This window comes from Podarcis cretensis, assembly GCF_951804945.1.
Source record: "Podarcis cretensis genome assembly, chromosome: 14".
Taxonomy (NCBI): domain Eukaryota; kingdom Metazoa; phylum Chordata; class Lepidosauria; order Squamata; family Lacertidae; genus Podarcis; species Podarcis cretensis.
In genome coordinates, this window is record NC_137183.1 from 55,952,060 (window position 1) to 56,023,261 (window position 71,202).

At 44.1% G+C, this 71,202-nt stretch overlaps 3 protein-coding genes across 4 annotated transcripts; 1 reads left to right on the top strand and 2 right to left on the bottom strand.

Annotated features, from left to right (window-relative positions):
* Positions 1-16,397: 16,397 nt before the first annotated feature.
* Positions 16,398-29,036, top strand: LOC307202695 (vomeronasal type-2 receptor 26-like; the record flags this gene model as incomplete). Its single annotated transcript, XM_079952860.1, has 5 exons — positions 16,398-16,559; positions 16,658-17,515; positions 23,302-23,529; positions 23,856-23,982; positions 28,138-29,036. 5 exons carry the CDS (start codon positions 16,398-16,400, stop codon positions 29,034-29,036), a joined length of 2,274 nt encoding a protein of 757 aa, XP_079808986.1.
* Positions 29,037-32,677: 3,641 nt separating this feature from the next.
* Positions 32,678-39,929, bottom strand: LOC307202749 (vomeronasal type-2 receptor 26-like). Its single transcript, XM_079952953.1, has 5 exons — positions 39,627-39,929; positions 38,602-38,775; positions 35,250-35,343; positions 34,698-34,824; positions 32,678-33,781 (listed from the first exon to the last, which is right to left on the bottom strand). Exons 1-5 carry the CDS (start codon positions 39,884-39,886, stop codon positions 32,880-32,882), a joined length of 1,557 nt encoding a protein of 518 aa, XP_079809079.1. The 5' UTR covers positions 39,887-39,929; the 3' UTR covers positions 32,678-32,879.
* A 5,087-nt stretch (positions 39,930-45,016) lies between these two features.
* LOC307202747 (vomeronasal type-2 receptor 26-like) lies at positions 45,017-53,799 on the bottom strand. Of its 2 annotated transcripts, XM_079952951.1 has the most exons (5): positions 53,125-53,799; positions 50,889-51,180; positions 48,384-48,611; positions 47,231-47,357; positions 45,017-46,032 (listed from the first exon to the last, which is right to left on the bottom strand). In XM_079952951.1, exons 1-5 carry the CDS (start codon positions 53,463-53,465, stop codon positions 45,131-45,133), a joined length of 1,890 nt encoding a protein of 629 aa, XP_079809077.1. In that variant the 5' UTR covers positions 53,466-53,799; the 3' UTR covers positions 45,017-45,130. The 2 variants fall into 2 exon arrangements, with proteins under 2 accessions (XP_079809077.1, XP_079809076.1); XM_079952950.1 differs by lacking the exons at positions 50,889-51,180; positions 53,125-53,799 and adding an exon at positions 49,937-50,877.
* Positions 53,800-71,202: the final 17,403 nt, after the last annotated feature.

A 71,202-nucleotide genomic window follows, 5' to 3' on the forward strand; every position in this document is an offset into this window, starting at 1 on the left:
AAATACAAAACCACAGAAATACAAAAATACAAAAATACAAACACTTAACATAGAGAAAAAAAGGAAAAAAGAGAAGACTCTTTTCAAATTCATATCCTTCATAACCTTATTTTCTTGACTTCCACCCGCCCTCCTTTCTTGTATTCCTCTTCAAACTTAATTTAGCAAATTCATTTATATTAGTTTTATCCTTTAAAAGTTCCTTCAAATATTATATTATTCAAATTTTCATCCAATATCTATCCCTTCTTTCATATTCTTATTTATCTTATTCACTTGAACCTCTTCGTTTCATTTCAGTGTCCTCAACATTCAAAGATTTTACAATGTATTTGTAAGTAGTTTTTAAACTTGTTCCAATCTTCTTCCACCTGCTCTTCTCCTTGATCTCGTATTCTGCCAGTCATTTCTGCCATTTCCATGTAGTCCATTACTTGCATCTGCCATTCTTCCAAGGTGGGTAGGTCTTGTGTCTTCCAATGCTTTGCAACAAGAATTCTTGCTGCTGCTGTGGCATACAAAAAGAAAGTTCTTCTTTGGCACCAATTGGCCGACCATGCCCAGGAGAAAGGCCTCTGGTTTCTTCAGGAAAGTATATATATCATATATATATCATATATATATCATTTCATTATATATCATCTCCCAGAAAGCCTTGATCCTTGGGCATGTCCACCAAAGGTGAAAGAATGTACCTTCAGTTTCTTTACATTTCCAGCATTTGTTATCGGGCAAATGGTAAATTTTAGCAAGCTTGACTGGGGTCATGTACCACCTATACATCATTTTCATAATATTCTCCCTTAAGGCATTACATGCCGTAAATTTAATTCCAGTGGTCCATAACAGTCAGCAAACATAATGTTATGTCCAACATCTTGTGCCCATTTAATCATAGTAGATTTTACTGTCTCATCCACAGTATTCCATTTCAACAGCAGGTTATACATTCTTGATAATATCTTAGCATTGGGTTCTAACAATTCGGTTTCTAATTTTGATTTTTCCACCTGGAAGCCAATCTTTTTATCTAAATTATAGGCCTCTCTTACTTGAAAATAATGTAACCAATCTCACACCTTGTCTTTGAGTTTTTCATAACTCTGCAATTTCAGTTTATCACCCTCCTGCTCCAAAATTTCCCAGTACCTTGGCCAGTTGGTCTCCATGTTAAGTCTTTTCATGGCCTTTGCCTCCATTGGCGATAACCACCTTGGGGTTTTGTTCTCCAACACATCTTTATATTTAATCCAGACATTAAATAATGCTTTTCTGACAATATGGTTTTTAAATGCCTTATGTACCTTAACCTTACCATACCACAAATACGCATGCCATCCAAATACATTATCGTACCCTTCCAAATCTAGAATGTCCGTGTTTTCCAGAAGTAGCCATTCCTTCAGCCAGCAAAAAGCTGCTGCTTCATAATATATCTTAAGGTTTGGCAGGGCAAATCCCCCTCTATCTTTCACATCCGTGAGTATCTTAAATTTAATTCTGGGCTTTTTGCCCTGCCAGACAAATTTAGAAATGTCCCTTTGCCACTTCTTGAAACAGTCCATCTTGTCTATAATTTGCAATGATTGGAACAAAAACAACATTCTCGGCAATACATTCATCTTGATGACAGCAATTCGTCCAAGTAAGGAAAGCTTTAAATTTGACCAAATTTCAAAATCCTTTTTCACTTCTGACCAACACTTCTCGTAGTTATCCTTATATAAGTTAACATTTTTAGAAGTCATATTCACCCCCAGGTATTTTACTTTCTTTACCAGTAGTAAAGCTGTCTCCTTCTGAAACTTTTCTTTCTCTATTGGCGTTAAATTTTTCTCCAATACCTTAGTTTTTAACTTATTCAGTTTAAAGCCAGCCACCTGACCAAAATCCTGGATTAGTTCTAAGGCCCTTTTAGTACTGGGGACTGGCTCCTGCAGTGTCAAAACTAGGTCATCTGCAAAAGCTTTAAGTTTATATTGTTTGTCACCAACCTGAATACCCTGAATCTGTTGGTCCCTTCTAATCATGTTCAGCAAAACCTCCAGGACCGAAATAAAAAGCAATGGGGAAATTGGGCAGCCTTGTCGTGTCCCTTTTTCAATTTTAACCTCTTCTGTAACTGCGTTATTAACTATTAATTTAGCCTTTTGTTCTGAATAAATCGCACCTATACCATTTTCAAATTTTTCTCCAACCCCCATCCCCTGAAGATTCTTCTTCATGAAACTCCAAGATATATTGTCAAAGGCTTTCTCTGCATCAATAAATATCAAAACAGCTTTTGAGTTGATGTTAACTTGTAACTTTTCCAGAATATCAATTATATTCCTCATATTGTTTGATAGATGTCTGCCAGGGAGAAAGCCGGCTTGGTCTTTGTGTATCATTTCAGCTAATACTTTTTTCAATCTTTTAGCCAAAATATCAGCAAAAATTTTATAATCCACATTAAGCAGGGATATGGGGCGGTAGTTCTTAAGTTGTGTCTTTTCAGACTCATTTTTCGGTATAAGCGTGATGTAGGCTTCTTTCCATGACTCTGGCGCTTCCCCCCCCCTCCATAATTTCATTGCAAACCTCCTTTAACGGTTGAATTAAGTAGTCTTTCATAACTCTGTAGTATTTGGAGGTTAACCCATCCGGCCCTGGAGACTTGCCCAATTGCATATTCTGAATGGCACCCTCCACCTCTTGTTCAGAAATTCTAGAGTTCAATAATAATTTATTCTCTTGAGAGATTTTTTGTAATCCATTGGTTTCCAAAAATTGATCGATTTTAGTCTCATTCTGTGGCCCTTGTGCATACAATTGTTTGAAGTATCTCTGGAAGCAATTTTTAATTTCCTGTGGATTTTGTATGTTCTTGCCATCCACTTCAAGATTTGTAACTGTGTTTAATTTTTGTCTTTTCTTCAACTGCCATGCTAGTAACTTTCCACATTTATTAGCTGATTCAAAGGTTTTTTGTCTCATCTGTTTAATCTTCCATTCTATATCTTGATTTACCATTTTCATGTATTGTACTTGATGTAGCTTAATTTCTCTCAAAATCTCCTGTGACTTTGGTTTAGTCTTGAGCTGCTTCTCTCCTTCTCTAATTTTCTCCAAAATCTTTTCTTTTTTCTCCTCTTGTGTTCTCCTTTCTATTGCATTTTGTTGAATCAAAAAACCTCTCATTACAGCTTTACTTGCGTCCCAGATTACTCTTTTTTCTACTGTGGTCTTCAAGTTTATTTCAAAATAGTCTTTCATAATTTTTTGGGCCTTCTTAGTAATTTCTGGATCTCTAAACAAAGTGTCATTCATCCTCCATCTGAAGGATCCAATTGGTGTTAATTTCATTTCCATTTTCACGGGATTATGGTCGGAACAAGTTTTTGGACAGATTTCCACTTTTCGGATCTTGGGGGCCATTCCTCTGGTAATCCAGATTTGGTCGATTCTTGTCCAAGTCATTTTAGCTTCAGAGAAGAAGGTTCCCTCTCTGCCTAGGGGGTTCTTAGTTCTCCAAGTATCAATTAAATCCATATTGTCTGTCATTTCAAAAAAAGTCTTTGGTAGTCTTCCATCTTTTGTAACTACCTGTCTTTCAGATTTATCCATATTTGTCGACACAACGCCGTTCATGTCTCCCATCAAAATGATATTATAGTCCATAAAATCCAACAATGTCTCATGCAGTTTCTTGTAGAATTCTGATTTCCCCTCATTTGGTGCATAGACTCCAACTATCAATAGTCTCTCTCCTTGAAATTTTATTTCAATTGCCACAAAATGTCCATGCTCATCTTTGAAAAGAAATTTTGGTGATAATTTTTCTTTTGCATAAATCACAACTCCTCTTTTTTTAACTTTGTCCGATGAAATAAATTCTTGGCCTAACCTTTTATTTATCAATACTTTCCTGTGGAGTCTTGTTACGTGAGTTTCTTGTAGACAAATCAGATCCAATTGTTCCTTTTTCAACATGTGAAAGATTCTTTTCCTCTTGTCCGGGGAGTTCATACCCCTAATGTTCCAAGTTAAAACCTGCAGAGACATGTTGTAGTTATTTTGCTATTCCTCCAACTGCTCCTTGAAGTTGCTCTTGTTCCGACAGCAGTGTCTCTTTCTCAGCTTTGTCCAATCCCAGGGGGTGTCTTCCTAGGTCAGGTGGTCCCAATCCTGGTATTCCTGGCTCTTTTGTTTCCACCTCTTTTTGTAGTTCTTCACCGTAGTCTCTCAGGAATCTCACTTTATCTTCCTCTGATCTTATCTTAATTTTTCCCCCTCTAAATGTGAAAGAGAGGCCCTGAGGAAATTCCCACCTGAATAAAATAGTATTTTTCCTTAGCAGGCCTACCAAATCTCCGTAATTGGCCCTGAGGTCAAGTAGGTATTTTGGGATGTCTTTAAAAATTTCAATTCTCACACCTTGTATCTTGAGTGCTTTCTGGTAGTGGAGACTCAATATTCTATCTCTCTCTTCTTTTGATCTCAAAGCAATCAAGCAGTCTCTCGCTCTATTTTTCCTTTTAACTCTTCCAAGTCGAAAAGCACTCACTATTTTAAATTCTTGTTTTTCTGGGTCCAGGCCCCAAAAGTCCTCAAATTCCAATGTAAGAAGTTCGATTAAGTCTCCTTCTTCCACTTCTGGGACCGCCCTGACTCTCAAATTTGCCTGTTTGTCCTTGAGTTCAATCAAAGAGAATTGTGCCCTATAATCATCCAGCTGTTTATTAATTGGCGGTATCCTTTCTTCTACTGCCAAAACCCTCTCCTTCGCTTCCTCTGCTATCCATTTCGTCTCTTTCGATTCCTGCAGTAACCTGTCAATGGCCTGAGTGTTAGAATTTACTTTCTCCCTCAGATCATTAACAATTGTAGTATTTAAATCAATTTTAGTTGTCAAATTTTGTAGGGCTGCAAGTATTTTATCTAATGTTGCAGAATCCGATCCTGCTCCTTTTACTTCTTCTCTTTCTAGAGCTAATGGGGCAGCAAGGCCTGATACTGACGGTCTTCGATGCAGCTGCTGTTGCTGTTGCTGCAAGCTGCTGTTGTTGTCTAGTTTTAGCTCTCGTAGATTTTTCCTGAGACTTATCTTTTTTTTTTATAATAATTTTTATTAATTTCCACACATATAATAAAGAACAATATAAAACAGTATCACATCATACTCATCGGTTCTTACCCTTCTTTCTTTGACTTCCCCATACCTCCCCATCCCTGCATCCTTGTTTAATAATTCTTTAGCAACCCTTAAGTCCATTGTCTTAGTTCCCTTTCGTAAAAGTTTCTTAAGTTTTTTTTTGTTTACTGCTGCAATTCTTTACTTCTTACCCCCTGACATCCTAACATTCCTCAATTTTGCAATTATTTTTAAGATATATTTTGAAGTTCTTCCAGTCCTCTTCCATTGTCTCTTTCCCCTGGTCCCGGATTCTGCCCGTCATCTCGGCCAGTCCCATAAAGTCAATCACCTTTGTTTGCCATTCTTCCAGAGTAGGTAGTTCTTGCGTCTTCCAATACTTTGCCAGTAGAATTCTTGCTGCTGTAGTGGCATACATAAAGAAAGTCCTATCCTTCCTTGACACCGCTTGGCCCACCATGCCCAAGAGGAAAGCCTCTGGTTTCTTAGGAAAAGTCCACTTAAGGACCTTCTTAATTTCATTATAGATCATTTCCCAGAAAGCTTTAACCTTTGGGCAGGTCCACCAAAGGTGGTAGAAAGTGCCTTCAGTCTCATTACATTTCCAACACTTATTATTAGGCAAATGATAAATTTTTGCAAGCTTGACTGGGGTCATGTACCACCGGTAGATCATTTTCATAATATTTTCTCTTAATGCATTACATGCAGTAAATTTAATACCGGTGGTCCATAACTGTTCCCAGTCAGCAAACATAATATCATGACCGATATCTTGTGCCCATTTAATCATAGCTGATTTCACCGTTTCATCCTGTGTATTCCATTTTAGCAGCAAGTTATACATTTTTGATAAGTTCTTAGTATTGGGTTCCAACAATTCTGTTTCTAATTTTGACTTCTCTTTCTGAAATCCTATTTTCCTGTCCTGTTTAAACGTCTCATTTATTTGATGGTAATGCAACCAATCTCGGACCTTAGGCTTTAGTTTCTCATAACTCTGAAGTTTCACCCTTTCACCATCGTATTCTAAAATCTCATGATATTTTGGCCATTTAGAATCCATATTAAGCTTTTTTACTTCCCTAGCTTCCATTGGTGACACCCACCTAGGGGTTTTACTTTCCAACAAATCTTTGTATCTAATCCAAACGTTATACAATGCTTTCCTTACAATATGGTTTTTAAAGCTTTTATACACCTTTACCTTGTCGTACCATAAGTATGCATGCCAACCAAAACTATTATCGTACCCTTCCAGATCCAAAATGTCAGTGTTCTCAAGAAGTAGCCAGTGTTTCAACCAGCAGAAAGCTGCTGATTCATAATAAAGTCTTAAGTCCGGCAGGGCAAACCCCCCTCTATCCTTTGCGTCAGTTAAAATCTTAAATTTAATTCTGGGCTTTTTGCCCTGCCAGACAAATTTTGATATATCTTTCTGCCACTTCTTGAAGCATTCCATCTTGTCCACAATCTGCAACGTCTGGAATAAAAACAACATTCTAGGCAGTACATTCATCTTAATAGTAGCGATTCGGCCTAGCAAGGAAAGTTTCAGCCTTGACCATATTTCCAGATCTTTTTTAACTTCTGACCAACATTTTTCATAATTGTCCTTAAATAAGTTCACATTCTTGGATGTTAAGTTTACCCCCAGGTATTTTACCCTTTTTGTTATCTCCAAGCCTGTTTCATTCTGAAAACTCTCTCTTTCTTCCATTGTTAAATTTTTTTCCAACACTTTCGTTTTTTGTCTATTCAATTTAAAACCTGCTACTCGACCAAATATATCAATTAATTCTAATACTCTTTTAGTACTAGTATCTGGCTGTTGCAAAGTCAATACTAGATCATCTGCAAATGCTCTTAATTTATAATGTCTAACTCCGACCTGAACTCCTTTAACCAACTGGTCCTTTCTAATCATGTTTAACAATACCTCCAGGACTGATATAAAAAGCAAAGGGGATATTGGGCAACCCTGTCGTGTACCTTTTTCTATAGGTATTTCTTCTGTTACCACATTATTTACAATTAATTTGGCCTTTTGTTGAGAATATATTGCACCTATACCGTTTTCAAAACCTTGGCCTACCCCCATCCCTTGGAGATTCTTTTTCATAAAAGTCCAACAAATGTTGTCAAAGGCTTTCTCCGCATCCACAAAAATCAAAACTGCTTTCCTATTAATGTCAACATCCAGCAGCTCCAAAATATCTATAATGTTTCTCACATTGTCTGACATATGTCTACCTGGGAGAAAGCCTGTTTGGTCCTTATGAATCTCTTCTGCTAAAACTCTTTTCAATCTTTTTGCCAAAATGTCTGCAAAAATTTTGTAATCCACATTGAGTAAAGATATAGGGCGGTAGTTTTTAACCTGGTTCTTCTCAGTCTCTGTTTTCGGTATAAGTGAGATGAAAGCCTCTTTCCACGATTCAGGTGCCTTTTTCCCCTTCAAAATTTCATTGCAAACTTCCTTCAATGGTTGTGTCAGCCATTCTTTCAACATTTTGTAGTATTTGGCCGTCAGGCCATCTGGTCCTGGTGATTTTCCCAATTTCATATTTTGAATGGCACCCTCTATTTCTTGTTCTGTTATTTCCTCATTTAAGATCCTTTTACTTTGTTCTGAGATTTTTGGTAAACCGTATTTTCTGATGAATTCTTCTATTTCTTGCTCGTTGATTGGCCCTTGTGCATACAATTTCTTAAAAAAGCTTTGAAAACAATTGTTGATCTCATTGGGTTTATGGATAATTTTTCCATCCATTTCTAAACTTGTTACAGTGTTCATTTTCTGCCTTTTTTTCAATTGCCATGACAGAAGTTTCCCACATTTATCCGCTGATTCAAAAGTTCTTTGTCTCATTTGCCTTATCTTCCATTCTATTTGTTGGTTCATAAGCTCCATGTACTGCATCTGATAGAACTTTATTTCTCTCAAAATCTCATGGGATTTTGGTTTAGACCTCAACTTCTTCTCTCCTTCTTTTATTTTTTCTAAAATTTTTTCCTTCTTCTCATTTTGTTGCTTCCTCTTAATAGAATTTTGTTGAATTAGGAAACCTCGCATCACGGCTTTACTTGCGTCCCAAATTATTCTTTTTTCCACATCTGTTTTCCTGTTGATCTCAAAGTAATCTTTTAATGTTTTAAGGGCCTTCTTGTGGATCTCTTCATCCTTAAATAGGGTGTCATTCATTCTCCATCTAAAGGATCCAGTTGTTGTTAGTTTCATCTCCATCTTCACCGCATTTTTCCTGAGACTTATCTTGTGGTTTGTCTTGATCCATAACTGTGCCTCTGAGAACCAAGGTCATTCACTGAGTTTTCAGGCTAGTCTTGTCAGTAAAGAGTAACAGCTGCAGTGGAAAATCCCCAACTGTAACACAAAGTTCCTCTAGGGGCGTAGAGTAGCAAGATGTTTCATCAAAGATTATTGTTAAAACGTAACGTCATTGACTTCCCTATTTGTTTCAATAATAAAAAAGTTGCAGATTCTAGAGTTCAAGAATTCCCTTAAAAAGTAGCCATTGTCTTGCAGAGATCAATAGTAAAAGATACAATGTCTATAACACGGTGCACTTACTATGACCTTTATATTGTTCAAAGCAGTCCGACATCAAGGATTGAGTGGTGGGTTTTTTTTCCTCCCCTCCACAACTTGGGGGGGGGGGGTTTCTGTCCAACAGTGAAGTTTAGCTCTTTTAAAAGTCAATTTCACAGTTCAAAGTTTCTTTAATCTTTGCTTCCTTACTATTTACAAGACCGGAAAGACGGACTTCCTGTTTACGTCTTACCGATTTCAGGTCCGAATTCAAGTTCAAAGTCCCGATCAAAGTGCCAAATTTAAGTTCAAAGTCAAATCAGAATCTCAACTCTGATCTTTTCCAATCTCTTCCCAATTCTTACTCACGGGTAGATGTTTCAGATCGAGGTTTCACAGGAAAAAGGTCGGTGCTCTCCGGTAACTGCTGTGCAGCTTCGCTCCACAGAAGTAGCGATCGACTCTCAGCACAGCGCTCCCCCGTCCCGCTCCAAAGCCCTTTACAGAGCTTCTTTGACAGTTTGGGGGGCACAAAAACGTGCCCGCCGAGTCCCACGGCCACAGGCTTCTTCCGTCTGTGGTTTTTTAAAAGGTCCCCCGCTTCACTGCAGCGGTGGACCCAGTTTCTGCGGGGCTTCTCCCTCTGATTCAGAGGGAATCCGCCATTACCGATGGCGCCGCCTCCGGAAGCCCCTATTCCTGAATTTTCTTCTAATTCCACTGCTAAAATAGTAAGGCCCTGTAAGGCTTTCGTGATGATTCCATTGGGTGCTGTGTTGTTAGGATTAAAGGTACAACATCTTTCACCTAACATTACACATACCCCTCCTTTTTCTGCCAATACCATATCTAAGGCCACCCTATTTTCCCAGGCCATCCTCCTTGTAGCATCCAATTGGTCAGCCATACCCTTTCATTGCATCTCTGGTATAATTCAGAAACCTCTATTGGTTATAATATATAATTGATCCAGTCTACATTATTGTTGATTGTGACCCACCAAAACAAGAAAGATTCCCACCCTGCTGCAGTCTAATTTGGGGCTTTAAATTCATCAGGGTCCATCATCAAAAAAATTAGCCAGAACATTTCATTTTCCCCTTCTTCTTGTTTCCTCATGTTCAAATGCCAGGGTGAATGGGATAGCCAATGGCACCATCAATCCGCTCTGGGAACACTTAAGGCAGAATAGTTTCCTGTTTCATCTTCATTCACATTTAGGAACTCTACACCATGAGTAGACAAACCAAGGCCCGGGGGCTGGATCCAGCCCAATTGCCTTCTCAATCCAGCCTGCAGACGGTTCAGGAATCAGCGTGTTTTTGTTGTTGTTGTTTAGTCGTTTAGTCGTGGCCGACTCTTCGTGACCCCATGGACCAGAGCATGCCAGGCACTCTTGTCTTCCACTGCCTCCCGCAGTTTGGTCAGACTCATGCTGGTAGCTTCGAGAACACTGTCCAACCATCTCGTCCTCTGTCGTCCCCTTCTCCTTGTGCCCTCCATCTTTCCCAACATCAGGGTCTTTTCCAGGGAGTCTTCTCTTCTCATGAGGTGGCTAAAGTCTTGGAGCCTCAGCTTCAGGATCTGTCCTTCCAGTGAGCACTCAGGGCTGATTTCCTTCAGAATGGAGAGGTTGGATCTTCTTGCAGTCCATGGGACTCTCAAGAGTCTCCTCCAGCACCAGAATTCAAAAGCATCAATTATTCGGCAATCAGCCTTCTTGATGGTCCAGCTCTCACTTCCATACATCACTACTGGGAAAACCATGGCTTTAACTATACGGACCTTTGTTGGCAAGCGTGTTTTTACATGAGTAGAATGTGTGCTTTTATTTAAAATACATCTCTGGGTTATTTGTGGGCCATAGGAATTCATTCATTCCCCCCAAAAAAACATAGTCCAGTCCCCCACAAGGTCTGAGGGGTAGTGAACCGTCCCCCTGCTGAAAAAGTTTGCTGATCCCTGGTCTACACACTGACTCGATTCTCCCAGATCTCTGATATATTTCTCCCCCTGCCTTGAGAGGCAAGCAGTGTGATTACCATTCACTGTGGAGAAGGCAGGTGCAATCCTTGATAGCGCTAAAGGCAAACATCTAATCCAGGGCATTTTAGTTTCCAACACTAATTTAGATAACTGTTTTTTTAAAGGTTTGATTCATACCTTCTATTTTACCTGATGATGGCAGATGCCAAAGGGGTGTGCCATTTAGGGGTCATTTTTATTATAATTTGGAAGAACAAATTTCATGGCAATAGTCAGCTGTGCACATTGTTTTTTCTAAGAAATATGCAAATAATTTATTTACAACCAACATAGCACCCAAGCCTCCCAAATGTCTTGTCCTGGTGCCGGTGCTGTGTGTGGAATATAGCACAGATAGTGGCTGTTGGTAACAGGGCCTTGAAAAAATATTAGAATCATAGAATCATAGAATCATAGAGTTGGAAGAGACCACAAGGGCCATCGAGCCCAACCCCCTGCCAAGCAGGAAACTTGTGACACAGCTTACAGGAGCACTTCACTACTGCAAAACAACCGTTGCATACCATTATATGAACTCATATTGTTTTTTCTCCCAACTAATTGTTCCCTGTTATTCATTTTGGGCTTAAATAAGGTAGTGTTTGGGGAAAAGATGTAACCCATTAAACCTGCACTGAAGGATACAATGGAAAATATCTCCACAGCAACTATGTATTTTCCTTGGGTGCCCAGGCACTCAGAAACAAAGGACACTCAAACAGATAGTTTTCTGCTTCAACCCTTTCTCTCTCAAACTCTGGCCATGTTCCAGTCAGCTTGGATTCATTTCTTGATGAGGGAGATGGAGTGGTTATGCATATTTGGAGAGGCAAGGCCAGGGATTGATTCATAGGATCGGCCAGTTCATGGACTGCTTTCTTGAGACCCATTGTTAATAGCAAGATTCAACTCAGATATGTGAGAATCTTTCCTGAATTATACCCAATATACCTCATAATCCGGGGAACACAACTGATGCACAACTCTAGTGAAGTTCCGTAAGACAGCTTTCAGGAGCCAGTGTGGTGTAGTGGTTAAGAGCGGTAGACTCGTAATATGGTGAACCAGGTTCGCGTCTCCGCTCCTCCACCTGCAGCTGCTGGCTGACCTTGGGCTAGTCACACTTCTCTGAAGTCTCTCAGCCTTACTCGCCTCACAGAGTGTTTGTTGTGGGGGAGGAAGGGAAAGGAGAATGTTAGCCGCTTTGAGACTCCTTTGGGTAGTGATAAAGCGGGATATCAAATCCAAACTCTTCTTCCTCCTCCTCCTCCTCCTCCTCCTCCTCCTCTTCCAATAACCCTACACTAGGTGGGACATAATCAGTTCTAAAATGTGGCTTAGTTGCCCCAACATAGATAAAAAGCAAGAGGGCACCAAAATGTTTAAATTCTCCCAAAGACAAGAGCTCTTCAAAAGGGTTGGTTGGGAATACAACCAGGTCTCCTGCCAGTGAGCTAGCTGTAAATTCTTGCATGTGTGTGATGTATGCCTTGAGTTGCACCCCTGCACCCCTTGGAACGGGTGCCATGCCTGCCCCTCTTAAGGACAGGGGATCCAGTTAAAGGGATCCAGGAGGAGTTGCTACTGTCCAGACCCCCAGGCGGGATCAAGATGAGGATCCCATGGGGGTGTTCCTATTTGATGTATGTCCTAGGATTCCCTCACTGACAGCTTGAACCTAAAGGAATGCCCCCAGCAGGCAGGCTTGAAGCCAACCCTTGTATCCAATGCCTATACCAAACTTCTTACATCTGTAATCAATAACAGTTGTCCTGTCTGCTTATTTCATTTAAGACAAAGGTGATGAGTAGCACGGAGTCTGGGCACACAAAGGAAGGAAGGAAGGAAGGAAGGAAGGAAGGAAGGAACGAATTATTACTGCTTTTCTCAAAAAGTCGAAGCTCGGAAAACATATGTTATAAAAAAGGGTGGGATGGAGACTTTTTTTCATATAATTTTTATTAACAAACCAATCAAATCACATTAATTCCAAATTACAAAGCCAGATTTTTAATTTTTTGTTGGGGGTACCCATACTTCGAGCTCAGAAAGGGATCCAAACATCTCTCTTGCTGCTGCTTTAATATTCCAGTTCTGTCCAAATATTATTCACAGTTCTGTCCAATCTTTTCTCTATTATTTTCTTCATCTTCTTGTTGTTATCGTATATTCCTTTCTTTGTGACCTCTGATAATCTCCACAAGCGGGTTAAAAACAAACATTATATCCTGTGTGGATTTTCCGTTCCTCCAAGAGCCATATTCAAACAGACAGACGCCATTTCAACACTTCCATACAAAGCATTCTTAAAGTCTGCCCATTAATCCTTGCAGGCCTGTCACACTCTCCTCAAAACATCTTAGGTCAAACTCACATTCCGATATAATAACAATTCCGTGGTCTCCTCCCCCTTGATCGTAAATCCACCAGGCCTGCTTTCTAACAAGTCTCTTTTTATAACTGTGTCATTCCAAAGGCTTTTCATTCCTTTCCAAATATTTCCCAAGCCATGTCTTTGATTAGTAATTCATTTCCACACAGTTCTTAATCATTCCACTTATATTCAGTAATTGCAACGATTCTTCCGGGGGGGGGGGGGGAGGATTGTTAGATAATCACATAAGGTAAAAAAAGAAAAGTCCTCCCCCATTCTGCCCATTCTGACATACTGACTCTTTGATGTTTCTTCTTGATATCTTTTCCTGTTAAATCCATCCGTCACTCCACTTCACTGAGGTCACTTCAATTAGCAGTCTTAACTCCTGTTCTTCACTCGAAATATGTGCATTTGCTTCTCTCTCTAATTGTTTATTTTGAGCTGCTGCAACCAGGCCGCGTGATCAGAGACAGCGTCCGGGAGAGCCGTCCCACACGAGTGCTGTGTGCCTAGTGCCCTCACCCCCTTCTTTCGAACTTGGGGGTGATTTATGGCAACCACAGGCGAGGCAGTGTTCCCCATTCCGTTGGGGTAACAAGGGAGGCTGCATACTCCCATATCAGCCTCTTAATTACCTTGTGTGGGTCGGAAAGATGGTATTGTCGGCCATCTTCCAATGCCCCCCTAGCGCCCCCCGGGTGGGATGGAGACTTGTTATGACTTTATCGTTTTCTTATCTGATCATTATCTATGTAACTAAAGTTGATAGCACTGTACTTAGTACCTGTCTTGAGCTGGGTACCGGCAGTCCCTGGCAGGTTATGTGCCACTTAAAAACAACAACAACACTGACCTGTTTTTATTTATTTTCATGATATGTCTAGGTCCATTTCCCATGGCATTTTTGTGTACAATAGATTGCCACATTCTAGTGTTCCTAGAGCTTTATAAACTGAGGAAGCTACGCCCTTGGAGAGTGGAGAGAAGTTAACAAAGATGTGCTCTATTGCAGTTAGTTTCCTGTTTGCTTGAGTAGAAATGTCTGGGTTTAACAGGAATCTTAACAGCTGGTTGAAATGGTACCATGACCATTTAAGGTTTTGTATGGCAGCTTTGAATTCTTCTTTTTGTAGGGGGATACTGTTTGCATGAAGACAGGAGTGCCTGGCATGCTCTGGTCCATAGGGTCAAGAAGAGTTGGACACGACTAAATGACTAAACAACAACACTGTTTGCATAGAAATCTTTTAATCTATAAAGACACACTTGTTCCCAACCATTCCAATCTAAGTACAGTATTGCCCTGCTTCTTTAAAGTGCTGAAAGTGAAGAGGGATAAGGGGAGATACTGGGGAAACTGGTTTTTAAAACTTTGATTTCCATACATTTAGAGTGGTGTGGAAAAATTGTTCACCTTTTTGTATGGGTTTTAGTGAGTGAGGAGGGTAGAAAGGGATATGCTCTATGTACATGATCTGAAAAAACTTGTTTTATGCATTTCTTTTTTTTAAATTTCTGCTCCTTTTATCTCCAAACTGTTTCCAATGGAGATGGCTAGTGGTTCAACTGAGAGGGCTAACAAGAGGGGTGACAGAGGGCATCTCTTTCACACCCCTCTTGCAACAGAAAAAGCTTTAGAATCTATACCATTTACCCTAACCTGAGCATATGAGTTTTTGCATAGTTTCACAATAGAATTCATAAAATGTTGTCCCACATTCATTTTTGACAACAACCCTTCTAGGAACTGCCAGTTGATTCTATCAAAGGCTTTACACACATCTTGTAATATGACTGCTAGTGGTAAATTTTGGCTTTTCCTATGATGGATAGCATTACTTTCATCCTGATCCCCTTCAAAAGAGAGGATTAGAATTAATAAACATTTGATAAAAGAAAACAATTCCACTCATCATATTCTCATGTGTGATACCATCTCACAGGCCAAGACACCAGGGAGGTGATTATCTTCCCAACCATTTTTAAATAATATGTTATCTTCTTGTCATTCAATGGATAGCCTTGCAAGATCAACCATAAGAAAAACCAGATGCTTAAAAACACAAACATGTAGGTCATTGCTGGGGATCTCAGGACAGGCTGGGCATATTTCAGGTTACCTTCAAAGAACACCTATTATAATATAGTCATCCACTTCCATATTTCAAAGTGTGAAAAACTGGATTCCATAACATGGGTAGAAGGAAATAAATCTGCTTCACTGCAATATCTGTTTGTGAGCTTTCAGGGTAAAGATTTTACAGCGCATGTCCTGTTGTCAATGATTCTGTCTGATTTAGTACCATAGGATTCCCCCCCCCCCATATGTGAAATTGTCTATTTACAAACTTTAAGGTTTCATTTATTTTCACCCTCAAGCTGTACAGCTGCCTCTGAGTCTTTTTAAAAGAAAACCACCTTGAGTTCAGCTTCTTCCCTTTCTCTGCGAGAAGAGAAAGTGAGGATTCAGACAGAAGATGCTGTGGAAAGAACAGGCTGAGGTCCACAGGATCATCTTGCCAGTCCTCCTCTCCCTTCTGCTGCTGCCTTACTCTGTATGCCAAACCCATTCCATTAACTGCAGTATATCTGACGATCTTCTTCCTATACCTCATCAATTTTATCAGCCAGGAGACTTTGTAATCGGAGAGATTGCTTCCCAGGTCTTTGTTTTTCACCGCAGTCCCTCTTTCATGGAACGGCCCACCCAGACATTGATTGGCAAACCAGTGTAAGGAAGACTCTTTCCCTTTCCTTTCAGTATTATGACAAGTTCAGATCATTCAGCAGAGCAACAGCAGAGGAAGGTGGAATTCCAGCAGTCATGGGAGCTTGCTCATTGCTCTGCTCAGGAAAAGCAGTGAAGGGGGTTGCTAACAGGGAAAGCATTCATGAATACAGATGGTTCCAACTCAAGGTGCAGGTGAGGGCATGGAGGGAAGTGGAGCCAACACATTTGCTCCTGCTAGTGCCCTCCAAAAGGAGCACATGCATCCGTTTCTTATTCTGTTTTTGCATTAGGTTCTGCCATAATCGTCAAAGTAGACAGAAGTGTGACCATGAAAGGAGAAATCCTTTTTTGCTTGTTTGATTAAATAGCCAGTAACTCTCTTTACAATTACCTGAGAAATAAATGCCGGCACTATTTTCTTTGGTTAATAGTCAACCATTCCCATTGCAGTTCTGTGCCAAAGAACTACCAGCATATTCTGGCCTTGGTTTTTGCCATCAGAGAGATTAATGAGAACCCCCAAATCCTCCCAAATATATCCTTGGGATTCCACATTCTCAACAGCTACTATGTGGCAAGAATGACTTATAAGGCCACCTTGAACCTGCTTACCAGACAGTATAGGCTTGTTCCCAACTTCCAGTGTGATGCCTGGAGCAACCTCATTGCTCTCATTGGGGCGCTGGCTTCTGAAACTTCTGCCAATGTGGCCACCATTTCTGCCATCTACAAGATGCCACAGGTGAGACCCAAGCATGGAGATATGGACATTTTAGAAGGATGGCTGATATTGTAATGCTCTATAGTCCATGCGATGAATTGTTATATATTTCTTTTCAGCTTACCTATGGGTCAATTTCCCCAGTGCAGGATGACAAAGTCCTGTTCTCTTCCTTGTACAAGATGGTTCCACATGAAGCCCATCAGTACAAGGGGCTTGTCCGATTACTTCGCCATTTCAGATGGACATGGATTGGGCTTGTTGCTGTGGATGATGACAATGGGGATCAGTTTTTGCAAACAATGGAATCAATGTTATCCCAAAATGGCATCTGTTGTGCCTTCATATTTAGAACAGCAAAGAGGACTTATATGGAAGAGCTGATAGACATGGTTTTAAGACAGCTGGACAAATATCAAGTTTTAACGGATGGAAAAACCAATGCATGCGTTGTATATGGAGAAATCCCCTCCCTCCAAGTTTTAAGAATCTTACTGTTTTTTGCAACAATGTATACATTGCCACCTGTGGGTAAAGCCTGGATTGTTACATCCCAATGGGATTTCGATTCAGTATCAATTCAAAGGCTTTGGGATATAGAAAGCTTTCATGGTGCCCTATCCTTCACAGTTCATTCAAAGGAGCCCCCTGGATTCCAAACATTTGTTGAGAGCATAAAACCCTTTTGGGCAAAAGGAGATGGTTTCATTCAGAATTTCTGGGAGCAGGCATTCAGCTGCTCATTAAGAGATTCCACTGGGAATGTGGAAAGCATGGAGACCTGCACAGGCCAAGAGAAGTTGGAGAGCCTTCTTCAGACTTTCTTTGAAATGCGTATGACCGGCCACAGCTACAATATCTACAATGCTGCTTATGCTGTGGCGCATGCTCTGCATGCCACGTATATGTTCACATCCAAATATGAACTATTAGTAAAAGGAGAGAGGGCGGCATTTCACAATATACAGCCATGGCAGGTAATTCCACCTCTTTGCTGAGATCTAGCAACTGTGTCATAAAACAAAACATATTGCACTCAGGCTGTACTGAACTGATGAACGCAATTTCTCATGTATTTTAATAATAATAATAATAATTTATTATTTATACCCCGCCCATCTGGCTGAGTTTCCCCAGCCACTCTGGGCGGCTCCCAATCAGTGTTAAAAACAGTACAGCATTACATATTAAAAACTTCCCTGAACAGGGCTGCCTTAAGATGTCTTCTGAATGTCAGGTAATTCTTTATCTCTTTGACATCTGGTGGGAGGGCGTTCCACAGGGTGGGTGCCACTACCGAGAAGGCCCTCTGTCTGGTTCCCTGTAGCCTCACTTCTCGCAATGAGGGAACCGCCAGAAGGCCCTCGGCGCTGGATCTCAGTGTCCGGGCTGAACGATGGGGGTGGAGATGCTCCTTCAGGTATACAGGACCGAGGCCGTTTAGGGCTTTAAAGGTCAGCACCAACACTTTGAATCGTGCTCGGAAACGTACTGGGAGCCAGTGCAGATCTCTCAGAACCGGTGTTATGTGGTCCCAGCGGCCACTCCCAGTCACCAGTCTAGCTGCCGCATTCTGGATTAATTGCAGTTTCCGGGTCACCTTCAAAGGTAGCCCCACGTAGAGCGCGTTGCAGTAGTCCAAGCGTGAGATAACCAGAGCATGCACCACTCTGGCGAGACAGTCCGCGGGGAGGTAGGGTCTTAGCCTGCGTACCAGGTGGAGCTGGTAGACAGCTGCCCTGGACACAGAGTTAACCTGCGCCTCCATGGACAGCTGTGAGTCCAAAATGACTCCCAGGCTGCGCATCTGGTCCTTCAGGGGCACAGTTACCCCATTCAGGACCAGGGAATCCTCCACACCTGCCCGCCTCCTGTCCCCCAAAAACAGTACTTCTGTCTTGTCAGGATTCAACCTCAATCTGTTAGCCGCCATCCAACCTCCAACCGCCTCCAGGCACTCACACAGGACCTTCACCGCCTTCACTGGTTCTGATTTAAAGGAGAGGTAGAGCTGGGTGTCATCTGCATACTGATGAACACCCAGTCCAAACCCCCTGATGATCTCTCCCAGCGGCTTCATATAGATGTTAAAAAGCATGGGGGAGAGGACGGAACCCTGAGGTACCCCACAAGTGAGGGCCCAAGGGTCTGAACACTCATCCCCCACCACCACTTTCTGAACACGGCCCAGGAGGAAGGAGCGAAACCACTGTATAACAGTGCCCCCAGCTCCCAGCCCCTCTAGACGGTCCAGAAGGATGTTATGGTCGATGGTGTCAAAGGCCGCTGAGAGATCCAGCAGAACTAGGAAACAGCTCTCACCTTTGTCCCTAGCCCGCCGGAGATCATCAACCAGCGCGACCAAGGCAGTTTCAGTCCCATGGTGAGGCCTGAATCCCGATTGGAAGGGATCCAAATGGTCCGTTTCCTCCAGGCGTGCTTGGAGTTGTTCAGCAACCACCCGCTCAATCACCTTGCCCAAGAATGGCAGATTTGAGACTGGGCGGTAGTTGGCCAAATTGGCCGGGTCTAAAGATGTTTTTTTAAGAAGCGGTTTAATGACCACCTCTTTCAGCGGGTCTGGGAAGGCTCCCTCACAGAGGGAAGCATTCACCACCCCGCAAAGCCCATCGCCCAGCCCTTCCCGGCTCGCTTTTATCAGCCAGGATGGGCAAGGATCAAGGAGACAGGTGGTCGGTTTCACTCGTCCAAGCAGCCTGTCCTCATCCTCGGAGGTAACAGATTGGAATTGATCCCATATAACAGGACCAGACAGAACTCTAGCACTCTCCCGCCCTGGCCCTGCTCCCACTGTGGAGTCTACCTCCTTCTGAGTCTGAGCGATTTTATCTGCAAAAAACTTTGCAAAAGCATTGCAGGAGATCTTGGGGTCCCTACCAGGCCCCGGTGGTACAGGTGGTTCCGATAAACTGCGAACCACCTGAAAAAGTCTCCTGCTGCTGTTTTCTGCAGATGCAATGGAGGCGGCGAAGAAGGCCCTCTTCGCCGTCGCCATTGCCACTTGGTAGGCTCGACGTTGAGCTCTAACCCGTGTCCGGTCTGATTCAGAATGAGTTTTCCGCCACCGGCGCTCTAGCCGTCTCAACGATTGTTTCATCACCCTCAGCTCCGGGGAAAACCACGGGGCTGTCCGGGCTCCATGCAATCGGAGAGGGCGCTTCGGAGCCAGACAGTCAATAGCCCTGGTTAACTCCGCATTCCAGCGTGCCACCAGGGAATCAGCTGAAAGGCCATCAACTTGGGATAAAGCATCCCCTACCACTCTCTGGAAGCCAATTGGATCCATTAAGTGGCGGGGGCGGACCATCCGAATCGGTCCCACCTCCCTGCGGAGGGGAAGGGTTGCGGAGAAGTCCAGTTGCACCAGGAAGTGATCTGACCATGGCACTTCTTTTGTTTCGCTTTTAGTTAATGTCAGATCACCAACATCCGTAGAGGTAAACACCAAGTCTAAGGCATGTCCGTGGCTATGAGTTGGGCCAGACTTATTCAGGGACAGCCCCATGGAGGCCATGCTTTCCACGAAGTCCCGAGCTGCCCCTTGTAAGGTCGTGTCGGCATGGATGTTAAAATCCCCCAGGACAACCAAGCTAGGTGTCTCCAGGAGCATATTCGCCACGACCTGAAGCAGCTCGGGCAGGGAATCCTTGGTGCAGCGGGGAGGTCGGTACACCAGTAGGAATCCTGTACTGCCCCTATTGCCCAACTTCCAGAACATGCACTCAGAAAACTGGGTCTTCCCAATAGGACGCCTGGTGCAGACTAATGACTTCCTAAAAATCACTGCAACCCCCCCTCCCCGCCCACATGACCTGGGTTGCTGTGCGTAAGAGAAACCTGGTGGGCAGGCAGCGGCAAGGACAGGCCCATCTGCCTCATCCAACCAGGTCTCTGTCACAGATGCCAGGTCAAATCCTCCATCCACAATCAGGTCGTGGATGGCAGTGGTTTTATTCATCATTGACCTGGCATTGCACAGCAACACTTTCAGGTCATGTGGGTTTCCCTTGCTGATTACTGTATCCTTCCGGTCAGGACCAGACCCGGAGGCAGGGATAGTCCTCAAACAACGACTAAACCTGCCTCCTCGGTAATGACATGGTCTGGTCTTAGCATAACTCCTCCTCCTGCCCGTGATCACTGAGATCGGGTGTCCCAATACATCTCCCCCTGTGGAACCTGCCCCACCCAATCTATTGGCTGAGGCCCACTCCCAGGCAGCCATGACCCTCCCCCTTAAAAGGCAAAATACAAACTAAATAATAATTTAACAGAATAATAATAATAATAAAACAAAACAGAACAAAACAAAACAAACAAAGCAAGGAACAATAGTGCTGACTCAGTGCTTATCCCACCCCAAGCAAAAATAAAATAATGAAATAATATAATATTATAAAAAACAACAACCACCATTTAAAGTGCTGCAAATCAAAAGCGATTAAAACATTTAAAACCATTTTGTCCATTGCTGCCGGTAGCTGCTCAGGCCTCTAAACTGTAGTGGTAGTGCAGGCCCCGCCCCCTAGGCCGGATGGAGTTGGCAGGAGAGGGAGCGGTCCTCCCAACACTCACGCAAGCAGGCTTGTCTCACCATGTGCAGCAGCAACACCCAAATGGAATCTGGGTGTTTCCTTTTGGTGGTTGGAGTGGGGGTGGGGAAATGACTATATTTGCAGAAAATAATTGGAATGAACAACAACCGATTTCCCCCAGTTCCCAGGTACCTGTGGTATTCTGAATCTATGTGCCCATTAAAAAGATGGATTCCTCCTTAGGCCCTGACTGGGGGCCACCATTATATTAGGCAACAGTTGAGTATCTACAGAAAATATTCCACATGTACAGAGTTGGCAGATCATTCCTTTAGCAGGTTAGGAAGGATGCAATACAGTCAAATAATCCTCCTATAAGGGAAAAGTGAGCTAAACATCTAAGGTAAAAATAATAAAACCTTATCAAACAACAACAACAACAACCCAAACCCAAATGTGCTTAATTTTAAAGTAGATGCAAAGATTTAAGGGCACCCATCCAAGTGTTTAATTTTGCTTTTTGAGGGGAGTCCTATGTGCGTCTCATCAGAAGTTCATGGAATGAGACTTACTGCCATATAAACATGACCAGGAGCTTGTAAAGAGGAGGGTGAGCCTGTTTCTTTAGGATTCAGGCTGGTTTCTTGTCTGAGCTGTTTGGAGGCTCTATTGTGAACTGGTTTGTGGCTCTTGGTGTGCTTGGCTGCATGCTCTGCTAAAGCACATGATCTGAGAGGAAGCCGGGCTGCATGAAGAAGTGGGCAAGGAGTTCTCTGCCAGCAGCAGTTCTCCTTAGCTGCTTGCAGACTCTGGGAGTTTGTGAATTTGTAACCAGGGGCATTTGTGAGGGCATTTAGCAAGAGAGTTTGAGGGGAGGCTTGTCTCACCATGTGCTTAGAACCAAGAGACATGGAGGTTGCAATGACCTGCAGTCCCTGTGCCATGTTTGCCTTCCTGCCTGAAAATGTGCAAAACTACACCTGAAGCAAGTGCAGGCTGCTTTCCTTCCTGTAAGGGAAGGTACGATAGCTTGAGGCTCACATATCCACACTTCAAGTCATCAGGCAAAATGAGGAATTCATTGATAAAACAGAGCGGACTGTCCTGGGGGTGCCCCTCGGGAGGAGAAAGATCACCCAGTGCAGGAGGCGAATCCCTGGAAGAATGTGAGGTCATGTCAGTGTGACAAAGGGAGCATCCCAGCAGCCATGGGAGGTTGCCAATAGCTCTACTCAGGAGAAGCAGGGTTCTCCAATGTCGGGGAAGCAGAAGGTTCCCCACTTGTAGGGTGTCCTGCCTCTTGCATTAGAGTTGGCTCCTATGGTGTACAGAGGAGAAAGAGACATGGGGGGGGGTAGCAGGGGACCCCCTACTGACGGGGACAAAAGCAGCAGTATAGAGAGATAACAGGAAGTCCCACAAAGTGCGCTGTCTCTTAGGTGCAAAGATGCATGACGTGACAGAGAAGTTGCCACACCTTACAAAGACAGACCACACTCCCCTTCCTTCTGATTCACGGGGTAAAAACCAGGGGGGCAACTTGAATACAATATTAGGGGGGCAGGTAAGCCCAGCCCCACATAACTGATCACAAGATGTGGCACATGCACACCAGTTGACATGCAATGCCCATCAACTTTGAGAAGTCTGACCCCCTTAAATATTTTATTCGGGGACTGAAGGGACCTCGGCCCCTAGGAGTTGGCCCCTATGGTACAAGCAGTACTGCCAGAGACAGCCTTCAATATATAGCAAGGAACTAGGAGACTCAGGGTAAGAAGTTGAAGGGCTTAGAGGCACAGGTGGTTTTTTCATCACTCCTTCCTGTTGAAGGTTGTGGCCCAGGAAAAGAGGGGGAAATACTGGAAATAAACCACTGGCTGGACAGGTGGTGTTATCAGGAAAGATTTGGCTTCTTGGACCTGGCCTCCACTTCCTTGAGGAAGGACATCTGGCAAGAGATTGATTGCACCTCACAGCAGTTGGCCAGAATGTGTTTGCTAAGAGTCTCATGAACTTGATGAGGAGAGCTTTAAATTAAATATTGAGGGGGAAAGAGACAATATTACAGACTGCGGGGGAATACCTGGTACTGGGGAGAATAGCTTCATCTGATACCATCTGACACAAGTCCGCTCCATCTTTAGAGAAGCATAGAACTCAGTAACTCACATTCTCACCGTGTTTCATTGTTTCTTTCACCAAAGCTCCATGGCTTTCTAAAGAACACCATGTTCAACAACAGTGTTGGAGAGAGTGTATATTTTGATACAAATCAAGAACTAATTGTAGATTTTGATGTTACCAATTGGGTGACTCTCCCTAATGGATCATTTGACAGAGTCAAAGTTGGAAGACTGGATCCTCAGGCTCCGGCAGGCAAAGAGTTAACTATTAATGTTGACCAACTTGTGTGGCATAGAAGCTTCAACCAGGTGAGACAGAACTCCAGCTGCAGGAATGAATAAAATGAATGGAATAGTTCCTATTTTCCCAGTGCAGAGTTCTGCTTGTTCAATTCTCCTGGGTAGCATTACGTTTGCAGACATTTGATTTCATACATTCATCCTTGAAAAATGCCATCTTTTTTAACTCTTAAGAGATAACTTCTGAAATAAGCTGGATTAAATGCCACAATGTGCCAATTATTTCATGAACTGACTCCTTCCTGAACCCACTTTGTCCCCTAAGAAAATGTTTCCAAGCTCAGGGCATGAGTGAGGGAAATTATGCTTATCTTACTGGTCACATTTCTGGACAGGTTGTGCCTCTTTCTGTGTGCAATGACAACTGCTATCCTGGTTACAGCAGGAAAAAGAAAGAGGGAGAGAAATTTTGCTGCTATAATTGTGCTCCATGTCCAGAAGGGATGATCTCTAACCAGAAAGGTAGGAGCCACAGTCAGTGAACAACTAGCTCTGGTCTAAGCACTGTCTTTGGGAATTTTCTGATTGGCAGAATGAGCAGGTGAGAGCTTTTGCACCATCTGGAGGCTGACATCACCGTGTAGACATTTTCTGCAGAGTAAGTAGTTGCTAAAGGGTTTAAAGAGAGAGAGACTGCAAAACTGGGCAAAAAGTAACAAAATGAATTTCAGTAGGAACAAATGTAATCTTCGACTTTAGATACAGTAAGCAATGCTAAGGATGTGACTCAGTATAGCATGGGTTCCTATGTTCCTAGTCCCCATCTAGTATTTTCATAACATACAAAATAAAAATGTTGTTGTTGTTGTTTAGTCGTTTAGTCGTGTCAGACTCTTCATGACCCCCTGGACCAGAGCACGCCAGGCACTCCTGTCTCCCACCGCCTCCCGCAGTTTGGTCAGGCTCATGTTTGTAGCTTCAAGAACACTGTCCAACCATCTCGTCCTCTGTCATCCCCTTCTCCTTGTGCCCTCCATCTTTCCCAACATCAGGGTCTTTTCCAGGGAGTCTTCTCTTCTCATGAGGTGGCCAAAGTATTGGAGCCTCAACTTCATGATCTGACCTTCCAGTGAGCACTCAGGGCTGATTTCCTTCAGAATGGAGAGGTTTGATCTTCTTGCAGTCCATGGGACTCTCAAGAGTCTCCTCCAGCACCAGAATTCAAAAGCATCAATTCTTTGGCGATCAGCCTTCTTGATGGTCCAGCTCTCACTTCCATACATCACTACTGGGGAAAACATAGCTTTTACTGGACCTTTGTTGGCAAGGTGATGTCTTTACTTTTTAAGATGTGAAAATAATAAAACAAAATAATAATAAAACAAAATAATAATACCTATCATTTATAGAAAAGCTTTTGGTTTTTCACTGCAGCATGCACATTATTCTAGAACTTTAATACAAGTGGCCAGTAGCCTAAGTTCAGGCGGGTGGGTGGAGTCTGAAAGGAGAGAAGACAGGAATAAGTGGAGAGGAGGAAAAGTCAAAGCTGGTGGAGGGGCAGAAATAGGGGGCTGATGGACAAAAACTTTCCACTGAAGAGACTGGTTAGCATGAATATAAAACTCTAAAGGCTGAATTTTCTAATTTTGCATACCAGGCAATTGTAATGGACAAACACATGGTGCTCTTTCTCCTTTTAATATTATTACAGTATTTCACCACATAATGGTCGCCACTGCATAATAGTCGCACCCCCTTTCTTTGGTATCTAAAATCAGTTCCAGAGAATCATAGAATCATAGAATCATAGAGTTGGAAGAGACCACAAGGGCCATCGAGTCCAACCCCCTGCCAAGCAGGGAACACCATCAGAGCACTCCTGACATATGGTTGTCAAGCCTCTGCTTAAAGACCTCCAAAGAAGGAGACTCCACCACACTCCTTGGCAGCAAATTCCACTGTCGAACAGCTCTTACTGTCAGGAAGTTCTTCCTAATGTTTAGGTGGAATCTTCTTTCTTGTAGTTTGGAACCATTGCTCCGTGTCCGCTTCTCTGGAGCAGCAGAAAACAACCTTTCTCCCTCCTCTATGTGACATCCTTTTATATATTTGAACATGGCTATCATATCACCCCTTAACCTCCTCTTCTCCAGGCTAAACATGCCCAGCTCCCTTAGCCGTTCCTCATAAGGCATCGTTTCCAGGCCTTGGACCATTTTGGTTGCCCTCCTCTGGACACGTTCCAGTTTGTCAGTGTCCTTCTTGAACTGTGGTGCCCAGAACTGGACACAGTACTCCAGGTGAGGTCTGACCAGAGCAGAATACAGTGGCACTATTACTTCCCTTGATCTAGATGCTATACTCCTATTGATGCAGCCCAGAATTGCATTGGCTTTTTTAGCTGCCGCGTCACACTGTTGGCTCATGTCAAGTTTGTGGCCAACCAAGACTCCTAGATCCTTTTCACATGTACTGCTCTCAAGCCAGGTGTCACCCATCTTGTATTTGTGCCTCTCATTTTTTTTGCCCAAGTGCAATACTTTACATTTCTCCCTGTTAAAATTCATCTTGTTTGTTTTGGCCCAGTTCTCTAATCTGTCAAGGTTGTTTTGAAGTGTGATCCTGTCCTCTGGGGTGTTAGCCACCCCTCCTAGTTTGGTGTCAACTGCAAATTTGATCAGGATGCCCTTGAGTCCATCATCCAAGTCATTGATAAAGATGTTGAATAAGACCGGGCCCAAGACAGAACCCTGTGGCACCCCACTAGTCACTCTTCTCCAGGATGAAGAGGAACCATTGATGAGCACCCTTTGGGTTCGGTCAGTCAGCCAGTTACAAATCCACTGAGTGGTAGCATAGTCAAGTCCGCATTTAACCAGCTTCTTTACAAGAATATCATGGGGCACCTTGTCAAATGCCTTGCTGAAATCAAGGTAGGCTACATCCACTGCATTCCCTTCATCTACCAGGCTTGTAATTCTGTCAAAAAACGAGATCAGGTTAGTCTGACATGACTTATTTTTCAGAAATCCATGCTGACTATTGGTGATCACAGCATTCCTTTCTAGGTGCTCACAGACTGTTTGCTTAATGATCTGCTCCAGAATCTTCCCTGGTATTGATGTCAGACTGACTGGGCGGTAATTATTTGGTTCCTCTCTTTCCCCCCTTTTGAAAATAGGGACAACATTTGCCCTCCTCCAGTCTGCCGGGACTTCGCCTGTTCTCCAGGAATTCTCAAAGATGACTGCCAGTGGCTCTGAGATCACATCTGCCAGTTCTTTTAATACTCTTGGATGCAGTTCATCTGGCCCTGGAGACTTGAATACATCTAAACTAGCCAAGTATTCTTGTACTATCTCCTTAGTTATTCTGGGCTGTGTTTCCTCTGCTGAATCATTTGCTCCAAATTCTTCAGGTCGGGCATTGTTTTCTTTATCAGAGAAGACTGAGGCAAAGAAGGCATTGAGGAGTTCAGCCCTTTCTGTGTCCCCTGTTTGCATTTCACCATCTTCTCCTCTGAGTGACCCCACGGTTTCTTTGTTCTTCCTTTTGCTACGAACATACCCATAAAAGCATTTTTTGTTGCTTTTAACCTCTCTAGCAAGCCTGAGTTCATTCTGTGCTTTAGCTTTTCTGACTTTGTGTCTACACGTGCGGGCTATTTGTTTGAATTCCTCTTTGGTGGTTTCCCCCCTTTTCCATTTTTTGTACACATCCTTTTTTAATCTTAACTCAGTTAAAAGTTCTTTAGATAGCCACCCTGGCTTCTTTAGGCACCTTCCATGTTTCCGTCTCATTGGTATTGCCTGATGTTGTGCTTTTACTATCTCCCTCTTAACAAACTCCCAGCCATCATGAACTCCCTTTCCTTTTAGTATTACTGTCCATGGGATCTCACCCAGCACTTCCCTAAGTTTTATGAAGTCGGCTTTCTTAAAGTCAAGAAATTGAGTCCTAGTATGCTTGGCTGCTCCTTTCTGCTGTATAGTAAACTTCAGAAGAGCATGATCACTCGCGCCTAATGATCCTTCCACTTCTACCCCACTAACCAGGTCATCAACATTGGTTAGGACCAGATCTAATGTGGCTGTTCCTCTTGTTGCTTCTCCCACTTTCTGGACAACGAAGTTGTCTTTTCCTTGTCTCATTCTCAACAGCTGCTGTTTGACCTTATGCTCTTGGCTGAGTTTGACATCCAGCAAATATCCGGGTAATTGAAGTCACCCCATAATAGTGGCAGGACATCCTCAGCGTGCTTTCTCTGTGCCAGCCAAAGACACAAGGGGAGTGGGCGGCGGCGGGGGGGGGGTGAAGCTGCCATGAGCAACATGGACAGAAGTCTGTTCATGAATAAAAAATGTTTCCTCGCATAATGGTCGTGCCTCAGGTTCTTCCTCACGCAATTGTCGCTCCCCCCTTTTTTGTAAAGAAAAATCAGCATGAAAAATGTGACCATTATCTGGTGAAATACCATCTTCCCATAGCACTCTTTTGGGAGGGAGGGAGAATCCTAAAGCTGGGTGAAAATTTTGCCAAAACACACATAGAAAATAAATGAGAGTTGTCAGTTCTGTATCAAATATTTCCTGGCTTATAGGTGCTTCTAATCTGCTCAAATTCAGTTACTCCCTGAATCAGCTGAAACATTTCTATGTGCCATCCTTTTTTCAGACATGGATGTTTGTTTCATATGTCCAGAAGACCAATATCCCAACCAGGATAAAAACCAATGCATTCCCCGGATTCTAAGCTACCTCTCTTACAAAGAACCTTTAGGAATCTTTCTCACCGTGTTGGCCGTTTCGTTCTCTGTGATCACAGTTTTAATACTTGCAGTCGTTATTAAGCACCACGACACTCCCATGGTCAAAGCCAACAACCGGACCCTCACCTACGTTCTCCTCATCTCCCTCCTTCTTTGCTTCCTCTGCTCTTTGCTCTTCATTGGGCAGCCTGGAAAGGCAACCTGTCTTCTCCGACAAATGGCTTTTGGCATTGTTTTCTCCTTGTCCGTTTCCACTGTTTTGGCAAAAACCATCACTGTGGTTCTAGCATTCATAGCAACCAAACCAGGATCCAGGATGAGGAAATGGGTGGGGAAAAGACTGGCGTATGGTATTGTTCTTTCTGGCTCATTGACTGAAGGGGCCATTTGCATGGTTTGGCTGGCTCATTTTCCTCCATTCCCCGATGCAGACATGCACTCTGTGATTGGGGAGATCATCATGGAATGCAATGAGGGCTCCGCTTCCATGTTCTACTCTGTCCTGGGATACATGGGCTTCCTGGGCATTGCCAGTTTCACCGTGGCTTTCTTTGCCAGGAAGTTACCTGACAGTTTCAATGAAGCCAAATTCATCACCTTCAGCATGTTGGTGTTTTGCAGTGTGTGGCTGTCCTTTGTTCCAGCATACCTGAGCTCGAAAGGAAAATACATGGTAGCTGTGGAGATCTTCTCCATCTTGTCCTCCGGTGCTGGGTTGCTGGGTTCTATTTTCTTCCCCAAATGCTATATCATTATTCTGAGGCCTGAGCTGAACAGCAAAGAACATTTAATAAGGAGATCATAGTTGTTGTTGTTGTTTAAGTGGCATGTCTCTGTACATAGGTACCTCGGGTTAAGAACTTAATTCATTCCGTAGGTCCGTTCTTAACCTGAAACTGTTCTTAACCTGAGGTACCATTTTAGCTAATGGGGCCTCCCGCTGCCGCCGTGCTGCCAGAACACAATTTCTGTTCTCATCCTGAAGCAAAGTTCTTAACCCGAGGTACTATTTCTGGGTTAGCGGAGTCTGTAACCCGAAGTGTCTGTAACCTGAAGCGTCTGTAACCCGGGGTACCACTGTATTCTTCATTAATACATAGTTCACCAGACATGGCAAATTGGCCATGGAGATCATTACATCTTTGATTGACACCAGTTCTTCAAGCACTTAAAAAATAATAATATTGTTATTACATTAATGTAGAAATGGTTCAAATTTGTATGAGAATTTCTTTCATCTGTAAAGTAAAGCTTTAACACATTAACCTTTGCAAAATAATATTTCTCAAAAGCACATTCTAGAGTTAAGACATTTGTTCACAGAATCTAAGACAGTTTCTGAGCCAATTGCAGACATGGGCAAAATTTGGTCCAATGAGGGACAGGCATCCATATCAGATGAGGACAGAGCTGATATCTCAGACTTAAGAGCTTAACTTGAGTTTCATTTGAACCAGCAATGAGGACTAAATTGTGCATATCAATGCCTATCTGAATGTGCCATGGTATCCCATGAAATTCACAAGTTGAATGCTGCTTCTCCTTTACTGGCTTGGGAGAGAAATAGCCTTGGCTGGTTTAAATACCTCATACTGTGCTGAAACCTGTTCCCAAATTTCCTGGTTTTATGAGTCATCTGTGAAAAAGACTCCTGTCTTCTCCTCATTACTCTTTATAGTTTTCCCCTTGTAATTTCCCTTTTAATTCAGAGCATTCCCACATACTTCATGCAAACAAACGGGTTTGGTTCTGAAAGTATGCCAAAGAGGGGATCACAAGGATCTTGGCTCATCACGACTCTTTGCAAATTCTGGTTTGTAGTCCCTTATCAATAATAATAACAGTAATTTATTACTTTTACCCAGCCCATCTGACTGGGTTCCCCAAGCCACTCTGGGTGGCTTCCAACAGAATATAAGAGAATACACAATACATCAAACATTAAAAGCTTCCTGATTCAGGGTTGCCTTCAGATGTTTATGGAAGGTCATATAAATGTTTATTTCTTTGACATCTGAAGGGAGGGCGTTCCACTGGGCAGGCACCAGTATGGATTAGGCCCTATGCCGGGTTCCCTAACGTCATTTTTTGCAGTGAGGGAACTGCCAGAAGGCCCTCAGAACTGGACTTCAGTGTCCAGGTTGAACGAAGGAGATGCTCAGGGCTGAGGCTGTTTAGGGCTTTAAAGGTCAGCACCAAAACTTTGAATTGTGCCAGATCTTTCAGGACCAATGTTACATGGTCCCAGTCACCAGTCTGGCTACCACATTCTGGATTAGTCGCAGTTTCCGAGTCACCTTCAAAGGTAGCGTCACATAGAGTGCATTGCAGTAGTCCAAGAAGGAGATAAACAAAGCATGTACCACTCTGGCGGGACAGTGCACAGATGATAGGGTCTTAGCTGGTGTACCAGATGGAGTTAGGTAAACAGCCACCCTGGGCAGAGAATCCACCTGTGTCTCTGTGACACTTCTTTTCTACTAGAACTTAATATCAGATCACCCACGTCCACAAAGGCAAACGCCAGATCTAAGGCATGTCCATGGTTATGAGTAGGGTCAGAATGATTCAGGGACAGCCCCATGGAGGCCATGCTTTCATTGAAGACCTGAGCGGCCCCTTGTAAGGCTGTGTCGGAATGGATGTTAAAATCCCCTAGGACCACCAGGCTAGGTGTCTCTGGGAGAACATCTGACACAACCTGAAGCACTTGCACAGTGTATCCTTGGTGCAGTGGTGAGGGTGGTACACAAGTAGCAATCCAGTACTGCCTCTATTATCCAGCTTCCATAACATGCACTAAGAAAACTGGGTCTCCCTAATAGGATGCCTGGTGAAAACTAATGACGTATTAAACATCACTGCAACCCCTGCTTCCCATCTACATGACCTAGGTTGCTGTGCATAGGTAAGGTTATCCAACTTCCAAGTAAAAACCAGAACATCCCAAAATTGTTGAGCGAATTGTTCTATGAAAATGCCAGAAAAGATCCCCCTAGACATCACTTCCGCCTTGGAAATCCTGGTAATGTCCAGGAAAATCTGGACCTATGGTAGCCTTATGCATAGGAGAAACTTGTTGGACAAGCAGTAGCAAGAACAGGCCCAGCTGCCATGTCCAACCACATTCATGTTACACCTGAGAGGTCAATTTCCCCATCCATGATCAAGTCATGAGTGACACTTTAAGGAACACCCTTGTTGATATGTGTGTCCTTCTTGCCAGGATCAGACCCAGGGGCAGGAATAATCTTCAGACATCAACTCAACCTGCCTCCTCAGAAATGACATGGCCTGATCCTCAAGCAGGTCCTCCTCCTGCCCATGATCACTGACATCAGGTGTCCCAATGCATCCCCCATTGATAAGTTCAAGTGGTTACTTAGAAATCCTTAATTGTACACCTGATTATGTAATGTGGATATCAAGTTCAGCACAAGGACACAGTCTGTAGTGAGCTAATAAAGGACAATAAAGACATTTCTCATTACTGTTCCATTTCAAAGATGCACCAGCACATTCTGGCCTTGACAATTGCTGTAAAGGAGATCGAGAAGAATCCCAAACTCTTGCCAAACTTCACTATAGGATTCCACATTATCAGTGGCTGTTACATTGCAAAGATAAAGCCACCCTGAACCGGCTTTGTAGATCGCAAAGGGTTGTCCCCAATTTCATCTGTGTTTCTCAGAAACAATTAATTGGTGTCTTGGGAGGATATGTGACTGAAGCCTCTGCCTTTATGGCCAATATTGTTGCCATCTCCAAGATTCCACATTTAGGTCATTATCAAGAGTATACAAAAACTTCATGACACATAATTTGAATTTTTAAAAAAATGTTTTTGATTAATTTTCATTTTTCACATCACACATAAAACATTTTAAATGTATATTTTTAATCCACTGGAATTGTGTTATCTTATGTTTTATGTTATGTTATTATAAATATACCACCCTTCCTCCCAAGGGAGCCCAAGGTGGCAAAGAACAAGTGATAAAACAACAAAACCTCATATGGGGATTAAACCTACAACCTTTCCTTTATCAGCACCATGCTCTAATCATCTAATTGATATTTAATTGAAATATTTTCATTTATAAAGGAATAAAATGACAAAAGAAAAGAAAAGAAATGTGGAGAGAGAAAAGAGAGACCAAGAGAGAGAGGGACATTTAATACATGCAATGTAATACATTAAGTAAAGCCAATTCCACTGCTATAGGTTTTAGATGGTAGCAGTGTGTTGCCATTGCCCCATGTTTTCTGCTTGACCCACACTTCTAGGCACGCGTCCAAGTGTCTTTCCACTTTCCCAACTCCTTCCTCAGAGAAAACCCACTCTTTAGTGCTAAATCAGAGCAAATGTCAATCCAGAAAAAACCCAAATTGCTGTTTGCTCTGATTGACTGCTAAAGCACATTTATCTCCTTCTGATGAATATTGTGTGGCAAATATCTAAATTTGTGTTAAAAATATATTATATATGAACAAAACACTCATAACAACATCAGAATTAATTCTGGATCACTTAAACCAAAATGCCTTCAAAGAAGAAATTTAGATATTTGACTTGTCTAAGGATGTAATTATGTTCCTGATAAATTGAATTTTATTACAGCAGAATACAGGGACCAGCTTATATTGTTTACTTTTCTTTCTTTATTAAATGTTCCTTATTGTTCAGCTCAGGTCTTAAGATAATGATGTAGCAATTAGGGAAAAAAATGCAACCCAGCAATCCAGCACTGGAGCATAAGATGGAGAAGATCTCAACAGCCACCATGTATTTCCCTTTGGTGCTCAGGAAGGATGGAATAAAGGACAACCAAACACTGCAAAACACCAACATGCTGAAAGTGATGAACTTGGCTTCATTGAAAGTGCCAGGCAACTTCCTGGCAAAGTAAGCTACAGTTAAGCTGGCAATAGCCAGGAAACCCATGTATCCCAAGACACAGTAAAACATGGAAGCTGACCCCTCATTACATTGCACAATGATTTCCTCTTTGAGTGAGTTCATGTCCTTATCTGGGAACGGAGGAGAAGTAATCAGCCAAACCATGCAAATGGCCACTTGAATAAATGAGCCAGAAAGGACAATGGAATTGGCCAGTCCTTTCCGCAGCCACTGTCTCATTCTGGATCCTGGTTTTGTGGCCATGAATGCCAGAACCACCGTGATGGTTTTTGCCAAAACAGAGGAAAGGGACAGAGAGAAGATCATGCCAAAAGCCATTTGTCGGAGAAGGCAGGTTGCCTTTCCAGGCTGTCCAATGAAGAGGAAGGAGCAGAGGAAGCAAAGCAGGAGGGAAATGAGGAGGATGTAAGTGAGGGTCCGGTTGTTGGCTTTGACTATCGGCGTGTCCTTGTACTTCATGAAAATCCCAAGTACTAAAGTTGTGATCGAAGAGAAAGAAAAAGCCAGCAGAGTCAGGGTTATTCCTAAAGGTTCTTTGTAGGAGAGGTATGTGTAAAACTTGGGAATGCAATGATTTTGGTTGCAGTTTGGATACTGATCTTCTTTACATTTGATACAGGTATCCATGTCTGAAAAATAAAGGAAAGGTGCTTAAATATTTCAAGACTTTGATTCATGTACAGTGGTACCTCTGGTTGCGGATGGGATCTGTTCCGGAGGTCCGGTCAGATCCAGAGGTTTCTGCAACCTGAGGACAGAGGGTTACATAACCGGAGGTACTACTGTATTCTATAGTGATCAACCCAACCCCCCATGGACAGGATTTGACCACTGGGTGGGAGGACACAAGAAAGCACAGAAAGCTTTTCCAACAAGAAGACATAGGTACTTCACCTGCCATTTATTTCCCCTTCCAGCAAAGCTCCATTCCCCAAATACAAAGCAATTGTAACAGAACTAAATAAAACTGACTCTCACTTTCTTTGTCCGCCAATCTACTGTCTCCTTGCTCCAAAGATCCCTCACTGGTCAAATGAGTAACAACAAGGCGGGGGACAGTTAAAAAAGGAAGCTAGCTGGCAAACCCCCTGTCTAGCTCTCAGCAGAATGTGGCCTTCTTGGCAGCTGAGTAGGTGGCTTTCCAAAGAAACATATCTGGGCATGCTCAGAACTGAAGAATGAGTCTGATTTGTCTTACTAGGACTTCAGATTCAATGCCCAGTCTCCTTGGGTAATGTTATTTTGTCTTGGATGCCAATTCTGCACTGCAGGACCTGGTCTATTGAAGTAAGTGGCAGAACTGGGAATTCCCTCAAACCAGTGTAGAAAAGGAAGGTATCATGGCATGTCCAGTGCTCTGTCTAGCTATGGCACTAACTACATTTTTTTTTTTTTTTTGCGGAAATGGGTAGGTAATGACTTCTTCTCCCCATTCTGTAAAAAGCTTCAGCTGTTCATTCTGCATATCAAGCAACTTCATAAGACAGAGACTCAACAAGGCCTAATCCTCACCGCCAACAAGTTGGCATCTATTGCATTTCCTACCCATCTGCATGGAGACCATCCCTTCTGGACATGGAGCACAATCATAGCAGCAGAATTTCTCTCCCTCCTTCTTTTTCCTGCTGTAACCAGGATAGCAGTTGTCATTGCACACAGAAAGAGGCACAACCTGTCCAGAAATGCAACAAACGAGATTAGCATCAAGAAGTTTACATTTATCCTCCTGCCCTACCCTAAACGTGGGAATATTTTTCTTCGGTGAAAATTTGCTTCAGAGAGGAAACCCTGACTTAATTTTTTCCAGAAATGAATTCATGAAAAAGACACTGAATTGTTGGCGAGGTCAGGACTTTTTTAATGTGTTGTGGAGGTTGTTTACTCAGATCTACCCAGGAAATGTGGTGTACTTCAAGTGAAAATGCAGAGCAACATTTCCCCCAGTTTGTTTTGCCAAGAATGGGGGGAAATGTAGCTTGAAAACACGATCTTTCTCAGCAGAATTAACCACTTGAGGGCAGGTAGAAAACTGAACTCACAAATATGCAACTGTTTTCCATTCTCGCACATGTTCCAGCATCTGCAGCTTCATCTCACCTGGTTAAAGCTTCTATGCCACACTATTTGGTCCTCATTAATGGTTAACTCTTTCCCCTGTGGAGCCAGCGGGTCCAGTCTTCCAACTTTGAGCCTAACAAAAGAACCATTGGAGAAGGTGACCCAGTTTGTGACATCAAACTCTGCAAGTAGCTCTCTATGCTTATCAAAATGTATGCTCTCTCCAACACTGTTGTTGAACATGATCTTCCTTATAAAACGATGGAGCTTAAGTGAAAGAGAAAATGGAGCCTAGTAAGGATAAAATGGTGTTATAGATCAGGGGAGGGGGTTCCCCCTAAACCATAGGAATGAATAAATGCTAGGATTTTGATTAATTGGGATATGGATTAAGACACCAACTGCAGAGCTGTGCCAGACTGGGAATTCCTAGGCTGGCTTCTGCAAACCAGCCTGGCCAAGGGAACAATAGAGAGCCATTGAGGGCCCATTGATGGTCATTGCCAGTGCAAGAGGACTTCTCCCCTGCCCTGGGGTGTGAAGAGAGACAGAAGTTTCTGGGAGGAAGAAGGAGGGAGACAGGCTGAGATCCATCTTTGGAGGGTGCTGACCTCAGGCAGGTTTGCTGCTCCCTCTTGGAATGACTATGCCTTAAGATCTGGACTCCCTCCAGGCAGACTTAAGGTGTAAAGAGGTGAATAAAGCATATTTCTCAAAGCCTGACAGTCTGCTGTGTCTTCTATTCTCCAAAGGGACACAGACCCCATGGGTTCTTGCAACCGATTGGCAGATAGAGGGGCAGGCACGCAGCTTTTGTAGCCATATTGAAACCTCTACAGTCATCCTTTTAAAAGGTCTTTGTTTCCAGGACTGGATTGTTCTGGCTCAAGAATGTATTTGAATCCATGACTAATTTCACTGATTCAGCATATTTGCTTGGAATTAAATCTGATTGAACTCCATGGGGTTGACTTCTGATCAGATATGCAGAGGATTGTACTTTTAATATCTGATACACACCAACACCAAATGGCATGCAACACTATGTAAAGTTTTGCTCCACTTTTCAATAAAGCATCTTTGAGGCTTTGGAAGGCATTATATAAAAGTTAATGAAATCCAGACATAAAATTCATTTTTTGTAGTGCTTCGGGTTTAGTAATAGAGTTTCATAGATCAGCACATTGTGGCATCATAGTAATAATGAAGGAGTTTGAATTCACCTGGGGAAACACACTTCATTCTCTCTCAAGACACACGGATGCCAGCAGCAAAAGGAATGTGGATATCCCCCTATATTGTAGCTAAAGCTAAATAGTTTATCTCAGTGGTTTTCAACCCATGTGCTGTGGCACCCTGGGGTGCGTTGAATGATGGTCAGGGGTGACACGGGCAACACTGGCCTCTGTTCCCCTTCCTTCCTTCCTTCCTTCCTTCCTTCCTTCCTTCCTTCCTTCCTTCCTTCCTTCCTTCCCTCCCTCCTCTGATGCCCTCTCATGTCTCTGCCTCCCAAAGGCTTGCACAGCTGTTTATTGCAGCAGCCCCAGCTACAAGCTCCGCAGGTGAATGTTCCCTCTGGGACGCACCTCTCTTTCGGGTGGGGGTGGGGGTGGGGGTGGGGGTGGGGGTGGGGGGTGGGGGTGGGGGCAGATCAGAGACCAGGGATGCCAGTACCAGCTGCCCAGAGGACTCCCAAGAAGAGGGGAGAGGGGGTTGAGGAAACACTCCACAAGGGAAACACTCCGAAAAAGGGTGAGAGGCTGCCAGCTCTGCAGGCAAGGGGTGACCCAAGTGGGCTTCAGAGCCCCACAGGGGAGCCCCAGAAAGAAGGCAGTTGGTTAAGGGAACCATGGATTTGATACAGCTATTGATGAGTTTGTTATATTATTTATCTGTTAAGTTTAAAATGTGATACTCGGCCAAAACAAAATGGACCCAGAGCAGAAAATCATGGCCGTCAGACTTCCAATTAAAAAAAGACATGGAACATCATGAAAGTGGATAGGAAAGGAGAAGGGAATAAGCAAAATTAGTTTCAGGTTACAAGTCACAAGTTGTTCTAATGAGGATCTGTGGGGGGAAAGATTCAGGTAGGTAGCTGGGTTGCTCTGACACAGTCAATATATATATATATATATATGTATATATATATATATATATATATATATATATATATATATATATAATATAAAAAATTGTCCAGTAGCACCTTAGAGACCAAATACGTTTGTTCTTGGTATAAGCTTAAGTATCTTTTAGGGCATACCTTCCTGCTTTGGATATATTTCTCTCTGTGTGTGTTGTATTAAAGGTGTAACTACCTGCCAAGACTGCACATTACAGTCTGTTGGTCTCACTCCCTCTAGCAGTCTGCTATGTTTCCATCTGGATTCACATAGGACATGCAAAGCATGTGCCACAGCATAAGCAGCATTGTAGACATTGTAGCTGTGGCCAAACATGCTCATTTCAAAAAGAGTACTAGGAAGACTCTCCAGCTTCTCTTGGCCAGTGCAGGTTTTCTTTCCCTCCACATTCCCACCAGATTTTTTTAATGAGCAGCTGAATGACTGCTCCCAGAAATTCTGAATGAAACCATCTCCTTTTGCCCAAGAAGGTTCAATGATCTCAAGAAGACTTTGGAATCCAAGTGGCTCCCTTGAGCGAACCGTGATGGATAGGGCACCATGGAAGCTTTCAATATCCCAAAGCTTTTGTATGGAGAAGGCACAGAAATCCCATTGGGATGTAACAATCCAGACTTTACCCACAGGTGGCAATTCATACAATGTTGCGAAAAACAACAACATTCTCAAAACTGGCATGGATGGATCTTCTCCATATACAAAACATGCACTGACTTTTCTATCTTGAAGAATTGAGTATTTTCCCAGTTGTGCTAATACCATGTTTATCAGCTCTTCCATAAATGTCCTCTTTGCTGCTCTTAGTATGAAGGCATAGCAGATGCCATTCTGATCAAGCAATGGAACCACTGTGTGCAAAAACCTGTCCCCATTGTCATCATCCACAGCAAAGAGCCCAATCCATGTCCATCTGAAATGGTGAAGGAGCCTGACTACCCCAATGTACTGGTGGGCTTCCTTTGGGACCATCTGATATAAGGAAGAAAACAATGTTTTGTCATCCTGCACTGGGGTAAATGATCCATATGTGAGCTGAAAGGAAGGAGGGTGTGTTGTATGGATTAAAAGAATGTAAAGATATGAGCCATTGTTGGAAAATGCCCATGCATCAATGAATATGTCTCACCTGTGGGATCTTGTAGGTGGCAAAAATGCTAGCCATGTTGGCAGAGGTTTCAGTAGCAAGTCCACCAATGACAGCTATCAGTTTACTCTGAGTATCACACTTGTAGTTGGGAACAAACCTGTGTTGTGTGGAAAGGAGGCTCAGGCTGGCTTTGTATGTCTTCCTTGCCACATAGTAGCTGTTGAGGATGTGGAAGCCCAAAGAGATGTTGGGTAGGATTTGGGGATTCTCATTGATCTCTTTGACAGCAAACAGCAAAGCCAAGATGTGCTGGTAGTTCTTAGGAACGGACCTGGAATGAGAGTTACTGTCTGTTTCATGAGGCGAAGGAAAGGGCATTTCTTGCTTTCATCATTACACCTCTGGCTACTCTCATGGTTGAGCTGGAACTTTAAAAAGTCTGAAAATGTTGGGATATAGAATACAGTTATTGCAAGATATAATCCATTAGCAGGTCCTTTTAGATGAAATATTTAGAATAGATTTCTTAAAACATTTATTCCCTTGTATGAAAAGACTGAGTAAAGAACCTAATAGATCTGGATCAGAGGTGGCTAGCCTGCATTATGGTGCCAGGATGTAGCCCAGCATACTATGGGATGTTGTCTGATTGGCCCCACAGATTAATCTTCCTTGCAAAGTGTGCTGTCCACATCAGATCAGTGTCTCCACCTGTGTTTTGTGTGAAGAGACATGCACTCAATCAGGAAATTTTACTGGGATGAAAACAGTAAGAATAAAGCACAATAATAAAACCTTTCGTATTGTACAATATAATAATATGAAGTGAAACAATATTTTTAAAATATGCAAACAGATGTGAACAGAAGAGAGAGAACAAGCAGAAGGTGAGAGACAATGAAGTACTGAAGGCCTGGGAATGACATGTCCAAGACTCACTAAGGGAACAATCCCTGTGACATTGTTCTGTAAAAGCCCCACAAAGTCCGAGTTTTGTGTCACTGAACATCCCAGTGGATTGTGCCCAACAGCCACCAACATAAAGAACACAAAATAGCTGGCAACTTCCAGTGACTGCTGGAAATATACTTTCATCATACTTAAACACAAATCTTATTACTGTAGTATCCTGTCACATCTGAAGGAACAGCAGAAAGGGTGTGTGTGTGAAGTATTCCTTACGCAGGTTCGCCAATGGACATCTGTGTGGGCACGTCTGTGAATGAGGGACTGTCATGAAAGAGGAAGACCTGAGAAACCACCTCTCCAATGACAAAGTCACCTGGCTGATAAAATTTGTGAGGTATAGGCAGAGGATCATCATCTAGGATGCAACGGATGGGCTGATTCTTGCAGACAGTGTAAGGAAACATTACAAACAGCAGCACTATTGCGACTAGGATCCTGATGACCAAACAGCCCCTCAAGTTGCATCTTGCCATGTTTCCATTGGATACAGTCTCCGTTTTGTTTCAGTCTTTTGTGAATGGCAGATGAACCTGAAGGTACATAATTTTGAAGCTTGGCCTGTGAGATTCCCAAATGTGTGTGTCCATTTCAAACTGGCAGAAATGTTTCCTCCTTACACATCCCCCTCCCACCCCACATGGAAGCGGCAGGATAATGGAAATAATTGGAAAAGAGCACAGGATCTATAGGGTTAGGCAAGTATCAGTCAATACCTCCTTTTGGAGATGAAGCTTTTTATACCCAGAAACAAGGAACTGGAGATGGAAGAAATGAGGAAATAACTGAGTTTTTCACTCTATAATTCTTTCGTTTTAAATCATGGAAGAATGAAATGGTGAAACAGCCTAAAATATTAAAAGGCTAACAGAAAATAAAATACAATACAAAGTTGAAATGATCAAAGCTGGAATGGTTTTCTAACCTGGTTTTGAACAACATGTGTGGTTTTATAACACCTTTTAGAAGCTGTTATTCCAGCAATGTTTACAGTTGTTGGAGAGATCATCATCTCCCCAATGCATTGTTGGTCTATCTGGCTTTGCCACAACATGATGAAACAGCCAGGATATTTCCCCAACGCGTGCTCCTGCTTTAGGCTACTTCTGGCCACTGGCCAGGTCTGACAAAATCAATTTTGTTTCACATAACAAATATGGCAAGATCTGCCTTAGTTGCATGAAGAATGGGCCACTGCAGCACTCTCCATGTGGGGCTGCCTGCCACTGAAGAGTATGTGGAAGAAAATGCAACTGCTAGAATATTGTGGCGATATTAGATTCTGTGGCCTGATACAGAATATTAGATTCTGTGGCCTGATATTTGCTTCAGTTTCACTGGCTTCTAATTGCCTTCAAAGGCTTAAATTGCTGGGGTTCAGATTATATTAACATTCTTACTATTTTGGGAAACATTATGTCCCCTATGAAAATATATCCAGCAATTTTAGGTGTTGTGTTGGAAAAATATGTTAACGGTAGTTTGAGCAATGGCAGAATTGCAGCGAGGAACTCAGTCCTGTTCCTCATTTGCCATGCAATAGTCCAGAGGAAATGATGCTACATTAGTGGACATTACTGGGATTCCAAAGGTGGAATTGACGTCTGGGGGGAATTTCCAAAAAACTAAAAAAAGTTGGCTATCATGTCTTCTCTCAGTCTCCTCTCTTCTAAGCTAAACTTCCATTCCTCATAAGGCTTGGTTTCCAGGCCCATAGTCATCTTGGCTGCCCTCATTTGCACACCTTCCAGCTTGTCAACATCCTTCTTAAGCTGTGGTGCCCAGAACTGGACACAGTATTCCAGGTGTGGTCTGAGTGGGACTATGATTTCCCTTGGTCAGGATGGTGCGCTTCTGTTGATGCAACCTAGAAAAGCATTAGCGCTTTTTTTTGCTGCTACATCACACTGTGGACTCATGTTAAGTTTGCAGACCAATAAGACCCCTGGATCATTTTCACATGTACTAATGGGCACTCTTTGGGTTTGGTCAGTCATCATCTAGTCCATATTTTGCCAGCTTATAGGAAAGAATATTATGGGGGACTAGATATGCTACGTCCACAGCATTCCCTGATTTACCAAGCTTGTAACTCTATTAAAAAAAAGAAATGAGATTTGTCTGGCATGACTAGGTTTTGAGAAAGCCATGCTGGGTCTTAGTAATCACAGCATCCTTTTCTAAGTGCTCTCAGACCAATTACCTGTTCTAGAGTCTTTCCTGGTATCAACATCAAACTGACTAGTCGGTCATTATTTGAGTCTTCTTTCTTCCCACTTTTGAAGAAGGAGACACATTTGCTCACCTCCAGCCCACAGAAACCTCACCTGTTCTCTAAGAATTCTCAAAGATCATAGACAAAGGCTCTGAAATTACATCTGTAAGTTCCTTTAGTACCCTTCTGTGCAGCTCATCAGGTCCTGGAGATTCACATTCATTTGAAGTAGCTAGTTGTTCCCTTACCACCTCTTTTCCTGTCTTGGCCTACAGCTCCCTCCTTACAACATTAATAATGATAATAATAATAATAATAATAATAATAATAATAATAATTTATTTGTACCCCACCCATCTGGCTGGGTTTCCCCAGCCACTCTGGGCAGCTTCCAACAAAGATTAAAAATACATTAAATTATGTTATCATGAGGTTGGGCACTGCTTTCCTTTTGGGTGAAGACAGAGACAAAGTAAAGGTCGAGCACTTTTGCCTCTTCTCTGTCACCCAATAGAATTTCTTCATCTTCTCCACCCAGATTGTTCTTCCTCTTGCTTCAGACACAGCCAAAGACACATTTATTATTATTTTATTTATTATCATTTTTAACCTCTCTTCATCTAGTTATGAGAGTTTGTTGTTTTCTATGGCAGCCTTACTGGGATTTTATGGAGCCTTTCACTCCAGTGAACTGATGCCAAACCGCAAGACGTCTCTGACAGAGCGCTGCTTTTTGGAGATGTGGTGATCACTCCACAGGGGTGCAGTTGCATTGGAGGCAGACTAAGGCCGACCAAAGGGGCTTGGGAGCTGCTGTTGAGTTGGCCAGTTGCCTACATCCCTGTTTTTCTTTGGTGGTGACCATTAAGGGATACGTTGACTCAGCCCACGGGCAATGGCCCCTTCTTAATTCATGTGGATTGGTCCCCACTTACACAGCACTGGCTTGTCTGTACTTAGGAGGGCCTGGTTGGCCATGGACAGCAACCCGAGATCTTACAGCAGGCATTCATTCTGAACTGGGGCAGCAACAGTTGCGGCTCAGGCCAGGTTTTCTGGCCAAGTTATTCAAGCCATTGCCTTTGGCAGTCAGCAGCCTTGCAGCAGTTATGCTTGCTTATATGTTCTATGGCTCTTAACGGTTTTCTTCACTTCAGCTGATCTGCTGGGGCTGCTGAACCTTGCCCTTATCCTATTCTTTGGCCATTCAGTTTTGTTTTGGGCCCACAAGCAGGCTTCCATGTCTGAGTTTGGGATGCAGTTGTAGTTCCCTGTCCCAGAAGTGGTAGTAGTGGTTATTATTATTATTTATATGTCACCCATCTGACTGGGTTTCTCCAGCCGCTCTGGGCAGCTTGCAGCAAGTGAAAGCATCAAATGATGCTTTTTTGGTTAGAGCTTTTGGAAAAGTGGGTCTGATAGGGGCCCCATTGCCTTAATAAGGCTGAGGGAAGGAAGATCATACATAGGATTAAAACTTGTGTTCCAGGAGATGGGAGTGCATACATTCCCCAAAGCTGCATTAAGTTTGGGGTTATATTATGTTGTTCACCTGTCTGTAGAGGATAACATTATTTTTCTGGAGGCTCTGCAAAGAGCTCTTTTTGAGCTTTTGTATCTTTGTGGTGGAGGAGAACAAGCAGAAGCTGATCGCCTCCTGTGGTGTTTGGTCCAGGTGGGTGAATTTTGTATATTTGGGGAAATATCTAACATCAGGCTGCCCAGACTGGTGTTTGGGCCTGTCAGGGACATTGGGGTGAATGTTCCCCAATGGGGCCACGGTGCACATGTCAGGTTCATCCACCCCAGGAGCACACACTGGGGGGAGGAGTTTCCTTAGGCCTTGCTGCAGGATCACAGCATGCAGCTGCCAGCTGGTGCGGGAGATGGGAGAGTTGGGATGCTCTTTGGCTTTGGTTAATTTGGTTGAATGATTCTGACTGCACATTCTATAGTTGTTATATTTTAATCAGTGTAACCTGGAACCCATCCTTCTTGTCTCAAGTCTTCTTGGGTATGTTGGCAATTTTTATAAATGTAGTTTATATTGGGGGCATGAGAGATGTACTACTCAGGCACACCACTTTGGTTTCTCTTAAGCTTGCTGTGATTTATTTATTTGGCCAAGCCTTTGGTAGGTAAGTAATTATCATGATCACCATCATCATTAAAATTTGCATGCCACCTTTCATTCATAGCTATCAGTGCAGTTCACAACATAAAAATGCAAGATAAAAAACACAGAATACACAATAAAACCAAGAACAAAAACTAACCCATAAGGCCCTTCTTCCCACCCCCTCCCATGACACACTATTTTATTGTATAGTATTTACATGTTACATGTTTCAGTGGTTAATGCTCAGACTGTTGACATGAACGAAGGCTGTGGGTGTGGTTGCATGTGTGGGCATAGGGGCATAGATTGAGAACCTTGTTGAGGAAACCCCAACTATTTTAATGTAATGAAATGAAGAGAGGCAAGTGTCAGGAATGAGAGGCTCAGAGAGCCAGTTTTTGATGGGAAGAGACTCTCCTTTTTCTTTTCACTTGAGCTAAATCAAACTAAATATGGAAACTAGCAAAGCCCATTGCTATCTCAGTTCAGCAAGGGAGCACCACAACTGGAAAGAGTTTTCACTTGCACAGTTAGTATCCCTTTGAGGAAGATTATACACTGTATGTTAAAGGGATAAAGTTTTATTTCATACATGAAAATATATGAAAAAAGGGGGGAAGGAAGACCCAGGTAACTACTGACAGGTGAGCTTGACATCAATGCCGGAGAAGGTCCTAGAACAGGTAATTCAACAGTCGGTCTGTGAGCATTTAGAAAAGGATGCTGTGATTACTAAGACCCAGCATGGATTTCTCAAAAATAAGTCATGCCAGACCAATCTCTTTTCTTTTTTTGAAGGAATTAGAAACTTGGTGAATCAGGGAAATGCTGTGGACATAGCACATCTTGATTTCAGTAAGGCTCTTGACGAAGTCCCCCATGATATTCTCGCGAGGAAGCTAGTAAAATGTGGGTTGAATGAGGTAACTGTTAGGTGGATTTGTAGCTGGTTGACTGACTGAACCCAAATCCAACTCATTAATGGTTCCTTGTCATCCTAGAAAAAAGTGATAAGTGGGTTGCCACAGGGTTCTGTCCCGGGCCCGTTGTTGTTCAATGTCTTTATAAATGACTTAGATGAAGGAATTGAAGGGATGCTCGTCAAATTTGCAGATGACACCAAACTGGGAGGGGTAGCTAATGCCGCAGAGGACAGAATCAGAATTCAAAATGACCTGAATAGATTGGAGAACTGAGCACAACCTAACAAGATGAATTTCAAATGCCGGGTTCTGCACTTAGGCAGGAAGAACCAGATGTACAAATATGTACAAATATAGGAAGGGGAACACCTGGCTTACTAGCACTACATGCGAAAAGGATCTAGGGGTCTTGGTGGACCACAAGATTCACATGAAGCAGCAAAAATTTATAAGCTTAAATTCTTTACTTTTCTCTCCTTGTCAGATGTTCCTTGTTGTTCAGCTCAGGTCTTAAGATAATGATGTAGCATTTGGGGGAAAAAATGCAACCCAGCAATCCAGCACTGGAACATAAGATGGAGAAGATCTCCACAGCCACCATGTATTTCCCTTTGGTGCTCAGGTACGTTGGAATAAAGGACAGCCACACACTACAAAACACCAACATGCTGAAAGTGATGAACTTGGCTTCATTGAAACTGTCAGGCAACTTCCTGGCAAAGTAAGCCACCGTGAAACTGGCAATGCCCAGGAAGCCCATGTATCCCAAGACACAGTAAAACATGGAGGCTGATCCCTCATTACATTGCACGATGATTTCCTTTTTCAGGGAGTTCATGTCCTTATCTGGAAACGGAGGAGAAGTAATCAGCCAAACCATGCAAATGACTGCTTGAATAAATGAGCCAGAAAGGACAATGGAATTGGCCAGTCCTTTCCCCAGCCACTGTCTCATTCTGGATCCTGGTTTTGTGGCCATGAATGCCAGGACCACCGTGATGGTTTTTGCCAAAACAGAGGAAAGGGACAGAGAGAAGATCATGCCAAAAGCCGTTTGTCGGAGAAGGCAGGTTGCCTTTCCAGGCTGTCCAATGAAGAGGAAGGAGCAGAGGAAGCAAAGCAGGAGGGAAATGAGGAGGATGTAAGTGAGGGTCCGGTTGTTGGCTTTGGCTATGGGCGTGTCCTTGTACTTCATGAAAATCCCAAGTACTGAGGTTGTCATCAAAGAGAAAGAAACAACCAGTATGGCCAGAGTGATTCCTAGAGGTTCTTTATAAGAGAGGTAGCTGGACACCTTGGGAATGCACTGATTTTGGTCATTATTTGGGTATTCCTCTTCTGGACATTTGAGACAGGCAGCCATGTCTGAAAAGAAGAAAGAGCTATTAAAACATTTCAAGACTTAACTGAATTTGAACACCGTAAAATGGTCACATGTAGGACTGAGACGAAATTATTCAGATCTGAATACATCCATGAATGTTTCAGACCAGATTTGACAGGACATTGTCTAAGATTTTCCCCATCTGATGTGGGAAGAATAAAATTGCCATAAGTAGAAATAGAAGCAGTAACACAATCACAAAAAGAGCAACTCTTGTTGTTGTTTCTATTTGAAAGCTACTTCGTCCCCAGCAGGGGATGGTCCTGCAAAATTTATATTAATAGTTGCTCCCAGACTTTGATGGTTCCTTCCTAGAGAAGTTAGAATGGCTCCCTCCTAATTGCTCTGCTTGGGGGTGAATACTTTTCTATTCTTACAAGCTTTTGGGAAATGACAGGGTTTTTTTTTTCCTTTTTAACAAATTGCTTTTAATAGTGCTGTGCTGTTTTGTTTTTATTATCTGTATTTTAATAGAATTGCAGTTCAATTATTTGCAATGATTTTTTAAAATATGATTTTAGCTCTTTGCATTTTATCTGTCTTGTTTTCATTTGTGTAAACCGCCTTTAGTTTTGATCTGGGAAAGAGGAGGGATATAAATAATAAATAATTAAAATCATAATAAATCAAAGAAAACAGCAAAGAGCCTGTTTGCTCCTCCAAATGGCTAAAGTTTAAATATATAAATAGAATTACCTAATGAATCTTTGAAGAAGGGTTCCCTTCTGTATTTCATAATAGCTGCCATGGTTCCTCATGTTCTGATTCCAAAGGTTGTGGATGAAACTAAAATATGCATTTGTCTCATGTGACTTTGGCCTGATCCATGAAGATGGCATGGTCACCCCTCCTGCTCAGTCCATTACGCTAAGGAATTTTTGTAATGCCTACCCATACAGATTAGCAGTTACAATTCTGATTTCAAAGCCCTATCCATTGAAGTGCTTGGGAGAATCAAGAATTCCCCATTGTAGAAAAGGAACATCTCAGAGGCAGTTTAGCTGTGTCACCAACAACAGCTTGCAGAAACTGGCAGCTAAAGGCATCTAACTCCCCATGCTGCATAAAAAGCTTTGTTTTCTCATTCTGCACACCAAAGTCTTTTAAAAGCAGATGCCCAACAAGGCTAGATTATTTTTTTCTGCCCGTTTCCCCAGTTACTATACATTATTCTCTTACCCATCTGGTGAGAGATCATCCCTTCAGGACAAGGAGCACAATCATAGCAACAAAATTTCTCCCCTTCCTTCTTTTTCCTGCTGTAGCCAGGAGAGCAGTAGTCATTGCACACAGAAAGGGGCACCACCTGTCCAAAAACATAAAACTGAGATCAACATCACTTGCCAATATACCTGGAAGAAGACTCAAGAGACTCCATCATGGTGGAAATGTCTATATTAGATATAAGGGCTGGCAATCCAATAAGCAAGTTATTTAAGTATAGGCAGGTGTTTTGAAGTACCATCTAGGAGTGAAGCACCTTCCAACCCTGGGCATGTAACAGACACATTCTGCCACACAAGAATCATCTCCCTTCTTGCTAAGCCAGTCGTACATCTGTGAACCCAACATACACACACAACCCCCACTATTCAGCATTCACAATCCAGGACTAGGGAGTAGCCCCAAGGGACCCCCAAAGGCTGTGAAAGGTGACTCTAGAGTAGCCCTAGACAAATATTACCTCAGGGTGCCTATCGATTAAGCACTTAAATTGCCTACCTGAATGTCAAAACAAAAAAGTAAATACACAAAAAGCCAATCAAAGTCCCTTAAAGTGTAGAGCAGGCAAAAGGGAGGGATCCCAATGGCCAATGGCAGCATCTCTTGGCAATTCCCACTCTGCCCCCATAAAGGGAGACCAGTAAGAAAAACCCACCCTGGAGAGAGAGGCTGGATGGGCACTGGAAATGCTCAGGAGAAGATCGAGAGGACAGAGCTGCCCACCAAGATCCCCCCCCCACAACCTCTGGGGAGAGACCAGCTGGCTTCTTCTCACAAGAATGGGGTGCGTTTGTGGGTGGGGGGCAAATTTGCCCCACTAGGAGCAGAGGAGCATTTTTAATTTTTGTCTTCATGACCAAAATTTCTAACTTTTTTATTAAAGTTTATTCAGGAAGAAAGCAGAATTTGTTTTTGCTTTTTGCTTTGTTTTCAATAATCAGTTCATGAAATAGCAGGTATTTTGAGCAGTCTCAGTTCAGGAGTGGTCTCCTAAGCATTGCTATTGGCCATAAAAGAAAATACCTGAAGGCAATAAGAAACCTAGATGCTAAAAATGGAACGATTACTGGTTATTTCATACATTCCAGCATCTGCAGCTTCATCTCACCTGGTTAAAACTTCTATGCCACTTGATTTGCTCATCATTAATTGTTAACTCTTTGCCTGAAGGATCCCGAGGAGCCAATCTTCCAACTTTTACTCTAATGAAAGAGCCGTTGGGGAAAGTGACCCAATTCGTAACATCAAAATCTGCAATCAGTTCTCCATTTTCATCAAAAGCTACACTCTCGCCAATGCTGTTGTTGAACGAGATGCTCCCTATATAGTTATGCAGCTTGAGTGAATGAGAAAAGGAAACACAATGGGAACAAAAGGTTAAAAGCTCTGCAATGAAATGGGCAAATGTCTAGCTTCCCTAACTCTGGATTGTTCCTGATCAAGGTTGTATCTGGAGCCGTCTTCTGAGGCTTCTTCTCCCACCCTGACCCCTCCACACCCACCGGAACAGTAAGGAACGGAGTATGGAAACCCCTCCCCGTGTTCCATGGCTGATCATGAGTTTGTACTATATTACCACAGTCATAGTGAGTAACCACAATGTAGGGCTAGGAAGAAGCAGTGATTCAGCCAAAGAACTGTGAAACTGATGCAGTAATTTGAGGAGAAATGGCCCTGTGAAGTTGTCTTAAAAATAAATAAAATAAAGCATCATTGAGGTGTAGTTGTTGTTTTTGCAGGACATTATCTGAAGAAAGTTAAGAGATGAAATCCCAGCATAAAACAATGCTTTCATATTACGTCAGATTTAGCAACAGAGTTACATTTGATGGCACACTGTGACTTGATATTATTAGGTATATTGGTTCTTAGTACTGCCATTTCTATGGAGAGATATTTTAACTGTCCTCTCCATTTAGTCCAGTGTTCTGCTTCCTACAATGGCACCTGGGTGCACCACAAAACCCATGAGCATGTTTTGAGGTCAATAAACTTTTTCTGATTTTTGTCTCTGCACCCTCAGGATATTCAGAAATCCCAAAATGTTTGGTGCCACTCTGTGATGGCCCCAGAAGACCATGCTTTGCTCACAGATAGGTATTCCCCATCCATCTCCACTGCCTGTATCCACTCCTCTTGGATTTTCAGGGCAGAAGCTAGAGAAGCTGCCAGGCTCTGGAATGAAGACATGCCAAGCTGCCCAGAGTCAAGCCACAAGGAACTTTGCCACAACAGTCCGGGATTCATATTTTGCCATCCTGATGGCAAAATACAGAGTGTTTATAAAGTCCTTGTGCAACTTTAAATGTTAGTAGAGTGGCAAGGTGTGCCATCTTGCTGAATAAAGGTGCTACTATGATGCTGGTTGCTTAGTTTCAACAATTATTTCTTTAGAAATATAATATCCCAATGTTCTTCCAAAAATGCTTTTTCAGCAGCTTACCCAAAGACAGCTGTCGTCTTTAGGCTTACAGTGTAAAAGAGATATGTTGCAAAAGGAAAGCAGATTTGGAAGAAGGAGGAAATAAGAAAACTCAGATTCAAGTTAAAGGTTTCTTATGATAAGGCAAGATCAGGAAAGTTTAAGGATATACTCAAGTATATTTTATGGCATGCTTGAAAGTTTTGAAAAATAGACATTTGCTTTCAATGTGCAATTACCTGCCATGGCTGCAAACTTTGAAATGTCAGTCTCCAACCTTCCACTGAACGACTAGGCTTGGGACTGGATTCACATAGGACATGCAAAGCATGTGCCACAGCATAAGCAGCATTGTAGACATTGTAGCTGTGGCCAGTCATGCCCATTTCAAAAAGAGTACTAGGAAGACCTTCCAACTTCTCGTGGCCAGTGCAGGTTTTCTTTCCCTCCACATTCCCACCAGATTTTTTTAATGAGCAGCTGAATGACTGCTCCCAGAAATTCTGAATGAAACCATCTCCTTTTGCCCAAGAAGGTTCAATGATCTCAAGAAGACTTTGGAATCCAAGTGGCTCCCTTGAGCGAACCGTGATGGATAGGGCACCATGGAAGGTTTCCATTTCCCAAAGCTTTTGAAGGGAGAAGGCACAGAAATCCCATTGGGATGTAACAATCCAGACTTTACCCACAGGTGGCAATGATTTTATTACTGCAAAAAACAACAACATTCTCAAAACACCCATGGATGGAGGTTCTCCATATACAAAACATGCACTGACATTTCTGTCTTGAAGAATTGAGTATTTTTCCAGTTGTGCAAATATAATGTTCATCAACTCTTCCATAAATGTCCTCTTTGCTGTCCGTAGTATGAAGGCATAGCAGATGCCATTCTGATCAAGCAATGGAACCACTGTGTGCAAAAACCTGTCCCCATTGTCATCATCTACAGCAAAGAGCCCAATCCATGTCCATCTGAAATGGTGAAGGAGCCTGACTACCCCAATGTACTGGTGGGCTTCCTTTGGGACCATCTGATACAAGGAAGAAAACAATGTTTTGTCACCCTGCACTGGGGTAAATGATCCATATGTGAGCTGAAAGGAAGGAGGGTGTGTTGTATGGATTAAAAGAATGTAAAGATATGCGCCATTGTTGGAAAATGCCCATGCATCAATGAATATGTCTCACCTGTGGAATCTTGTAGGTGGCAAAAATGCTAGCCATGTTGGCAGAGGTTTCAGTAGCAAGTCCACCAATGACAGCTATCAGTTTACTCTGAGTATCACACTTGTAGTTGGGAACAAATCTGTGTTGTGTGGAAAGGAGGCTCAGGCTGGCTTTGTATGTCGTCCTTGCCACATAGTAGCTGTTGAGGATGTGGAAGCCCAAAGAGATGTTGGGTAGGATTTGGGGATTCTCAGTGATCTCTTTGACAGCCAGCAGCAAAGCCAAGATGTGCTGGTAGTTCTTAGGAACAGACCTGGAATGAGAGTTACTGTCTGTTTCATGAGGCGAAGGAAAGGGCATTTCTTGCTTTCATCGTTACACCTCTGGCTACTCTCGTGGTTGAGCTGGAACTTTAAAAAGTCTGTAAATGTTGGGATATAGAATACAGTTATTGCAGGATATAATCTATTAGCAGGTCCTTTTAGATGAAATATATAAGGAAGATTTCTTAAAACACTTTTTCCTCTGTATGAAAAGATTCTGAGTGAAGAGCCATTGCCTGCTACATTACGGGGAACTAGTACAGTATATCTAGACCAGGGGTGGCTAACCTGCATCATGGTGCCAGGATCTAGCCCAGCATACTGTGGGATGTTGTCTGAAAGACAAAGGCATATCTTGATTTCAGCATCACACCACCAACTACTTTCATGATTGAGCTGAAGTTTAAAACATTATGAAGACATGAAGATAAGGGTTAAATAGGGGAAGGGTTAATGAAATATGGAAATAAGTGTCTCAAAATGGTTGTAGCTCCATGGTAGAGAATATGCTCTGCAACATAGAATTTGCTTTCCATATCAGGCCAGGGTTTCTGCCTCCATTCTGTGTGACTGGACCTGCACTCAGTCAGGGAACATTGCTGGGGTGAAAACTATAAAATAATAGCTGAGAGTAGCTGAGATTCCTGCCTTGCAGGGAGGTTGGACTAGATGACCATTGGGTCCCTTCCAGCTGTAAGATTCTATGATTCTCATACATTACGGTATTGTACAATATAATCTTATGAAATGAATCATTTCTTTTTTAAAAAACACCCATATGGACTGATGTGAATGGAAGAGATAGCTGAAGCTAAAGGCAAGAGTCAACTAATGGTTGGCTGGTGCCTCAAAGACTCACTAAGGTCACGATTCACTGTTGTCTTGTTCTAGAGATGTCCCATAAGTTCCATTCACGTCTGTCAGAGCTGCCTCTAGGTCCCAGCTCACAGAGGACCAACGCTAGGCTGTAGTAATGTACAAAAGTCTTTATTGAAGTTCAGTTTCCATTTCAAAGCCACAGCGTGCAGCCCTACGTCTTAAACCCTAGATTGGCGAAGTCCCGTCTGAGTCTCCTCCCCTATGACACCAGTTTAAGATCCTAGCCCTGCTCCACCTTTTACGCTGCTCTCTCCTCCTCTGGGTCCTCCTGCCCGCTGGGGCATTGCCCTTTCTGGACTCTTCCGACGCTGAGTCGCTTAGCTCCTCCCCCTCCCTCCGGCGGGCTTTAGGACCCGGTTCCCAATCCTCATTCTCTGCTGTCCCGCGCTCCTGTACATTTGAACTTGCCTCTCGCGCCAGCCCAGTGACCTTTCTCCTAACCGTTACACTACTTCGGTCACTGCTTCCCTCTTCCGGGACACTGGCCGGATCTGACCTCTCCTCCGTTGTCTGACTTTCTGATGGAGGCGTGGTCAGCCCTGCCTTATCTTCTCTCCCTGGTGGGGAATGCACTGGCCCCGATCCTTGGGACTCTTCCCCCCCACTCTGCTCTGGTGGGGAAGCTGGTCTTGATTTCCAACTACTGCTCTGGGAGTCCCCGCTGCCCCCTTGCTCCTGGGGCGTTCCCCTTGGGAACCCCCTACCCCTGGCCACTGGTGCCCCCTTCTGTGAATCTTCCGATTCGCTGGAGAGGCTCATGGAATCCCTCGGTCCACTGTCCTCTTCTCCTACGCTCCCCTCGGATTCTTCCCCTTCGCTCTCCATCTCCTCTCTTCCCTGTGCCTCTGCTCCTGAACCCCTGACAACGTCCATCGGCCTTGGGCACGAAATATTCTCCTAATGTAAATAAGAGGCAGGCAGAATAATTGTTCAGCACTCGTAACTGCTGGAATACAGCTTTCCTCACACTGAAAAGTGAATCTTACTAATGAAGCATCAAACCACATCATAGCCTAAGGTAACAGAAGACTTGGGGGAAATAAAGGGTTCCTTACACAGGTTCACCAATGGACATCTGCGTGGGCACTTCTGTGAATGAGGGACTGTCTTGAAAGAGGAACACCTGAGAAACAATCTCTCCGATGATAAAGTCACCCGGCTGATAATATTTGTGAGGTATAGGCAGAGGATCGTCATATATACTGCAATTAATAGAATGCACCTTGCCCACGCTATAAGGGAGCATCACAAGAAGCAGCACTATTGCTGCTGTGATCCTGGTTAGGAAATGTGTCCTCAGGACAGAGACGACCACACTTTGCATTCTCCCCTTGATGCATTCTCTGGAAGCATGAGTTTCGTTGCAGGCTTTCATGAATGGCGGAGGACTCAGCATGTACAGATTGAAAGTCTGGTTTCCACACCGAGACCCTTTCAAATGGGCAAAAATGTTCCAATCCCCGCCTTGCAAAATATGGAAGTAGCAGAAGAATGACCAGTATGAAAAGTATTACAAAACACTAGTCCAAAATAACACGGGGGGCACTAAGGTGTACGTGCCTGGATTGCAGATGTGTTATTTTAGACTAAGAAACTCTGAACTGGATGGTTAACTGCAGAAAAAGAAGGAATGGGGCACATAATTACTCACTGTGCAGTCTTTTTGTTTTAGATCATAGCAGAATCAGCTGGCCAAAGCACACCCTAACATATAAGGGAGAAATGATTGGGCAAAAACTGAGCACTGTGTAACCCCAGCACCATTTATGAACAACATGCGGAGTTTATAATATTTCCACATGCTGTTATTGTTGATCTTGTTAGTGGACTCTGGAAATCTATTGAGATTCAGGAAGGAAAGCAGTAATTTTGTCAGTGATTTGTGAGATAATCGCATTCCCAGTGGATTGGTAACTTTTGAGGTGTCACAATAACATGACAAAACAGTTTATATGCCCATTAACAAAAAACCACAACCCTACAAGTGTTGTTTTCTCCTTTGAAGAGGATGTGGCATAGCCTGGTAGATGCAGCCTACCGCTGGACAAGGAAAGAGCGGAATCAGTCACAGGAAAAATCATGTACCGTATTTTTCGCTCTATAACATGCATCTGACCATAACACGCACGTAGTTTTTAGAGAAGGAAAACAAGAAAAAAATATTCTGAACGAAACAGTGGGTGCATGATTTTTATGGTTCATGCTGTGGCCACAGACATGTGATCTGATGGTGAGTTTGGGGTAGCCCAGTGCAAAAATCCTGAGGATCCATGTGGATCCGTGCTTTGTAACCACGTTTTAAGTGGGGAGGGAAGGAAAAGCACTCAAGGGACAAGGAGCACGCGTGGAGAAGGAGCTTTTCGGCGAGCTGAGCGGGGAGGAGGGAGGGAAAGAGCACTGTTGCTTTAAAGGTATACTTAAGGTACTTGCCCTGTGCCTGGGTTTTTTTCCATTTAACAGTTTGCAGCCTTTTCCTTCTGCTCCTTGTTTTGAGGCAGAATAGATTTGAGCAAGTGAGGAGGACTTGGATTGCAGGGGATTCACCATTAGCTGTGTAAAAGCGCTCCTCCTTGTAGCTTGAGTGATAAGCAGCCACCAGCAGCAATAGAATGGAGCACAAAAAAGCGGTAGGGGCACTAGGACCCAGACAATGCTCGAATCTATCCTGCCTGAAAACAAGCTGCTCCCTCCCAACGGATCAGCTGAGACGCGGGGATTTGCGAAGTTTTCCCCTCTCCCTCATCCCCAGCCTTTTTTTTTTTTTAACTTCCTGGTTTTCACTGCGTGGCTCAGAGCTCGAGGTTGGTTTTATTTTGCTACTGGTTGCTTAAATTTTATCTTTCCTGCCGTCCCTCTGCAGCCTCATTGCTCTGTTTAGAGAGCGCACGGACCTTTGCTAGTGTCTGTCCCTCCTCCCGTGTAAGTGGCTGCTGCCCGCTTTGCTGCCATGGCTCTCCTTCCCTCCCTCCTCCCCGGCTCCAGAATGAGGCATCTAATCATAGCCTGCATTTTACTTAGGCTTATATTTTTGATCAGGGCCTGCATTTTAAAAAGAGCTTAAAGATTTTCAAATGTTTCATGCCAGGCAGAAGACCAGCTGCCTAAGAACCTTGGCAAGATGTTTATCCTCCTGGACAAGGGGGCCCCCTGATTTATAGCAGAAAACAATTATCAAAGTCGTAAAAAGGGAATTACAGGCTGAGAGCCAAGGTTACACTGACCCTACATACTATAGACATCAAGAAGAGGTGGCAAGAATACACAGAGGAATTATACCAGAAAGAAACGGATGTCTCATATACCCCAGGTAGTGTGGTTGCTGACCTTGAGCCAGACATCCTGGAGAGTGAAGTCAAATGGGCCTTAGAAAGCACTGCAAATAACAAGGCCAGTGGAAGTGATGGTATTCCAGCTGAACTATTTAAAATTTTAAAAGATGATGCTGTTAAGGTGCTACACTCAATATGCCAGCAAGTTTGGAAAACTCAGCAGTGGCCAGAAGATTGGAGAAGATCAGTCTACATCCCAATCCCAAAGAAGGGCAGTGCCAAAGAATGCTCCAACTATCGCACAATTGCACTAATTTCTCACGCTAGCAAGGTTATGCTTAAAATTCTACAAGGAAGGCTCAAGCAGTATGTGGACCGAGAACTCCCAGAAGTGCAAGCTGGATTTAGAAGAGGCAGAGGAACCAGAGACCAAATTGCAAACATGCGCTGGATTATGGAGAAAGCTAGAGAGTTCCAGAAAGACATTTACTTCTGCTTCATTGACTATGCAAAAGCCTTTGACTGTGTCGACCATGGCAAACTATGGCAAGTTCTTAAAGAAATGGGAGTGCCTGATCACCTCATCTATCTCCTGAGAAATCTCTATGTGGGACAAGAAGCTACAGTTAGAACTGGATCTGGAACAACTGACTGGTTCAAAATTGGGAAAGGAGTACGACAAGGCTGCATTTTGTCTCCCTGCTTATTTAACTTATATGCAGAATTCATCATGCGAAAGGCTGGGCTGGATGAATCCCTAGCCGGAATTAAGATTGCCGGAAGAAATATCAACAACCTCAGATATGCAGATGACACAACCTTGATGGCAGAAAGTGAGGAGGAATTAAAGAACCTTTTATTGAGGGTGAAAGAGGAGAGTGCAAAATATGGTCTGAAGCTCAACATCAAAAAAACGAAGATCATGGCTACTGGTCCCATCACCTCCTGGCAAATAGAAGGGGAAGAAATGGAGGCAGTGAGAGATTTTACTTTCTTGGGCTCCATGATCACTGCAGATGGTGACAGCAGCCACGAAATTAAAAGACGCCTGCTTCTTGGGAGAAGGGCAATGACAGGCCTAGACAGCATCTTGAGAAGTAGAGACATCACCTTGCCAACAAAGGTCCGTATAGTTAAAGCTATGGTTTTCCCAGTAGTGATGTATGGAAGTGAGAGCTGGACCATAAAGAAGGCTGATCGCCGAAGAATTGATGCTTTTGAATTATGGTGCTGGAGGAGACTCTTGAGAGTCCCATGGACTGCAAGAAGATCAAACCTCTCCATTCTGAAGGAAATCAGCCCTGAGTGCTCACTGGAAGGACAGATTGTGAAGCTGAGGCTCCAGTACTTTGGCCACCTCATGAGAAGAGAAGACTCCCTGGAGAAGACCCTGATGTTGGGAAAGATGGAGGGCACAAGGAGAAGGGGGCGACAGAGGACGAGATGGTTGGATAGTGTTTTCGAGGTTACCAGCATGAGTCTGACCAAGCTGCGGGGGGCAGTGGAGGACAGGAGTGCCTGGCGTTCTCTGGTCCATGGGGTCACGAAGAGTCGGACACGACTAAACGACTAAACAACAACAACATACTATAGAATATAAAAAAGGCTGAGAAAACATAATTAAGAGTTGATAAATAGTAAAATAAAACCATGTGCCTCCCATTAAACTTGAGCCATATTTTCCTAAGGTTAAAAGGCCAAGAGCATCTGGCTGGCAGAAAGGGAGGGAGTATTTTGGGAAGTCTTTTTCTAAAGTTGTTTCTTTCTTAAACTGAGATCCTTTTAAGATTTCTTTTCCTTTTAAAAGGTTATTTATGTTATGTATTAAATATATTGGCTTAAATGTAATTATGCAAAGGAATTAGAAACTAAGAAATGTTAAATCCTTATGCGAGATTCTTATTTCATATAGTTGGAAGAGACCACAGGGGCCATCAGCCCAGCCCCCCTTGCCAAGCAGGAAACATCATTAGAGCACACATATGGTTGTCAGGCCTTTGTTTAAAGACCTCCAAAAGAAGGAGATCTTTCAATGTTGATGTGAACTCAAGATCCTTGACATATGTTTAAGATAAAAATTTAAAACTATTAATGTCAGAGCTGCCTCCAGGTCCCAGCTCACAGAGGACCAACGCTAGGCTGTAGTTATGTACAAAAGTCTTTATTGAGATTCAGTCTCCATTTCAAAGCCGCAGCGTGCAGCTCTACGTCCCGACCTTAGACCGGCGAAGTCCTGTCTGAGTCTCCTCCCCCTCCACACCAGTTTAAGACTCTCGCTTTGCTCCACCTCTTCCTAAATTCCTTTCTCCTCTGGGCCCTCCTGCCCGCTAGGGTCTCATCCTTCCTGGATTCCTCTGACGCTGACCCTGACGATTCTTGCCCCTCCTTCCGGCGGGCTTTAGGACCTGGTTCCCTATCCGGGCTACCTTCTGTGCCGCTCGCCTGTACCTTTGAACTTGGCGCGCGCGCCCAGCCTGCAACTTTCCTCTTAACCGTTAACTCGCTCTCTGATGGAGGCGTGGTCCACCCTGACTCATCTTCTCTCGCTGGTGGTGCATGTGTGGGCTCTGACACCTGGGACTCCTCCCCCCCACTACGCTCTGGTGGGGAAGCTGGTCCTGATTTGCAACTGCTGCTCTGGGAGTCCCCGCTGGCCCCTTGCTTCTGGGGTGTCCCCCTTGTGTTGCCCCTTGCCCTGCCCATCGGCGCCCCCTTCTGTGAATCTTCCGATTCGCTGGAGAGGCTCATGGAATCTATCGGGCTGCTGTCATATTCTCCTACGCTGCCCTCGGATTGCTCCCCCTCGCTTTCCATCTCCTCTCCTCCCTGCGCTCCCGCTGAGTCCCTGACATCCATCCCCCCCTCGAAGCCCCCCCTTCCCCCCTCCCCCTCTTCTGGCGTGGGTTCCGGGCGCTCCAATGCTGTGGGGGTGCATGCCGGATACCGGTCTTCCCCCCTGGCATGCTGCCAGTCCGTGACGGGTACATCGACGTCGCTCTCCTCCGCTTCCATCTCGTTGCCGGCGTGCTCGAAACCAGGATCCTCCCCCAACCCGTCCATGCCCCCTTGTTCCCCCATTTCCTCTGGGTAGTCTGCGTGCCAGGGCCCTCTGAGCAGTCTCCTGCGCCACTCCTCCTCGGGTTGAGTGTCCCACCAATAAGAGCGCTCCGCACCCAAGTCTGAGACCGACCCCTCCGGCGAGGTAGTCTCTGGAACCGTCTCCTCAACCGAGGAGAACCCCTGAAACGTACTGGCTGAGAGTGTGGGGGTGAAAAGATATTCATCAAAATAATCCTCCGGCATGGGCCTGTGTGGGAAGAGTGCGTGGAACTCGTCTTTGAGGTAGTGCTCCTCCACCGCATAGTACGGCACCCAGCTGTTGGCGCTGGCCGGGGCACCTTCCCTTGCGATGAGATATTCGACTCCCTCTTCCCCCCATCTCGAGTCCAAAATCTCCGTCACCTCGTTGAGTGGCCCCGCCCTCGGCGACCCCCCTGTCATGGGTGCATCTCTAAGCGGACTGGGAGCTGTCCCTGGCTCCTGAAACCTGTGAGGTGCCTTGTAGGGCGTGAGCACCGATCTATGAAAGACCGGGTGCATTCTGGAACCCTCCGGTAGTGTCAAACGGAAAGCCACTGGGTTGATCTGTGCCTCGACTAGGTAAGGGCCCAACTGCTTGTGTCCTAGCTTCTTCTTAGCTAAGGATCTGGCCGGCACTGCCTGGGCCGCTAACCAGACCCAGTCCCCTACCCGTATGTCCTCCCCCACTCTTCTGTGTTTGTCTGCTTGCATCTTGTATACGTGTTTTGCTAGGTCTAACTGTCTACGGAGCTGTTCATGGACCTCCTGTAACTCCTCTGCCAATGCCTCTGCTCCCTGTGGCTCCCCCTCCCCCTCTTTCTCTAAGCCCGGGAAGGTCCTGGGATGTCGCCCATGGTTGGCAAAAAATGGTGTCACCCCCGTGGACACGTGTTGTGTGTTGTTGTAGGCAAACTCGGCCAGGGGCAGATAGTCCACCCAGGTCGAGGGCTGCTGGTTGGCGTAACATCTCAGGTACTGCTGCATGACGGCGTTGACCCTCTCTGCTTGTCCGTTGGTCTGCGGGTGTCTTGCCGACGCTAGGTTGACCTTGACGTTCAGGATCCCCATCAGCTTCCGCCAGAAACTCGAGATGAACTGGCGCCCCCTGTCAGACAGGATAGACCGTGGCAGGCCGTGTACCTTGAACACGTGGTCTATGAACAGCTTGGCCGTCTGTTCCGCTGTGGCCACCTTCGCGCAAGGAATGAAGTGCGCCATCTTGGTGAACATGTCGACTACCACGAGTACTGCTGTTTTGCCCCTCGAGCTGGGCAGGTCAGTGACAAAGTCCAAGGCTACCCTCTCCCACGGTTCGGACGGGGTCGGTAGCGGTTCTAACAGTCCCGCCGGCGGTCTGTGGACTGGCTTGGCCCTTTGGCAGGTGTCGCACCTCGTGACGTATTCCGCGACTTCTCCCCGCATCTTGGGCCACCAAAAGTCTCTGGCTACTAATTCCACCGTCTTTTCCTTGCCGAAATGTCCGGCGCTGGGTGCGTCGTGTAGCTGTTGCAGTACTGTCGCGCGGAGTTCATCTCCCGGTACGTAGATGGCCCCCTTGCGGAGGAGCAGTCCGTCGCGTATCTGGAACTCGTCGTCCTTTGCCGTGCCGCTGCGCACCTCCTCCATCTTGGAGCGCGCGAAGGAATCTGTTCGCAGCTCGCGCCGTATCGCTTCCAGGTCTATTGTGGCAGAAGCGCATGCCCACGCCTTGGGTGCGAAAATGTGTTTAGCCGCTACCGGTGCTGCTTCCTCCAGATACTGCGGCTTCCTGGATAGCGCATCAGCCATGACGTTGTTGTCTCCGGGGATGTATTCTATCCTGAAGTCGAAATCCGCAAAGAACTCCGCCCAGCGGATGTGTCTCTGGTTCAGGAACCGCGCCGTGCGCCAGTACTCCAGGTTCTTATGGTCCGTGCAAACTTGCACCGTGTGTTTGGCTCCGATGAGGAAGTGCCGCCACGCCTTGAATGCTGCATGAATGGCCAGCAACTCTCTGTCCCAGATGGTGTAGTTCTGCTCCGACTTGCTGAGCTTCCTGGAGTAGAAAGCACACGGCCTCCAATCCCCTTGCGGGTCTCGCTGCAACAGGACTGCCCCCACGGCTCTGTCGGAGGCATCCGTCTCCACCCTCATGGGCTTGCTGGGGTTCACATTCAGCAGTTGTTCCTTGGAAGCGAAAAGACGCTTGAGTTTCTGAAAGGACTGCTCCGCCTGGTCCGTCCAGATGAACTTCTTCTTCTTGGAGCTGAGGGTGTCCGTGATGGCCGCCGTCTGCATAGCGAAACCCTTGATGAACTTGCGATAAAAGTTAGCAAAGCCGACAAACCTCTGGACCTCCTTCCGATTGCGCGGGCTCTTCCAGTCCAGTACTGATCGTACCTTGGCGCTGTCCATGGCGATTCCCTTGTCGGACAGCTTGTAGCCCAGGAAATCCACCTCCGTCATGTCGAACTGGCATTTCTCCAGCTTGGCGTAAAGCCTGTGCTCCCGTAGTCTTTGCAGGACTTGCTTGACATCTCTCTCGTGAGCCTCCTGCGATTCCGAGAAGATCAGAATGTCGTCCAGGAAGCAGACGCACTTCTTGTATAGGAGCCCCGCTAACACGTGATGCATGAAGGCTTGGAAGCAGTGGGAGCCATTTTGTAAACCGAAAAGCATAACCCTATACTCATAGGTGCCCAAGGGCGTGAACATGGCCGTCTTCCACTCGTCGCCCTCCCGCATGCGTATAAGATTGTACGCCCCTCGTAGATCCAGCTTGGTGAAGATGCGTCCCTTTCTCACCGTCGCGAGCAAGTCGTCAATCTTGGGCATCGGGAAAGCCGTGGGCTTGGTTTTCGAATTTAAAATTCTGAAATCAACTACAAGCCTCTTCTGGGGCGTGTCTTTTTTCTTCACAAAGAAAACAGGACTGCCCCCCACTGCTTTGGATTCTCGGATGAATCCCCGCTTCAAATTGTGATCTATGAACTCCCTGAGCTCTTGCAGTTCGTCTTCAGACATGGAGTACAGTTTTCCGGTCGGCAGCGTTGCCCCCGGCAGGAGGTCAATCTTGCAGTCGTAGGGTCTGTGGGGAGGCAGCTTGTCCGCTTCCTTCTCGCAGAAGACCTCCAAAAACACCTTGTACTTGTCGGGTACCGCTTGCAGCATGCCCAGTTGTAGCTGTGGGTCATCCTCTTGCCCCTCGTCCTCCTGGTTAGTCATGATGCAATGTTCTGCGCAGTAGGAGGAGCAGAAGGTCAATTTACGCTGGTACCATGCCAATGCCGGGCTGTGCCTGTCCAACCAGCTCATGCCCAACACTATGGGCGTGTCTGACAGTTGGGTGACGTTGAAGCTGATGACTTCGCGGTGATTTCCAATGCGCATCACCATTGGCGGCGTTTGCTGTACCACCTGTCCCCCCAGCAATTCTCTTCCATCGACTGTCACTACTTTCAGGGGCATCGTGGCAGGCAGGAGTGCTATGCTATGTTGCTTGATGAAATCCACCCCCATAAAGTCTGCATTGCTACCAGAGTCAATGGTAATAGGCACTTCCATGGTGAGCCCATTGGGAAGCTGGAGTGTTGCGGTGAGCTGCACCACTGGTTTGGGCGGGAGGGGGTCTGTGGGCTGTAAGATTCCTGGGGACTGCTTCACTGATTCGTCTGGCTGGGCCCCAGCGGCTCTGCTTCCAGCCAGACTTCTTCGTTTCCCTGCTGCGGTTCCCTCTGCTGAGCTGCTTCTGTTACTTTTGCTGAGGCTGCATTGTGCTTGTGGAGCCTCTGGGGGCACTCTTTTGCCATATGCTGAGCACTTTCGCAGATGTAACACTTCCTGTTCCCTCTAGGAGGCTTCACCTTGGCTGCTCCTGGTGTGAGGGCTCTGGTCGCTGACTGAGCCTTGGCACCACCTATCTCCATCGGCTCCTCTCCCCCTCCCAGTGGAGGCGTGGATTGAGCGCGCGCTGAGTCTCTGGGAAAGAAAGGAGGTGCCCTTGCTGGCGTGCGTCCCCAACGCCCTTCATCTTTGCTCCAGGGACGTTCTTCCAGCCGCACACCAATCGTCAGCGCCTTCTGGACCACTTCTTGAGTGCTCCGTGGCCTCTCCCCCCTTGCGATTTCGTCTTTCACAGCCCCGTTGAGCCCCTCCCAGAACAGGTCCCTGACGGACGCTGAGTCCTTTTCCCATCCCAGCGCGTTGACCAATGCAAAAAAGCGGGAATGATATTGCCTTACAGTGGCTCTGCCTTGTTTCAGACCGTGAATCTCTTTTCTAGCGACATCTACATCTATTTCTGATAAAAAACAATCGTCCATCGCCATAATGAAGGCTTTTGCGTTTTGGAGGGCTGGATCATTATCTCTCCACAGATTGCGCAACCACGCTTTAGCTTCTCCATGGAGATGCGTTAGTATGAAGCCTACTTTCTCCTGCTCATCTCTAAAGTCCTTCTCCAGCAACTTTAGCGCAAAAACTACGTCTGCTCTGAAGTTAGGATATTGCTGCAGACTCCCATCGAAATGCGACACCAGGCTCCCCCCTCTCTTCCCGAGCCCGATCCCTTCTGATTTGGCTGCCGGTGGCCCCTGTTTAGTCAACATTTCCAACCTGTTTTGCAGATCCTTGCAGACAGCATCTGATTCCTCTTCTCTCCTCCTTGCCGCTCGTATTTCTGCGTTAAGTTGTACCACGGCTTCTTGCAAAGCTGCCAGTCGTTCTTCTGTAGTCATCTTGTGCTGCTTTTGTGAGCTCGCGAAGCACCAATCTTCGCCCCTCGCTGCGTCCTCTCACGTTGCGAGGTTCTTTGAAATTTGTGACAGGACTTACTGTCAGAGCTGCCTCCAGGTCCCAGCTCACAGAGGACCAACGCTAGGCTGTAGTTATGTACAAAAGTCTTTATTGAGATTCAGTCTCCATTTCAAAGCCGCAGCGTGCAGCTCTACGTCCCGACCTTAGACCGGCGAAGTCCTGTCTGAGTCTCCTCCCCCTCCACACCAGTTTAAGACTCTCGCTTTGCTCCACCTCTTCCTAAATTCCTTTCTCCTCTGGGCCCTCCTGCCCGCTAGGGTCTCATCCTTCCTGGATTCCTCTGACGCTGACCCTGACGATTCTTGCCCCTCCTTCCGGCGGGCTTTAGGACCTGGTTCCCTATCCGGGCTACCCAGCCTGCAACTTTCCTCTTAACCATTAACTCGCTCTCTGATGGAGGCGTGGTCCCTATCCGGGCTACCTTCTGTGCCGCTCGCCTGTACCTTTGAACTTGGCGCGCGCGCCCAGCCTGCAACTTTCCTCTTAACCGTTAACTCGCTCTCTGATGGAGGCGTGGTCCACCCTGACTCATCTTCTCTCGCTGGTGGTGCATGTGTGGGCTCTGACACCTGGGACTCCTCCCCCCCACTACGCTCTGGTGGGGAAGCTGGTCCTGATTTGCAACTGCTGCTCTGGGAGTCCCCGCTGGCCCCTTGCTTCTGGGGTGTCCCCCTTGTGTCGCCCCTTGCCCTGCCCATCGGCGCCCCCTTCTGTGAATCTGGAGAGGCTCATGGAATCTATCGGGCTGCTGTCATATTCTCCTACGCTGCCCTCGGATTGCTCCCCCTCGCTTTCCATCTCCTCTCCTCCCTGCGCTCCCGCTGAGTCCCTGACAATTAACCATATGTTTTGGAGGGCAATAGGGCAAGGAGGGCAAGAGGTGAGCTGGTAATTAAGGTTCCTTGTTGAGACAAATGTAAGATATATGACTACTTATTTGTCATTTATAGATAGAAGAATATATAGCTTTTTGTTTCCCATAAAAGGCAAAAAGGAAATGGGTGTATCTTTTGTGATTGGTTCTAGCAAACAGCCAATAGGAATTTCAACCAGGCTGATTGGACAGAGGCAGCCACAGGAGGAGCAAGGGGGCTGGATTAAGGAAATATAAGTGCTGGCCATAATGGCAGGAGGCCAGGCCAGAGCTTGGTAACCATATACCACTGTGCCTCTCATTTATTTGTCTGACAAATAAATTATTATTTTAATTTCTCTATTGCTGCGTTGAATATTTCATTCCAGCTAAGCGTTAACCACAAGTAGGGTGCTACAAGGTTGCTTTAAAGCAAGCAAAGCGAGAGCCTCCTAGAGTGTGTAAGCGGCTCCCGCTTTGCTTGACTGACGGCAGCCATGGCTCCGATCCGTGCATTCACTCCTTAACACGCACAGGCATTTTCCCTTACTTTCTAGGAGCAAAAAAGTGCGTGTTTTGGAGCGAAAACTACGGTATATTTCATATACAAATATGGTCCTGGTGAGACATGACTTGGTTACATCAGGACTGATCTGTTGCAATACAGGCCGTGTGGGCTGCCAGTTAATTATGTTTGGAAAGTCAACTGGTAGAATAATATTACAGAGGCTAGAATGTTGAATAAAACCAGAAATTGAGGTTAGGTGACTCAGTCTTTGCAACAGTTTCCCTAACTTCTGATCTTAAGTGGTTTAGAATCACATAGAGCATGCCTCAATTTCCAGGTGGCCATACAAAATAAAATCCAGCATTTATAAAATAATATGCCAGTGGAAAGTTAGTCTAGGATTTTGCCCTTGATATGTGAATTTATCTGTGGATTATCCCCCATCCAGTGGGCGATGAGCATAAAATAGCCTATATGGAGTTTGAAATGTTATACAGTGGTGCCCCGCAAGACGAATGTCTCGCAAGATGAAAAACTCGCTAGACGAAAGGGTTTTCCGTTTTTCGAGGTGCTTCGCAAGACGAATTTCCCTATGGGCTTGCTTCGCAAGACGAAAATGTCTTGCGAGTTTGCTTCCTTTTTCTTAAAGCCGTTAATACCCGGGGAATCCGCGCTCCGCGAGACGAAAAAATCGCAAGACGAAGCCACTCGCGGAACGAATTAATTTCGTCTTGCGAGGCACCACTGTAAACCAAAATTCTGGCCTGCTAACCCTGTCATGGTCTGTTATAATTTATTTCCCTCTGAATTATTTTTATTAATTATTACAAATCAAACCAATTTAATTTAATACAGTTTCTTAAGATCAGGTTTCCCACTCTGGTTCCAAACGTATCATCATCATCATTTCCTCACATTGCCGCATCATTTCTTACTTAGGTCCAGTTGACACCCTTCACTTGCTGTTAAACCATTCTTCCAGCTGGCCGCTTTTTTCACCTTGCAAACAGCACCTCCGTTACATCTTATAAAAAAGCAATCCCTTTCATGTATGTCTAGTCCTTCATATACATTGTGGTTCCAGACCTTGTGTGCAGGGAGAGTTAATGACTATCTTCCATTGTTCAATTATTTGCAGTGTTTATATGGATGGTTTAATGTTCATCGATCAGAGTACGAGCTTCAGCCATAAATAACTCACAGAATGCATATGCAAACGCCACTAAAATTCTGCTCTGGAGTTCTTCTTCAGCACACAGTTAGAACAAACTCTTTTCTCAAATTCAGCCTCTTTGCCACATCTGGTTGGCAGCTGTTCATCCCCCCCCCGCATTCAACAGCAGTCCAGGAATAATTTTAATTAAAGTCCATTTTAGCTAGAGGGGGTGGGGCATAGCAAAACCTTGTTAAATTCCTTGTTGAGCATAAATCAAAGGCCTCCCCCCTCTTTTCCGAAGTAACCAACAGAATAACATAGCAGTGGCCACACACGTCCTTTTCCTTATACAGGGGAAGACAGGAAAAAAGGAGACCATTTGAAAAGCATAAGAAAGCAGCAAGCCCCTTGTCCTCCTCTTCCTTTCCCAGCTGAGGATTCTCAGGCTTCAAAGAAAACATTCAGATACCTTCAAAGAGCCAAGCCCAGTCCTTTCGGCAGCTGACTGATCACAGCCCATTAGCATATGTCGGTCCAGGAGCGCCTCTTGCTTAACGCCAATTGTCTGAATTATGCAGGAACCAACCACAAATCGTGTCAGAGATGGAGGGACACACTCCCAGGTCGCACCCACTCTGCCTTTTAAGTTGGCAGACATGGGCTTGAGCAGCACAGCGGGGTGCAGTGAGTTCCCCAGGCCCCACTGGGGAACATTGCCAGGATTTTTGCCTCATAAATCCCGGCTTTCCCCTGCCTGAACCTCCTCGCTGCTCACCATTGAGTTTGTGACATGGCCGGAAACCCGTGGTCTGTTATAATTAATGACACTTTCTCCACATCACTCTTTCTTCTAGGAAGATGAACAGGGCAGCGCATGTGAACCTCATTTCTCTACCTTCACATTATTTAATGCTCCTTAAATTAGGGCTGCCATGCATCCGGAATTGATGTCCAGGGGGAATAAAAAAATGACCTTTTTTTTTTTGTAACTTTCAGGTTTGTCTCAAAAAAGCTCAACAAGATGGTAGTGGAGACAGAGTGTCAGGTGGTGCATCCGCAGCAGTGACCAGAGGAGGAACAGCTGCTGGGAGGAGCGCAGAGAGAAGAATGCTGTGGTTTTTACTTTTTGAAATTCATCCTCACAGCATCCTCATCCACACTATTTTCCCCCCAATTTTTTTTATTAGTTTTCTAAATTTATAACATGTAAATCCACAAACATGAAAAGAAAACATTAAAAAACAAACAAACAAATGAACATTCATCCTAACTGTAATAATTCCTCTTTTGTTAACATTGTTGGGTGACTTCCTCAAATCCCCCTGAATGAGTTTCCATATAAATCGTTGTAGTAGTTTTCCAAAACTATTTTCACATAAAATTTACTTGGTTGATTAACATCTTTCTTTATTTTCATTTTAACAACATAGTATTCTACAACATGACATGTTTAAATCCTTTTTTAAAAAAATAAATATTTATTGGGTTTTTCCAAATTAATACAAGAAAAAAAAACAGACAAAAAACAAAAATGCACAAAAAGTAACAAAAATACAAAAAAACCAAGACAATTATAATTTTCATTACTTATTTCCATTAACTTATTTCCCAGACCTCCTCTCACCTCCCCCTTTTGTATTCCAGTTCGGGTTCTTAACTCAGCAAATCTTTATTGTAACTTATTATAACTTATTTTAACTTATTACTCAACCTTTACATTACAGCTGGTAACCACTTAATTTCTGTCCAACATCAATCTAACATTCATTGATTTTACAATATTTCTGCAGATAGTCTTTAAATTTCTTTCAATCTTCTTCCACCGACTCTTTTCCCTGGTCTCGGATTCTGCCTGTCATTTCTGCCAGTCCCATATAGTCAATCATCTTCATCTGCCATTCTTCCAGAGTGGGTAGATCTTGTGTCTTCCAATATTTCGCAATCAGTATTCTTGCTGCTGTTGTAGCATACATAAAAAAAGTTCTGTCCTTCTTTGGCACCAATTGGCCAACCATGCCCAGGAGAAAGGCCTCTGGTTTCTTCAAGAAGGTATATTTAAATACCTTTTTCATTTCATTATAAATCATTTCCCAGAAAGTCTTAATCCTTGGGCACGTCCACCAAAGGTGAAAAAATGTACCTTCAGTCTCTTTACATTTCCAACATTTATTATTGGGCAAATGGTAAATCTTTGCAAGCTTAACTGGGGTCATGTACCACCTGTAAATCATTTTCATAATATTTTCTCTTAAGGCATTACATGCCGTAAATTTCAAACCGGTGGTCCATAACTGTTCCCAGTCAGCAAACATAATATTATGTCCAACATCCTGTGCCCATTTAATCATGGCTGACTTCACCGTTTCATCCTGCGTGTTCCATTTCAGCAGCAAGTTCTACATCTTTGACAAAATCTTAGTTTTGGGTTCTAACAATTCTGTTTCTAGTTTCGATTTTTTCCACCTGGAATCCAATTTTCTTATCTAATTTATAAGCCTCCATTATCTGATGATAATGAAGCCAGTCTCGCACTTTATCTTTTAAATGACATGTTTAAATCCTAGGCCTATCTGATACTCGTAAGTAATTCTATTTAAGTTATCTTAACATATTTCACTAAATATTCTTTGAATTTCTTCCATTCCTCTTGGTACTCCTCCTCCTTCTGGTCGCGGACTCTTCCGGTCAGGTTGGCTAGCTCCCAAAAATCCATCATCTTCATCTGCCATTCCTCCACTTTTGGTACTTCTTGTAATTTCCAATTTTTGGCCAACAAAATTCTAGCTGTAGTTGTGGCATACAAAAACAATCTGACATCTTTCATGGGGAATTCCAAACCTGTTATTCCAAGTAGAAAGGCTTCTGGTTTCTTAATAAATGTGTATTTCAACATTTTTTCCAATTCATTATAAATCTTTTTCCAGAAGTCTTTCACCTTGGGACAGGTCCACCACATATGGTAAAAGGTTCCTTCTTTTTCTTTACATTTCCAACATAGGTTGTCTCTTGTGGTAGACCTTTGCTAATTTTACAGGGTTAAGTACCATCTATACATCATTTTCATAACATTTTCCTGACCCCTTTCCTCCACAGCCTTTCCCAGTCTTCAAACATTACGTTATGTCCAACATCTCTTGCCCAATCTATCATCACAGATTTAACTTGTTCAACCTTTGTATGCCACTACAACAATAAATTATACATTTTAGATTAATTTTTAACATTGGTATCTAACAACTCCATTTCCAGTTTGGTTTTTTCCAGTGCAAACCAGTTTTTCCTATCTAACTTATACAATTCATAGATCTGGTGATAATGTAACCAATTTATTTTATCTGTGATTTGATCAAATGGTCTTATTTTAAATCTTTCTTTATCTTCCAACAATAAGTCTGAATATCTCAGCCATTTAATCTCCATATTTAACTTTTTCTGGGCTTTTGCCTCCATTGGTGAAAGCCACCTGGGTGTCTTCCTTTCTAAGAGATCTTTATATTTTATCCAAACATTATATAGAGATTTTCTAATTACATGATTTTTGAAACCCTTATGGGCCTTTATCTTGTCATACCATAGATAAGCATGCCAGCCAAATACATTGTCAAATCCCTCCAAGAACATCAGCATTATCTATTTGTATCCATTCCTTAACCCAACCAAGGGCTGCGGCTTCAAAATATATCTTCAAATCTGGCAGGGAAAATCCCCCTTTTTTTGAATCTGTTAATAATTTATATTTAATTCTGGGATTTCTCCCCTGCCAAATAAATCTAGATAAGGCTTTCTGCCATTCTCTAAAACATTTCACATTATCAATGATTGGGAGGGCTTGAAACAAAAACAGCATCTTTGGCAATACATTCATCCAGCCCATTAATGACAATTTTAGGTTTGACCAACTCTCAAGATCTCTCTTAATTTCATTCCATAATTTCTCATAATTAGCTTTATATAAATTCAACTTTTTCACCGACAAATTAACACCCAGATATTTAACTTTTTTCACTAAAACTAGGCCACAATGGCCACACACTATGGCTCATAGCATGGGTCAGATATTTCCCCCCTAGAACCCCTGAACGTGTTTGGGCTGATATGCTTGGAGACGGCTGGTATGCAGGATACATTGAAACGGGTCAGAAAGCCTTTTCATCCTGGGGAGCCAGATCTTTATCTCCTCTGCATTCGCAGGCCAACTTTGGCAGTGGGAGGTCCCACCCACCTGCCAATCATCTGACATCTTAAAGATGCCGCATGGTTGCCAAATGGGCTCTCCAGCCCACCGATTAATGCTGGCCCAGGATGGTGGGGGAACATATTGCCAAAGCAGGATTAAACTCCCCCCACACACACATTGGCCAATGTGCACTTCCATCCTCCATTCTGTGGGGTTAGGGTACATCAGCCAATTTTCCACGGGGACTCACTGGCACCTCAAGGCTAAGGGAGCTGTCCAGGGTTAGGTGCTGAAATTTCCCCAAGAACAGCACTTTCTCATACTCTGAACTTAGGGCACATGAGCAACTTGGCCGTCACTGCACCACCCAAATGAGAAGCACCATCAACTTCATCATTATTTGGAACAGGGATAGAAGGGCGACAGGGTGTGTTCTGCATCCTCACTGCAGCTTTTCAACCCCGCCCCTTTCCATTCCCAGCCACTCTATCCAATGCAAGAGTCTGCAACCCAAAGGGAAAACTCAGCCCTCCACGTACTCAGAATAAGGAGGGACTGAACTCCTTCACATCAGCTGTGGCACGGTGTGTGTGTGTGTGTGTGTGTGTGTGTGTGTGTGTGTGTGTCCCACTTTCTGCAGGATTTGGAAGAGCCAGCCAGTTCCCAGGCGGGACTCGCTGGCACACCCAAACCAAGCAGGATTGAAAGTTTCATCTTGCTTTCTGCAGGATTTGGCCATGCCAGCCAGTTGTTAGCAGGAATAGCGGGCATGACATAACCAAGTACAATTGAGCTCCCTGCAAGTCAGTCAATGTTGGGGTGTTAAGGAGTGGTCCCCCCTCCACCTCTAATCCAGTTTATGACAATTCACCCCCTGTCTGCTCCAACTGAGCCTGCCAGTCCAAGATGAACCCTGACAGTTCTGAAACTGTCCAGCCAGAAACACTCAGGATTGTATGTTAGTAGGTCTGCTTAGACCCACTGAAAAGAATGCTCATTTTTGGGACTGGGTCTACTCTGAGTATAACTAGCACTGGATACAGCATGTGAATGAGGTTGTGGCCTGGGGAGAGTTTCAAGGACCAGAGAGAGTCCAGTTCAGTCCCTGGGGCTGCTTCCCCAGCCTTGGCCTAATGCATGAAAGCAACAGAACCCCACATTTTATGGAAGATGATTTTTTTGCACATACATAAAGCACTTTTGTCATTGTAGGAATGGCCTAGCTGGATTAGAAGAGACCATGATCTAGGTGGCAATCCTTCATAAAAGGATTTTCTGATCTACATTAAATCAAA

What these genes read in the sequence shown, in the direction of transcription:
- LOC307202749 (XM_079952953.1), bottom strand. Translation starts at nt 39,886, where the DNA reads ATGGCAAGATGCAACTTGAGGGGCTGTTTGGTCATCAGGATCCTAGTC. An exon ending in ATGTCCATTGGCGAACCTGC is followed by an intron (nt 38,776 to 39,626) that starts GTAAGGAATACT and finishes CTCTCATTCCAG; the next exon opens with GTCCGTTCCTAAGAACTACC. An exon ending in GATGGTCTCCATGCAGATGG is followed by an intron (nt 33,782 to 34,697) that starts GTAGGAAATGCA and finishes TTTATTTTTCAG; the next exon opens with ACATGGATACCTGTATCAAA.
- LOC307202747 (XM_079952950.1), bottom strand. Translation starts at nt 50,731, where the DNA reads ATGGTCCCAAAGGAAGCCCACCAGTACATTGGGGTAGTCAGGCTCCTT. An exon ending in AAAGTTTGCAGCCATGGCAG is followed by an intron (nt 48,612 to 49,936) that starts GTAATTGCACAT and finishes CATTCACTCAAG; the next exon opens with CTGCATAACTATATAGGGAG. An exon ending in GGCATAGAAGTTTTAACCAG is followed by an intron (nt 47,358 to 48,383) that starts GTGAGATGAAGC and finishes GTTTTTGGACAG; the next exon opens with GTGGTGCCCCTTTCTGTGTG.